This window comes from Alosa pseudoharengus, unplaced genomic scaffold (assembly GCF_046254945.1).
Source record: "Alosa pseudoharengus isolate Yale_2024_CS ecotype anadromous, Long Island Sound unplaced genomic scaffold, YU_APseudo_1.1 YU_APseudo_1.1_scf_22, whole genome shotgun sequence".
NCBI lineage: Eukaryota > Metazoa > Chordata > Actinopteri > Clupeiformes > Clupeidae > Alosa > Alosa pseudoharengus.
The window spans coordinates 23,890,476-23,962,508 of record NW_027468680.1 but is presented as its reverse complement, the minus strand read 5'-3'; the positions used below and the strand labels follow the sequence as shown (position 1 = coordinate 23,962,508).

The following is a 72,033-nucleotide window of genomic DNA, read 5'->3' as shown; positions in this document are numbered from 1 at the left end:
CAGCAAGCCTTTGGGCTGCTGACACTGGATGGGCTAGGGTTAGGGCCAGGGTTCCAAGGTTCATAAAGGGGTGTGGGGGGGGTGGGATTGTTTTGTAGGGCTTTTGATGGTAGTTATTACACTCTTGTTAGGTACCTGTCACAAAGCTGGGGTCAAATTGACCCCAAGGATAAAGCATGTCGGTAAGATTTGAGAGTAATGGCCCCAGCTGTGGCGCAACTGGCTGGGGCACCTGCACTGTACGATTCCCGCCCCGTGGTCCCTTCCGGATCCCACCCCTACTCTCTCTCCCCATTCGCTTCCTGTCACTCTCCACTTTCACTATCATTAAAGGCATAAAAAGGCCAAAAAAATATACTTAAAAAAAAAAGATTTGAGAGTAATACAAGGGTTAAGTAACTAAGGTAAAATGCAGTAGGCTGAAAAGTTGTGGGTTCAATAGTGGGTGGGAGTGAGGCAGTGATGTAGTACTCGAGTCCGGTCGATTTCTGCTTTCTCGGACTCGACTTGGACTTCCTTCAAAGACTCGGTCTCGGACCACAGTGGGAGGAGAAGGAATCGTAATTTCAGACCGAGTCCTCGAGACCAACGCATTTTTTTTGTTCATATTAAAAAAAAACACACAACACATAACAAAAATAATAATAAAATGCAATGTTGACGGGCATTACTTGAAAATGACATTCGCAAAGATACTGCCGTCTGTAGGGTAGGAATTTCACGGCGGCCACATCTTTGCCCCTTGCATGCTTCAATATTCTGCTTTGCGTCCGTTTAATATTTTTATTTAGCCAATGGCCTGTCAAAATAATCTTAGCATCACAGCGCAAACTAATTCAGTCTTACACAGTGGAGAAAATGACAGCACATGGCAAGACAGAAAGTGCGTCCAAATTCACCCATTCTTCTCAGTTGAAATACTCGTGATCGCTAAGCCTACTCATCACACAGACACATGTATCACATCACATGATTTTTCTCAGCTTTTAAATGATATATCAGAATAAACAGCAGACCTTACCGAACACAAAGGTGTAAAGCAGTCCCCTGTACAGTAAGCCGTTCCAGAGTATTCCGGTTAAATTTAAAATGTAATTTGCAGCAAGGTCTACACTGTAAAAATTGGATAGTTCCTTGAAGAACCTCAATGTTACTCCAAGAACCCAGGGGCTCTTCTGAGAACTCAAACGTGCCTTGATGCTCTTAGAGGTCTCTGCAAGAACCTTAACGATTTTTCAGTATGAAAGGAGGTTCCTCAAAGAACCCAATTTAATCAAGGTTCCTGGAGGATCGATCTCCAGCTGAGAAAGAATAATTTTCTTGAATTTATCTTTTACAGGCCTATATTGCTGTGTAGCCTAGGCCTAACTGATTCAAAACATAGGCTAACCTAATCAGATAATATGATGCTAGGCCTATGATAGGCTATGACAACAAAATAAGAGTTTTGATGAGTAATCGCCTTAGTGTTTAATTGCGCAAAAGATCTGAAGCATTCAGCTACTTGTGTGGTGTTTTGTTAATTGTGTGTAATTAACTATTTTGAAAAACTAGACGAGCATAGTCTAGCCTACTGCCTATGCCAAAATAGCAGCAGAACACGGTCGGATAACTCCATGGGCGCACAGGTGTTGCTCGAGGCGATGACGTGCGTGTGGAATCTTCTTTAAAAATGGCAACAGAATTTGACAGTTGAGTCAACGTTACTACAGGAGGTGAGTGCAACATTTTGACAGCCCTATCTCAAGCTTTTTTAATGTTGACGTTTGTCAGAAACTATACCTTAAATGATACATATTCTACATATTAAATGGAAACGAGACGTTTTAACCATGACCTCATTATAGGCTATAGCATACAACTAAAGGTAAGATCAACGTGTCACCGTTCGTGAACGTTAACCTTAACTTTTTGTTAACGTTAGAGCTTAGCAGCCTTATTTAGCCTACCGTTAGTTTTTTTAAGTTATAAGATAGCATTATGCCTTGGCTTGTATGCTATGCTTAAACTGAATGTTAGCCAAATATTCTGTCTTTTTTACTCCTTCAGCACAGACTTTTCAACTTCCCGTGTTTCCAACTCTCCTGAAATGAAAGCTAACATTAATGGAGGAAGTCCTGACGTTCATACTGCTGCACACAGATTATACAGGTCCTATTTGATTCAATTTCTATGTGGTAAGTGTGTAGCATGAGGTAGCCTACAGCTTTACTTACTGTTCTTCATTTGCATTCACGCAAAACAACAACCAGTCATTTCAATCATTAAGTCATTTAAAATATAGGCTACTCCATCTCTATGTTTAATTTCAAAGGTATCCAGTATCATGACCTTTGTGCTGCTGCTGTATCTAAGCACCCTTTCCTCCGGGATCGCACAGGACCAGGATATGCATGTAAGTAGATTATTAAAGTAATAAACATACAGTTAGGCCTACTGGCTGTAGTGAGGGTCCTTTTTTAGGGCACCTAACAAGTAGGGATAATGGGATGGGATATTCCTGTCAGGGGTATTCAGGTTGTTGTAGTCTGCTCACTTACAGATGCAATTGAATCATGTATGCCTATGACACTCTTCACTTCTGTTGGTGTGTTGCTTAACACCTGTATAAACCAGGCCATTGCATTTGAATTTTCCTTTAGGCTAATTGGTTTATATAACCTTTCATATTATAGTTGGTTGGGAATGCTAAAAACAAATTCAAGAAGGAAAGAATCCCACTGAGCCTTCCTGAAATTGGATACCATCGAGCAAAGTATGGGAAAAGGCAAAATTCATCACAGGCAAGTCACCTTTTCCTCACAAAGCAAAATGCATCTGTATCTCAAGCAGAAGCTTTCAGAATTACACTTCACTGTGATCCTTATTGCAGTTTACTTTGATTCCAGGACAAAACTCAATCCAATGTGAGGGAAACCACACTTATTTTTTTTCTATTCACACAGATACCTGCTACCCAGGATGCAAACACTGTAGTTCAGGTATGGTGTGTGTGTGTGTGTGTGTGTGTGTGTGTGTGTGTGTGTGTGTGCGTGCGTGCGTGTGCATATGTTCACTGATGATCTTTTTACACTGACAGGTTGTAGATGTTCTTGGTGATGAAAGCGTATCCAAATCCAATGTAAGTTTTCAGATGATGATTAAACACCATATATTACTACTTATTACATTTCTTTAACCAAATTGACCTTTACTTTAAATTGAATGTAACATTTACAGGACAATGAGACAAAAATGAAGGAGGAGTGTTAAAAAGTAAACCCTGATCTAAATACGATTGAAAACAGAATAAGGAGAACAATCAGTGACAGAGTGGCATTTATTCAACGCCACTCCACACAGGAAATCCTTACTGAATACCCAGCTTTACACCACATTTGAACTGTGAGTTAACATTTGGCATTTAGTTCACTGCAAATTATTTTTCAGATGTTCTTCTGCCAAGCAAACATGTAATTTGTTCTTATCTTTTTAAAGGTTTTCTCTGAAATTCAGCACCTGCATAACATTGACCTAAGTACCAATCTGCACTAAATCAGGCCTGTGAGGAGACAACCTACAAATACAAAGGTATTAAGAAGTTTGATTTACACTTCATGTCATTACTGCTATAAAACTGTATGGAATTACAAGTATGTTATTACTGCTATAAGACTTATCCAGTATATTGTTCAAATTCAGGACTCTGCAGCAGAGCGGCCATATCTGTTTGGGGACAATCCTGACAGGCTCATACGTTGTGGATAAGGTAAGAGTACCAGTCATTTGACACTGTTAGAAACTTCCCCTGCCAATGGGCTTGAATATCACCAATCCCCATTCTAAATACTGTTATTCTGTACTTTTCAGATATCCAAGACACCCACACCTACCCTATACATGAGAGGCAACCCCTTTGAGGAAGACACCACCATTACACTTTGCATGGACGGACAAGACGTCGTAACACCAGAAGATGTGTTGATGGGCATTGGAGCATTGCTAGCAGTTTATTTAATTTTCAATATGGAATACCCAAAGGCCGTGAACAAGACATTGTTGTTTTTACAGTCTATGTGTGATATTAAGACAAAAGAAAAAAATCCCCATTGCCGTATTTCGGATGTCAAATTTCATACTCTAAATTAAATACTCAATAGTTCAATCAATCATTTATTGACTATTTCATTTAGATTAGGAAGTTAATTGTGTTCTTAATAGCATTGTTTAATAGATGTTTTCATTCATGCCTTCATCTATGTAGCCTGTGTATTATTTGTTTATTTATATATTTATTTATGTATCTATCTGTCCATCCTTTCATGTACAGTATTCCTAATATTTTGCCATTGACATGCTTTGACGCTTTTGATTAAATTCTTGCTTAAATACATCTGTTGTTTCATACATTTATCCCACATTCTAATAATAAAAATAATAATAACAATAAAGGTTAATACATTCTAATAATAATAATAATAATAATAATAATAATAATAAAGGTTAATAATAATGAAGGTTCTGTAATGAACTTCAAAAGGTTCCTCAAGCAACCTTTGAAAAGGTTCTTCAAAGAACCTTTCTTTGAAGGTTCTTTGAAGAACCTTTTGAGGTTCCCCCACAGTTTCAAATTGAAGAACCCCTAAAAGTTCCTCCAGGATCTTATAATTTTTACAGTGTACATTCATGTCTCCAACTTTGGTCTTTAGGTTTCAAAATGTGTTTAAATCGTTCTACATGATTTCATAACAGGCCAAATGCAAAATAAATGTTACAAATATTGCCTAGATATAGGTAAATATTAAAATCAGAGGATACACAGCTGAGTAAGAGTTTGTGAAAGGAGTCTTAATGATCAAAAAATGCTAAGCATGCATCTAGGCTATTTGAGTTTCTTAAAGCTGAGCTGTTCTTAAATTGTTCAATACATGATTCCATAACAGGCCACATATAAAATAAATAAAAATATTAAATATAGCCTAGACATCTAAATATTAGATGATCAGATGATTTACAGTTCTATGTAATATGTCATGTTTCATGTTTTTGTAATGTTTCATACATGATGCAGATCTACTGCTGTGAATAGGCTAAAAAAAACTTTGATTATTTTTATAGCCTACTACTGTATAGTTAACTGACTGGCCGACTGGCCTTGGTGCCCTGACATGTGGCCTTTGTGCCCCCCACCAAATATGCCCAACTGAAGGCCAAGTGGCCTTGCCCCTAAAATGGTGAAATTCCAAGCCTGGGCCTAACTGTTGATTATTAACCGGGGTGATATTAAATCATGAATATGAAAACTGACATGTTTTTATGGTCTTGGTCTTGACTCGGTCTCGACTCCTAAAGGACTCGGTCTCAACTCGGACTTGCTTCCTTAAAGACTCGGTCTTGACTCGGACTCGACTGTATTTGAAAACCAACAGACTCGGTCTCGACCCTTCAAAGACTCGATCTTGACTCGGACTTGGCATAGCCAGTCTCGTCCTCATCACTAGAGTGAGGTTTACCAAAGTTCCACAAGCACAGCTAAGCTAGCTGGCATCTGTTACACGCAGACACAGCAGGTGTTCTCCAGCTGCAGTATCCTTGGTCTCAGCTGTCAGTAGCTTCTGCATGCTGAGCTCTAGTGCGGGCAATACCTTGAGTGGTTTCAGGAAGACCTCTCGGAAGCAGGTTTGGTCTCTGCAGGGATGATGGCCTTGGTGCAGCGGGCTCTGAAGTGAGTCAAGTTCTCCGCAAATAGGCGCTGACATAAGTCTACGGTCACTTGTCAATAGGGTTGCCAACCGTCCCGAATTGTGCGGGACATCCCGTATTTTGGGTGATTTTGATTTGTCCCGTCAGGGACAGCACCACTCCCGATTTTCAATCACAGCTCATCGGCCTTGTTAACTTGTCAATAGTAGGCTACTGTAAACGCACCTGGAACAAAGTGTCCAGTGCCGCCGCTACCACGCGCATCTCGCACTGTGCGCACGGCACCAAGGGACAGAAGGGGCACCATAATTTAGCCAGAGAAGCTTTACTGCAAACTGCTTTTCACTCTTCTTAGAGAACGATTACAATGTCAAAATGCAGCAACAGCATCTTACATAAGGATGATACTTTTTGGGTCCTCTCAGTCTCTCTATTATGCAGCAGATCTAACTTGAACGTTATGCTACTCGTTTTAATTGGGAACGAGAGGGAGAGAGGGGAAGTTTCCAGCTGGCTTGTGATTGTTGGTAATTGATTTCACCTTTTTAATATAAGAAACTTTTAAAAGGAAATCATGAGAACAACAAAAACAACGCGAGGAGATTGCGGAATTATCCGGTTCACACTATGCTACTGACCATTTACAAAATGTGAGGGCACTTTGACATAGGCTGCACGCACTGTGATTTGGACTGATAGAATATGAAGAGTGGTCAATTGCCTTTGTGTAATGGAATTGGTGAGTCTTGAAGTCTTCAATAATCAATTTCCCTTAAACTAAGCATTTACATGAAGCACATGATAGGCTATGCCAATTGAAACACTTTCAACTCAGATAGCTAGGTGGCTACCAGGTTCATAATTCACTTTTAATTGCAAACAGAAAATATCTACCTAGCATCATTACTTCTATTTCCACAGGAATGAAGGTTGTTTACACCAACTTAATATACTTATCATTATGCTATAGGCCTAAATGTGGCACAAACAATGTTAGAGTTTGTGGAATGACCATAGGCTATATTTGAATGGAGCTGGCAAAATATTATGAATACCGTGTAGACAATGCTCTTAAAGTGACAGTACACCATTTGTACATTTATTTTTTTTTTTGGGGGGGGGGGGGGGGGGGGTCCCGCATTTGAAGTGAAGTGTCCCTCATTTGGGGTTGAGGAAGTTGGCAACCCTACTTGCCAAGCACATCAGTGGCAACATTTTTAACTGACAAACATTTGGTAAACAATGGATTTTATTGAGCGGCACCGACAAAAATAGAACTGAATTGTAATTGACGACAATTGGTGGCGGCGGTAAAATTACATAATAGTTTCTGGGGCTGTACTGAAAACAATGGAATCCAATGTAATCCAATGTAATCCAATGTAATCTAATGGAATCCAATGGAATCCACTGTAATGTAATCTAATGTCAAAAGCCTAGTGTGCCACACTGTCGCCGCCTATATGTGGTGGCCTTCAGGCAGCAACTCTCCCCAGTCTGTAATAAGTTCAGTGTCAGCTGAGGTGGCAGGGGCATGATCTTTGGGCCCCATCAAGGTGCTGGCAAATCACATCCACACATGCATGCACACACACACATGCACAGACACACACGCACACACACACACAGGCAAGCACATACAAGCATACACACAAGTTGCAAGAGTAGGGGATGGAGTAATGGAGTAGGAGATGGAGACAAATTGGCCAGCGTGATTTATTTTTGCAGAGAGGATAGAGGACTGAGTCATATTTTGTACCGATATGCGGTACATCTAGTGTTCATTTATTTATTGACATATCAGTTATGTCACTTATGTTCTTACATCTACGTCATATCTGTGTTAAACTTGTGTTTGTTGTGAAATGTTACAGTAATTGCTGCTGCAACACCACAATCCCCCCTTGGGGATCTATCTATCTATCTATGTTACATTATCTATCTGTTACTGAATTTACATTTGTAAATGACAAAACAACGCATTGATATCAACTTACCTACACAATCATACCATTTAGGCCTGCATACATAACAAAAGATGCTAAAAGATTACATTATAATCTTCATTTGTTACAAAACAACCTATTTTGAACATCAGATGTGTACCAAGTAAGCTAAAAGAAAATACAAAAAGAAAATACAACGTTCACTGATGGATTTAGTGTAGGCTATCACACAACGGAGAAAATTGAGGCACTATTTTAAGGCTCTGCACCGGGCACTATAACGACATGCTTTCATCTCGTTGTAAAAAATGTATGGTTTTAACTTGCCACAGCTGCCTTCTGATCTAGTTTTCAGCAACGGCCAAATCGACACAGAAACGCGTTTCCTACCTGGCGAAGGAAAGCTTCTGATTCAGACAGTGGGGTGGGCACATGGTTGCATAAAAAAAACAGCAACAGCAGCATTTCCCTGGCACTTCTTCTGAGGCGGAACAACGGAGATTTGACATCGCATCACAAGCAGAAAATGTATGGGAAGATTCGAACCTAAACATCCGCGAAAAGATTTAGTTAAAACCTACTCTCCAATAGCAATATAACATGACTGTTCAAGACACCCTTCTTCTCTTTCTAACTCAAGAGACCTTGTGTGAGAGACAGGGATTCAGCAGTGGTTATTTGGTCAAGTTTGACTAGGCCTACTGACAGTTGAAGATAGCCTGGGATAGAGTAGCCTAGTCAGCTGGTATCAATGTTTTAGGCCCGACCGGTACGTTTACAGTGCAGGAGATGTTAGCCTAATGTGCGTAAGAATAACATCAATACCCTATTAATAATAATGAACCTAAATAGCGTAAATGTTATGATGAAATGAATAGGCCTAACAGTAATAAATATAGTAGTTGTAGTAATCGTGGTATGCCTACGATAGTAGACATAGTAATAATAATAGTATGAAGAAGATGAAAATGTGTTTACAAATAGGCATTTGATGCTACGCCTATTTCATTTATCTTATGAGCTTAATGGGAACCTAGTTAATAATGGAACAAAAAGAAGAGCGTAAAGATAGCCAGCTGTTAAACATGAATAGTACACGGGCCTTGTCTGGGCCTAGGCTATACGATTCTAGGAGTATTAGGGCCACACATGAAGAATTTTTTTTTTGCCATGAAGAGATTAAACTCGAAATTTGAGAATAACGTTGAAATATCAGATAGACTTAATCTCGACATTCCGTCTAAGGCCTATTCAAAACTAGTTAGCATGTTACCCGGTTCTGAAATACAATTCCACAAAATTATCTAGGCTAGGGATTCATACACTTTTTGTCTGGTGATCCCCCCAGAACACATGGGCCAAGTCACGATCCCCTTATCTCCAACTGGCGAAATTTGGTTTCGAAACGTTGCAAGATAGGCATTGGAAACAGAGGCGGAAAACGTCATCTCATAGGTAGGCTATGTCAACATCAAGGCATTCATGTCAGTGGCAGCCTTTGACAATCTGATTCATTACATCCAAAGGATAACTAGCACTCATTCAATGTATAGCCTAACTGCGCTCCTGTGGCAAAAAAGACTGCATAGTGTCCTGTCACTCATTGGTAAGCTACATAGGCAGCATCTTTGGGTTCATCATTGCAAGAGGCGCAGGTAGAGATTTGAGTTTACGTTAACAGAGCATTCACTTTCGGAGGAACATTATGATAACATGGAATTGAAAGCATACATCTAGGGCTACTGAATATCTGATATTTTTGCGACCCCAGTTTAAGAACCACTGATTTAGGCTACACAAGTCATTTTGTTGAGTCGTCCGCAAACTGATTGAGTCTGATTGTCTGATTCAGTAGCAGCTACTTTGGAGCGGTCGTTCTCTCTCCAAACTAATTTTGATGGACATGTCCAAGAAGACATTAAAGTCGGTCGTTCTCTCTCCAAACTAATGTTGATGGACATGTCCAAGAAGACATTAAAGTCGATATGATATGTCAACTTTATTCTCAAAATGTCGAGTTTAATGTCAATATTAAAGTCGACATGATATTTAAACTTTATTCTCGAAATTTAGAGTTTAATTTTCTTGTGGCCCTAATACTCCGTCATATGATTCACTATATGGGGACATGGTCTAAAAATAAATAGGTCACTAAATCACCACTAATGATGGTCAGGATGTACATGGGGTAGTTGTTTGGCTACTCCACTGGTTCTGTGAGTCATCCCGAACAAGCGTTTTTAGCCCTGGGAAGCTGATGATTTGTTCTCAAAAGCCACACCTTCTTCCCTTCATTACTTTCAGAGGTAACGTTAGCATCATGCACATAGCTTTCGATGTCAGTCAGTCACGGCGCCTCAAGCCGCGCAACAGGTTAGACGCTTCTCTATTCAACTCTCTCTTGCAAGATAGATAGGTAAGTGTGAGAATTCACAACATGTTGGCCGATATGGTCAAGCTGTTATGTCACACTTTTCTTGGTAAGGTAGACAGGAAACGTTTATTGAGTTTATTGTTAATGATAATTCGACTTTGTTATTATTGTAAAGATCATAGTGCAAAATGTCTCTTAGGATTCTGCTGTCTTAATGCTAGTTTTTCCAGTTGAGTCTGTACAGCTTTTTTTATTCAAGTTGTTGGTAAATACATTATCTTTAGAATTAGTTTATACTTAGTTTAAGTATAAAAAGCCGTCACGTTACAAAGGTAGTGTCGCTATACCAAATTGCATTTGGTTGACATTCCAGCTAAGATAAAGGGATTGAAAAGTGATAACCTTAGAACTTTCTGTGTTTTTGTTTACCGGAAACTATAGACTACATAGTAGTCAGTAGGCTAATATTGTCAGAGACTTTGGTCAATATTCAGCTGTGCCTAGCCCAGTTTTTGGAGAATTGTGTGTCAAAAACTTGACAATATGTTATTAGTCATAGGCCTTCATATGTTGTATTTCTCATCTATTTTTGTAATAAATTATCACACAGGATAAACGAGAAAATACTGATTATGGTACATGGGATACTGAAGTAAAATGTGAGAGAATTGCTGTTTAGCTTTTGTAGGTGTCAGCAAGTGTCATTGTAAAAAAGGTGTATAATATGTAGGCTATGGTGCAGGTTTTGGGTAAGTCAGCTCTAGCCTATTATTGAGAAAATTGGTAAGTCCCAAAGCAAATATGTAATGCTTGTTGACATATTGTCACTGTATATTATCATTCATTCGTTCTGTATGAAGATATGTCAAGTGATGTAAATTTAAAGAGGAGGTTCCGACTAAAGGAGTAATATATAGGCTACAGGCACAGTGATTCAGACTCTTATTTACAGTTTCTTGTAGTAACAGAGGAAGATTTTGCACCAAACATATATTTCTTGGCTTTTTTTTTGGCTGTCCAGTTTTGTTGTTATAGCCAAGGTGCAGATAAAGTAAAGATTGACAACAAATTTAAAGTGAATTTTATTCTGGACTCTATTTAAGTTATGTGTTAGGATATGTGTGTGAGTTATGTTTATTAAAGACAGTTTCATGTTATATAAATGCCTGCTGTATCACCACATAGACAGATTTTAGTTCTGAGCGTTCCTATGGTTAACATGTAAACCTTCAGTGACAACTAAGTGACCACCCGGAACCCTAACCACAGCTCCAAGCCAAATGCCTTGTGGCAATATTTGTTATGTAGCTCTAAACAATAAACAGATTTGAATTATATGCTAAATTATTAATTTTGGGAGATACAACCAGGATGTCAAAATTAAATAAGGCTGGTGCAATAGCCAGATTATGCTTTTCAGTTTGCAGGGGGAAAAACAAAAACATATATGTTGGGCATAGGCTACAAGTCTCTATAAAGTCACCTTTGAAAAGATCAGTTGGAATGTTGTTTTACATTTGACCTTCTAACAATGTCTTGTTCTTTGACTTGTTTGTTTTTATTGTCTTATGTTTGCCTTATATGCTTTGCTGACATATTCAGAGTCAAGAGTCTTTTAATGGTCTGTGCTTTTGATGTGAAGTCATGCATGACAAAAGATAGAAGAAGGCAACTACATTATATAGATTTCGAGCAATGACGTTGGAGGTCTCTTTGACGTAAAGCTTAACTAAACAACCACCTACACATGTTTTAATAAGAACATAGTCAACATACGTTAAACGTGTTTACAAATCAATGAGAAATTATTTGTCTCATTTATAATAGCAATAGTCATATTATGTTGTGGTTTGCCATTCAGGCACATGTTGTAGAAGAGAGGATTCAGTGAGAAAGTGTAAATGTCCCACATTTAGATGAATCTAGAATGACATTAGTCATTTTCTACTGTATCTGAGCGGTAGAGAAATTCACTTATAGAATTGTAGTATTTTGGAATGAATATGGGTAATTGATTTATTAATTGGATGAAATATATGTATGTGCCTTGAAACACATTCTAAATTGTACAGTCGTATATAATTGTACATTGCTTTTTGGGGTCAAAGCTTACCTTACCTTAAGCTGCAAAAAAGATGTACAAAACCTATGACACTTACAGTAAGATTGGACAGTGGCACGCTGTGCAAACTAAATTAAATTAATAAAATGTAGACTATTTAACATGTCTGTTAATGACTTAATAACTGAACCTGAAAAAATGCAGTAAGAATAACTATGGAATTAAGCCTATTACCATAGTTTGTACCAGTCTTATGAATTAATTTACAAATCAAGCTAAATAGTGAACTACTTAAGGGGGAATAGCTACAATGTTATTACTGAAATCTTATCATTTTTTTCTCTTTTGTTTTAGATACATTTCATCAAGTACCGTACTTATAAACACCTTTGCTGCTCTCTGTCTTGGTGGCAACACTGGCGTTTTAAATATGAATCTTCCTGACCACAGCATGCATAGTCCTGGTGAGGGCTGTCTGAAAGAAGACAAATCTGAGATGATGGCCTCCTGCTGCCGTAACATGTTTGAGGATCCTCTGGCCGCCTATCCGAACAACTCCATAATTTCTCATCTGCTCCGCAAGACCATCCACAACAAAAGAGCTATGAATGGAAACATGTTCTATTTACCACCTCCAGCCACCCTCTCTGGCCTAGACGACACAAGCATGATGGTGTCCAAAGACAGCATGGAACCCCCAGACCTTCGAGAGCACCACCCTCCAATTAGCACAAGCGTTGAGGTGGAGCGACCCCTAAGTGACCATCTCCAAGCAAAGAGAGCTCGAGTGGAGAACATCATACGGGGCATGGCGGGATCACCCAACTCCAGGCTCCAGGGAGAAGAGGACATTGGTGACCCCGATCTCGAGCTGGACAGAAAAGAGCTCAACAAAGAGAACAAGCGGAAACAGAGACTTCCTCAGCACCAGGAGAGCAGCGCAGATAGCGAGATGCTAGCAAACATGGCTGGCAGCAGAGGCGGCAGCAGCAGCACCAGCAGCACCAGCAAGAACCAGGAGTGTCACAAGCTGAAGCAGCAGCTCCAGAGCATGCAGAGGCTCCTCCAGCAGCTCGAGGACAAGTTCTTTCAGGTCTACAACCAACACGACTCCGAGAACAGCAGAGCAGAAGACGAGACTGGCGACATTGAAATTGCTGATCATAGCAACAGTTTGACCCAAACAAAAGCTGCCAGTGAAGTAACAAATGGCTTGAGTGTTAGTGAGGGATGTGAAAACAGACCAGACTGGATGGCAGGCTGTCCGAGAGAGAAAGCCATGGTGGACGTCAACTGCCTGGGCAGCAAGAGGGATGGGAAGAACCTGCAAGAGACTCTTAAGTATGAGCTGTCTAGAGCTGTGAACGAAAGCATTGACACTGTGTTCCAAAAGTTGTCATCTACTCTACTGAGTCAGTCGTCTCCATCATCGTTGTGCCATCCTTGCACGCCAGACAATGCAGGATCTGTGAAGAGGACTCACATGTCATGCAGTCCCCTTGTGCCATCTAACACAGAAGAAGCCACCATAAAACCAAGGCCTCTTCCGTATTATAGGAGCTCAACTCCACAAACCCCGGAGCAACAAACTGAGGCCCTATCTCTCGTTGTTCGTAAGTCCCCAAACAGCCCGCTGAACTCGACCAGTCAGTCTATTAAACAGCCCTATCCATTCCATCAGCCTCCATTTCAGTTTGGTTATGCCGCTCCCCTGCATGATACCCAGATCCTAGAGCATCTCCTTAAGTATGGTCCCCATGGTAACCTTGGCGGCCTCACATGCCTCCCACCCTCTCTGGACAGAGCCTCCCCGGACTCCGAAGACCTGCCTTGGGAGAGTATATCCATGAGATCCAAAGTGATGTCCAGTCACCTCGGGCAGCACAGCAGACCAGGCGTACTGGGCTCAGTGTCGGTGGACGGCCTGTGTCTCCCGCATGTGAAGATGGAGTGTCGAGATCTTCAAAGTATGGCAGAGAGGAGCTCCTACATATCACTCAGTATATCCTTTGCAAGAGCATCTGGTGTGTTATTCACTGAATTGGTTATTACATTAGATTTGTGTCATATTTCCAGATCACAGATACTTTTGCATCATATTTTAATATGCATTAGTTCATTTATATTAACCGTGGCTCCTACTGTTTTACTGTGTGGGGTCCCAATTAAATTTGATCTTCATAGCTACCAATCAATAGATAGCAAAATATCACAGGTAGAGATTTAAGTTTTATGTACCATGTACCACACAATTTCACTATGAAACAATATATAAAAACTCATACCATGTTTTTACAGTAGTTTTAATGAGATATTGCTGTTTCTGTATAGGTGAATATTAGTCCACCTCTTATGCTGACAAATTGTTTCTGGTCTTTTATATATTTCAAGGGATAAAAACAGGCAAACAAACTTCAGGTTTTTCTCCATCCTGGGTGAACAATGACTTGTTGAGTAGAGTGGTGAGCAGATCAGCCAGCGCAGACTTCAAGGAGAATTTTCACTTTGATCTCGGTAACCCCAAAGAAAATTATAGCATATTCTTTAATCTGAGACCAGTAATGACTTTAAGTTCACAAAAAGACAAATAAAAAGGAATACAAGGCTTTGATAAGAATTGTCAGGAACAAAAGGCAATTTTCAAAGCGAGAAAAAGCAATAGTTTCTGTTCAGGAAACCCACTCTTTTTTCTCTGACTTGAAAAGGTGCATCTCAGAGTACCTACCAACCTACTGTAGCACATCACTGAGGTGATGTTGTTTCTGAAGAGAGCTTTCAATTTACCTTGCTGTGAAAGGTGACTGTCTGTGTTATATTGGGCATATTCCTATTATTTTTCTTATTCTTATTACATTTGGTCTTAAGTTGTACACATGCATTTACTTTAGGAATTTCAAAACAGCCTACACCTCCGAAACTATGCCATGGGACTGGGTTACTGCAATTATGTATTCTTTTCAAAATAATTTGTGTGATAGATTGAGAAAAAAACACTGCCCATCACAGTGGTGAGGGAAGTAGTTAAACATCTTGTTTTAGGTGTTCTTTATGTTCCCAAGACAAAGAACCAGGCAACTCTTTGAACAAGTCCTCATCAATCTTTCATTTCCGATTCATCATTTCAAAGGAAAGGTTTTCCAGCCCAGCACAGGACCAAAAGACCTTAATAACTAAGGCGTGCTTCTATACAGGGAAATCTTTCTATGGAGTAGGATACAGCATTCATCATATTTTTGTTTAATATGGACATCTTAAGAAAATAGGCTAACAAACTAAGGCACCTAAATCTAAACCTGTGATTTAAATACAAGTCAGTCAGCAACAGGTATGAACAGACAATACATTTTAGTACTGAAAATATATTCCGTTTTGTTTAAATGTATTTATTTTGGTATAAATGGTTCAGTTAAGCTTGTACAAAGACTAAGCTGACTGAAATTCAAACATTCAGTTTTTTATCAGAATAGACTATAGAAACAAAAGAACAAATAAGGCAGTATAAAACCTCCAAATTAAATGGATATTATGGACACTACATCAAACAAAGAAAACCAAGAACAACGAAATACTAACATTTTGGAAAACATCCAAAGTGAAATGTTAAAGTGAAATGTACAAAATTCACATAGATCTCCGTTTCTCAAGGCCATCAAGTACTGTCGCTACAACCCCCCCCAAAAAAAAAAAAAGCTTGAGTTGCTAGTGTCAACAGCTAAAGCAGTCAAGCAGCTACAGCGCTACACTCCACGAGCCCCTATGTTCATGACGGAGACGGAGATCCTTTAAGAAAGTTTCTGGAAACATGGTCATGTACCATAAGTTTTTGAGGTGGATAGAGGTTTTTGAGATCCTAACCTAAGGTTTACCATCTTGAAACAGATACTGTACTTTGGGTAGTTGGGTCTTAGCTACCTTAACACAGTTTTGAGTTTTTAGAGCTTTAGTGCCGCAGGAGTGTAGAATGATAAACTGTTTCAAACTCATGCATAGGAGATTGGTCATGTATTCTGGTGGTTGTATGAAAACGGCGGATGACTGCAGGTGTATATATGTTGCAGTTAAATATGTGAATAGGAGAAACATTCGGAAGCAATGAAATCAGTAATCAGACCAGTTGTGCTCATATGTGCCACTGCCTTTTTGTGTAATTCACTTCCCTACATAGCTGACTGCTACATTGTTCAATTAGCTATTAGCAATAATGAGGGCAAGTAGTGTTATAGCTGCAGAGAATATTTTTGAGTGGCAAAGAATTACTGCACTTTCTATGACGACATCTTATTATCACCATGCATTATACTATTTCCTGATGGCTACATTTTCTATTCCTGTTAATGTTATCACTGGTTAATCCCAGCATCTGCTTTCTGCGGAAGTTGCCATTTGTCTTGCTCTCTCTAATGTACGCACATCCTTCTCTCTATCAGGTCCTCTTACTGAAGTTTGTAATATTTAATCTTCATGTCAAATTGCCAATCCCACGTGGTTTTTAAAAATCCAGTTGCGTGCTCGAATATTTATAGGCCTACATTCACAGTACATACAGAGATTGAATAGAATCATTAATAGTCATTTTCCTTTTCATGTACTAGTGGTTGGTTTTCTCTGTCAAACAATTAGTATATTTTACAGCCTTAACTTTGAACACATTCAGGAAGGTTTGACTCCCAATCATCTGAAGAAGGCTAAACTGATGTTCTTCTATACACGTTATCCCAGCTCCAGTGTTCTAAAAACATACTTCCCTGATGTAAAGGTAAGATACTATACTGAAAGTACTGGATACATTTGGAGTCAGATTCTATTTGCACCCATACTGTATGTCAGTAGCCAACGGTGCTATTTGTACCAGGTATATATGGCATGGTATAGCAGACACAAGCTCCCGGGTGTCCTGAAGACAACAATGCTACTTACACCTGGATACACTTACCGTTTTTTTTTTTAGAAACCGCATCAGATTCTTTTTCTGCGGCACCACGTAAAGGACAAAGATGAGGGGGTGCTTCAATGTCTGAAAGAGCAACTTAGTAGGCATCACAGGGAAGGCCACATGGAGTCACGTTGACTCTTATCCTTTGTAGGCATCACAGGGAAGGCCACATGGACTCACGTTAACGCTAATCCTGAGTTGTAGCATACTGTGCTTCAGAACCGGCACTTACAAACTTGTTAACTTTTTAGGCTATACAGTACACACATAGATGTTACACACACAAATCCATTTTTATATCTATCTGTGTTTGCATCTATCCATGTTTCTATCTAACTATCTATCTATCTGTTTAACTTTTGTGGAATTTATGGAAATATCTGTCTCTGACGTTACTGTAATTACACTGCCTTGGGCTACATCACCTTGAGCGCCCACTGTGGGACGGCCAGTAACGGTACATCTTATCTAGTAGCCATTCACATCTGAATGTTGTATATTAGCCATATCTGCCATAAGGACTCACTACTCTGTTCTTGAGTGCCCGATCAAATCAAATCAAACAAATGGACTTGGTGGGTCTCTCCTCGTGTTACTCAGGAATGTCTGCTTCCTTACAGGAATACGCTGCCAACTTTTCAGGAAATTAACTTTTCTACCCTAGAGTTACATAAGAAGATACATACCCTTATCTTCTCTGTGTGTGCAATAACCCTGACACCATTAGCCTATCTTAGCATAATTCACAGGAAGTGGATTACACCAGTTAGTCCCTATAGGCTAGCTATAGGCTAACTAGTGTAACCCACTTCCTGTGAATTATGCAAAGCTAGGCTATAGCCTACTGAGGCCACCCACGGTGGGTTTGGTGCTTCCCTGGGAGCTTGCCATAGTGCTGAAAGCTCCTGTTGGTATACTTTTGGAGGAGATCCGACTTGCGGGACACTTAAATGCACTACGTTAGTCTACACACAGATCAAGACTTTTGAAAAACAATGAAGAAATTGATTCTTTGCAGTGTACCTTCTCATGCACGCAGGTACTAGGAAATGCTTCCATTGCTGGAAAGATAATTATAAATGTTAGTATGTCTTTGCAATTATCATGAAAAATGACAGAATCCATCAGAATATCTTAGTTTACTGTTTACAATGACTTTGTAATTGGATCGTCATAAAACACAATTATGTGTCATATTATGTCAATTTATATTAGGCCTAGAAGGACTAAAGATCCAGTTCAAGCCTTGGATTGGAAAATGGCTTGTGTAGGCAGCCACAGCCTATCAATAATAGTTGGCCTACAAAAAAAAAAATGGAAATAAATTCAAGTGTATAATGAGATTAGTTTATCGCATGTTAGCATTTCTTTATTTTATGTTATATTAAAATTAAAGTTAAAGTTGATTAGTAGTATTTAGCGACACAGACTCGCAACAGCAGGTTCAGGAATCGAATCCGGGTTGACTGATTGGCAGGTGACGTTACCGCAAGGCTAGGCTTGCGGTAAGCAAGGCTAATAATTCCAGAAACATGACATTTCTCCCATAAGTGGCACTGTAATGATCAAAACAGTGTAGACCAATTTCCAAATGAATTCATTGGTCTTGTAGCCTGGAGTAGTCAGACTCGAATCCATCAGAATTTGAGTCTGGTAACACACCATTGGATTTGATTATGGGATGTGTTTCAACCTAGCCTGGACGGCAGCCTGAATTGGCCTCGCCCACAAACTTCAGGATGTCAAATGCCTTAATTGCTGTTTCGATGAAATCAGTGTAGCCATTGGTTGTGTACAAAACTGCCTTAATGGTGCTCTTCTGTCATTGTATAAAGCTCACTCCATATTGGATAAGTGGTTGTGATTGACTCCTGAGATTTTGGTAGGGGTAGAAGTTAGTCTGTGAGAGGGTGTCAGAGCAAATACCATGAGCTCTCAGATTTTTCTGATTCTCAAGCTAAAGTGTGAAGGACCCAGTCTGCTATCCAGAGGAACTCTTAATGCTGTAGAAATGTTATGAGAGAAAATGATCAAAATGATAAACAATATTACGGCTGGAAACATGCATCAAACTTCTAAATATATCTAGACATTTTTCAGGAAAAATTACTTCATCTTGAACAGCTTTGAGCTGCCAAATGCTAGCTTTGAGAAACATGAAATTGCAGTATTATGTGAAACTTTTGAAAGTAAAATCCCAGGAAATTAGTTATATATGTAGAATTGGACTCATTTCATCGGACACATTTCACCCTCATAGTTTTCAGTCTCATCCACACCACTGAGTTTATTGACACCATATAGCCTAGGTGTATACAGTATCGAGAAGACTAATAGGTCACATAAAACTGTATCTCTCAGGATACCTTTTCCTCATTGCGTATAGTTGACCAATTGGCAACCGTGAAAAGCAGCAATGATTTCCACTGATCTATTTAGGTGAAGCGCAACCAGCAGCCACTAAGGCAATAGCAGACCCGGAGAGGTGCCCACAACCTGCCCCCACCCCTGTCTGCTTCACACCACCCATGCCCTTCCTGATGGGACCGTGGCATTACACTAACCCCCTAGGGGTGTGGGGGTCAGTGAGGAGAGCCTGGCCCGGGCCTTGTCTCTTCCTTGTTCACGGCTAACCCCAGGGAAGTTAGACAAAAGAGGGTGGCTAATCCCGATGTCTGATTCCATTCTGTCTGTTGGAGCCAGTGAGAGGGAAGTCTCCTTCTGCCCATAGGGCTTCCTCACTGAGCACGGGAGAGAAGGTGAAGAATCTCGGATGATGACTCAGCAGTTTTTTCTTTTCTAATCTTTTTATGTTGTCAGATGCCTCTGTATGAGACATACAACAACAACAAGACTAATGTCAAGATGGGATTGTGACTTTTTGGTCAGATGTTTAAAAAAAAAAAAAAAAAAATATTACACTGGCTAGATAGTAGTGAATGCATTTTTTTGTGAACCTTCAATAACTAATTTTCATAGCTAAACATTAAAAATAGTTACGCACTAAACACATTTACAATTTAATTTACAATTTATGAATTGGCAAACCTGGCACAATGCATATTTTCTTGTTGTACAAGGTTAATGTCTTATTGTGCGCTGTCGCTTTCTTGAAATAAATAAATTACAAATACAATATAGACCCCACAATGCTATGTTATGGCACATGTGTTGGCAGTCAAATTGCTATTTGAATGTAGCACTCTGGGCCTTCAGTCCAGTCCAATTATTGTAACAATTGTTTTTTTTTATGTATCCCAGTTCAACCGCTGCATCACATCCCAGCTGATCAAGTGGTTCAGTAACTTCCGAGAGTTCTACTATATCCAAATGGAGAAGTTTGCTCGACAGGCCATCGTTGATGGTGTGAACGATGTGAAGGGGCTGTCCGTCACACGAGACTGTGAGCTTTTCCGAGCTCTCAACATGCACTATAATAAAGCCAACGACTTCCAGGTATTTCACAGGCTTTTTCACTTGTACACTTAGAGACACACCTAATGTATACACGTGATGTGAAATATACATGAACACCTGATGTGAAATATTATTATCCACTCAGAGACGAGTTCCTCAGCAGAAATAAATGTTGTTGAACAGAATCTTATTATTTTATAATAGTTATCTAGAATGAACAGTATATTCCATCGTTATGATGCATTTTGTTTCATTTTAGGCAGTTTTTTGCATCAGGTGTAGTGTTGTATGAAGAATGCTATTTCTTCTTTGTTACCAATTCTTCATATTGAAGTTTTGCTCAAATGAGTTTTATTTTGCAGACAGTAGTTAGTAGTCTGTTGAAGATCAGTAAAATATTGTCCCTAAAGTAAAACCAAAAGTAATGGCAGCTATATTGTCAAAAAGCAGCATGAGTCAGGACCCCTTACATGTGACCACTGTCCCTGGTCTGACCCTTTGTGCTGCGCTGCACCTGTGGCTATGTGGCCCTTCTGCAGTCATTATCCAGAGCTGCAGTGGCGCTTTATCAAACTGTGGGAAGAGGAAGCTGCAGAATCCTGCTGAAACAACTAAGGATTATCTCATTGCCATGCCTGGGTGCATCAGGGATTGCTACTGATGCGGAATGCTGAGAAAGACGTGGCAGATTCCCTGGACGAGGTGGCGGGCGGTGGGAATGAGCTGAGACAGTTTTCTTTACCTTCGGACCAAGACATTCCTTTCCCAGGGTCTCTTTGTGTGGAGGCGAAGGGAAAGAAAATAGACCCACTCCCCCGACCAACAACAGCAATGTTTTCTATTCGTCAAGACCTGAAGGTTTAGGATTGGTCCATTTTCTGCTCTCCACACCCCCATGCTGCCTGAACTCAATTCAATCCTAAATACATTTTTATGTTGTCTGGTGCCTGTAGAAAAACCCTTGGAAGAAACTTGACACTTCCTAACAATTCATTTCTAACTGTTAGTATAAGGCAATAATCCCAACAAAAAAGGCAAAAAAGAAAAAAAAAATCAAAGCGGTCTTACACGGCAGCCTTCTATTGATTTTAACGCAGTATTTGTTTAATATATAGGAGAGAGAACAAAGGCCAAAGGAGCTAGCTGTGTTTGAAGTGATTGCATTAAACAGTGCACATGGTGATAAAGGGATCTGCAGTGTTAGTTCAGCACTCTATGTCAATGATCAGGTATAAAAGGCCCAGTCATCCTGCTGCTTCATTGTGCCAAACTTCAAAGGGCTCAAGGTTAACATATTGATTTAGATGAGATGTGGTTATAGACACGGCCCCCTTTTGAATGCCTTCTTCAGTTAAATTGGATGAAAACCTGGGTGCATAGCCCTAAACTACCCATTGGGGGATAATTGTTCTCACTGAGGATAGTTTATCGCTAATTTTTCTCTTTGACTTTCATAACATAAAACTAATTGCTTTTGTACATGCAGGAGGTAGATGTAGTTTTAAAGCAGGTTGTTATGCAGATATTGTGCCGCTATGCAATTATCGTAATATTTTTCATGGATTTGTACCTAAATGTCAATACTAATAGTCATTCTCACAGTGTATACATCTATTTTTATATCTGTGTTCACAGGTTCCTGAACGATTCCTAGAAGTAGCTGAGATCACACTTCAAGAGTTTTTCACTGCTGTTTTGCTGGCCAAAGATTCAGACCCCTCGTGGAAAAAAGCCATCTACAAGGTCATCTGTAAACTGGACAGTGAGGTTCCTGAAGAATTTAAAACATCCACCTACCTGTAAAGAACTTGATAATTTATTAATTCTAAGACATCATGTTTTGTGTGAGTGATCTTCAGAGTGATCTTGAGTAAAACATCATGAGATGGATGGATGGATAATGCAAATAACGGATGAAATATTAAGGGACAATAGCATGAAGTGGTAAACCAGTATTGGGTGAAAAAAATAGATTTAAGTAAACATTACATTATTGAAAATATAAGATTTTCCCTTTAAGGTAGCATTGTGTTAAGTGTTACACAAGTGCAAGTGCTACACAATTATATCCAGACATCAACATAAAAAAAAAATCCAAATTCTACATGACCCCATATCAGGAAATGGCACTATCTTTCTTTTTAAAAAGTCCCTCATTCATTTCTTATTTTCTGTTCTGTTCTGCAAACCAAATGTCAAGTGTTAATTTACGGATGATAAATTAAGTGGCTAGACTACATGAATGTAAAAAAATTGTAAACAAGACATTTCGACATTACCATGTGGTAATGACTAATGGGAATTTATTTTCATTTTAAATTAACTTTTAGAGTATTGCTTAAAATACATTGTATTCTTACAATGTAGAAACATGTGTAATTATGATATACGGTTTTCATGGTACGTATGTTGCATTGTTGCATATGTTGCATTGAGATGGTAAAGCAGAACTAATGACTTATATAGGAATTTAAGCTTACAGTTATTTTGTGAAATCCATAGAAACATTTTATAGCAGTGCTTTGATGTGCTGGATTTGGTGTGTTCTATGAAATGGATTTTTTTTTTCATATTTTAATTAGGTAAAGTACGTAGATCTCTTCATGATTGTAAATTACATTAATGTTGTAAATTAAATTAAGTTACCATGTTCCTTGTATATTTTTAAATACCCTTCACCTATTGATGAAGATAAAGATGTCATCATTGTTTTTGTGCCATATATTGTATTTGCAGCTTTTGGTTTAACATTAGGTAAAGATTTTTTGCATAGATTAGAATTGAGAGTTGGGTGTCTTTAATAATTGTGAACCAACAAGCTTTTTTTCTGTCTCAGGCCTCTCAGGTGCCACTCATTCATAACATAAAGCCAACGGTTAAAAAACCACCAAACTATTCAGCAGGCATTGTGCTTTGGCTTTGGTCAATTCAACTCACATTTCTAAGGCCTGCGTTCAGCCTGTGGCCGTGGCAAGCGCCTGACACGTCTTAGAACAACAACGATACATTCAGGCCTACTGACTAATGCACAGTGTGACCTCATAACACGATGTGCCAGGAAAGCAAAATTCCTTTCGGTGACTTTTTCCTCCGAGCATCCAGCCCAAAGCTCATCACTCCAAATGCATGTGCACGCACCCACTGAACCACAACTGAGGGGACCACATCTACAGTCATAGGAATAGAAATGTTACTTTATGTCTCAGAGATGAATTTAGCATAATCTACATTATGATGCATTGCCACACACAAACCTGTCATTTCATGAAGGTCCAATTTCTTATTGCAATTATACTGATGAGAGCCAGTTTGACCCTAAATAATGTAGCAAAAATTAGAGGCTGAAGGATGTGACAACTGTTTTGATTATGTGACACAACGTCTTTTATTTAATGAGCTTGGTAATTCTGTCTGTAAGAAAAGGGTTTAACAAGTTATTTCCTTAACAACATGGATTCATTCAAAGGGAAACCCTCCATGGTGCTTGAGAAATTACAATGGAGACAGTGGAATTAAAGAAAACGAAAGCAGTAATTGAATTTGCTTTGCCAAAGGGTAATTGAATTGCACAGTAATTATTTATCAGACATTTCTTTTCAATTATATTGATAAACAAGACATAATTGATTTAAATTTTCAATTAAACATTGCATGTAGTACAAGGTTGTTTGGCAGAGTTAATTTGTGCTGACATTTTGAACGTGGAACACTGTTATGATGGATGTGATTTTATAAACGTAATAGATTAAGGAGTCTGAACATTTATCTTACGTTTCAAAAGTGTATTGGTTATGTTGAAGTTGATGCATAATTATAAAGACAGGGACGTAAATCTACAACAAAGCAAAGGTTTAACCAGTATGCATTTGCCTATTACAATTGCACCACTCTGTAGGTCTTATACAACTGATCAAACAGAACTGTTGAAAAAAAAACACACTTATAGCATTATTTTACATTGATTTATTTTAAAAAAAACATATTTACATGAAAGGAACACTATTACAGAAGTGGTGATGTAACAATCTTTCCAGAGTGATACATGATCTCTGCTACCGTGGCAGGTCAGTATCTCTGTAAAGTCATTACAAAATGGATCCTATTTAGCAAACTGAACATTTGGCTACTGCTATTCTCTAACCACAAAAAGTGATCTCTTCTGTTGCACTCTCTTAGATTTGGTCTCAATTTTAGCGGTTGAGTTTGGAAAATTACTGCAGTAAGTGAAATAATTTTTATTGTGTGTTGAATCAGTGAAATAAACAGCAAATAACGTTTTACACATATTCATTTATGGCCAAAAACAGTTTCTCTTTAACGCCATCATCATCGTCATCTTTGGAGGACGATGTTCTCCATGTAATAATTGAAATGTTATGACTGTTTCAAAAATATGTCAATGGCAGAAAGCAGGTTTTTCTGTCTACATGTTTAATTGGCTGTTTGAAATGGTACATCTAATTTGGTAAAAATGTCAGGTGCCATTCTTTGGTTCTGCCTGTTGACCACAAGAGGTCCTCATTAACACGGAGATGCCATAAATGGTGCAGTGCACATACAGTATGTTTAAACAGCTCAGTTTGTCTCTCTAAAAATGGGATCATTGTTATATATATATATGTGTATTTTCCAAATTTCACAATGTATACAGGAAATGTATTGTAAATTGTAGGTATACATGTAACAGATACATGTTCATAAAATAAACTGTATCTACATAAAATTGAGTTTAATATAAATACAAACATGAAAAATGTGTAGTACTCTAAATAGTTTTTACACTCAGGTAACATTGCAGATGATTGGCAGTGATTTCCTTGTAAGTTTAAACATATGTGCCTTATCAATAAAGAACATTGAAAAGAAATCTCATGTAGATATACAGTAGGCCTGATTACAAATGGTATCACTCTCTATAAATGTTAATTCTAATAATCAACTGGTTGTATTTTCTGAAATGCTAATTGTTATTTTATGTATTATTATTATTTTTAAACATTCGATCCACATTAAATATATTTTCAATATATATTTAATGTGATGTGTATATACTGTATATGATAGCACCAACAGTTCTGATAGATTTTTGATATTAAAAACACAATTGCCACACTTCTGGAAATCTGGTTATGTTTAGGAAAATAAAAAAAAAAACATGCAAGGAGGTTGAAACAGATTGAAGTAGAGAGGAGCTGGAATTTTGACTGATTTTGACGGCGCAGACAGAAAGTGTGACTTGGGTTGAGTGACTGACCGTGCAACCCATGCAGGGTTGGTTAGCTGAGCCTTGGGTCACCAGACTCAGGAGAGGGGTATGGAACTTGAGTGGTGAAGAGAACTGACTTTTGCCTGCCCTTCAGACAGCCACTTCCTGGCATAGCTGTACATGATCACCAGTAAATCTTTATTAATTTTAATTGGGCTCCCCATTTAAAAGAGCAATTAAAGCGGATTAATCGAGCCCATCCCGTATAATGTCTTCTGTTAATTAGTTTGTCAGCACTGTTTTAATATCGCCTAATGACTTCATATTTCAGAGCTGACATTAAAGAGATGCTGAGAGAAAAGAAACGGCCTTATCGAAGTGCGGTGCTTTCATGGGAGATGTCCTCCCACTGCCATGCAAGGTCGGGGGGCTGAAGGGGTCCACTGAGAGAGCTGGAGCACCAGACCACAGGGCATCAGCGGACTCCGGGGACACTAACAAACACGCACGCACACACACACACACACACACACACACACACACACACACACACACACACACACACACAAACACATACAAGTCTACTCAAACACACATTCGCATGATGTGCAGTCTATTAATTCAGTGAGGGCACTTTCAACAGAAGGTCAGGAGGATATCATGACCTGCTTGGTCATAGAAAGAGACTGATTTACTGTGTGTTTTATAACATCATTTCTTTCCTATACACATTCCTCACTTTGTATATTCCTTCATTTTCTTCCCCCTCAGCCAGTAATGTTTCGCAAAAGTGAGTAAAAATGCAAAGTGCCAAAAAACAGTGCCGCTTTCGTTTTTGTTTGTGGAATACAGTGGGGTCCACAGAAGGAGGCCTGGATGACCTCCTGCTGACCTGTCCATCTGAGGGCGCCTCAGTGACTGGACACTGCAGGGAGGCGGCGCTCATTTGCATTCTGTCACCACCAAGACCCAGGTAAACACATCACAAATATGGCACCTTGCAGCTACGGCTCTGGCTCATGGACTTATAGACCCCTAATAAGGAGAGTGGACCGGTAGACAGGTACTCGCTATTTTAGACTCAGGAGACTTACACCTGCCTGTTTTATTTTTTATTATTTTGTGTTTTATACTGGTTTATTTGATGGGGCATGTTAAACATACAATCAAATGTGTCAAGTTTTTAGTGGTTTCCCCTTTAGGTTTTTGGAGAAAAGGCCTTCTCTAGAGTTCATATTTGGACTAAATCTGCAGAATGACTGGAATGGTTTCCAGACATGTAAAGGATTGATAAATAAATAAATGAATAAATAAATGAATAAATGAAAAAATAAATAAATACATACATGCTAGTCTGTCATAAGCTACCTTGACGCAGTCACACACACACACACAAACCTTCTCAGTCCCACCCACAGCACAGCAGCCCTCGGTTAGCGCTCTATTAGTGATGCTAGATAAACATAATAAGCCCCAGGAACAGGGACGAGGGCACTGCTGCTTTCTCCATCTGCCCAACCATCTGAGAAGCACCCATATGTTAGCGCCCCCTCCCCCATCCAGGGTTCACAGTGGCTGCCCAAATTTACAACGTTCAGCACTGACCCCCTGTCATTCGGATATGCTGAGCTGGGAATAGGGTGGGGGTGAGGGTGGGAGTGGGGGTGGGGGTCTGGTAAACATGCAAATTTCTTTCAATGAGTTGGCCTAATCAAACTTGATAATCAGCACGAGCGACTTCCTATTCACTAGATAGAGTCAAGGTACCCAACCTTTTGTGATGCCAGTACTCCACATTTATACCCAGTTGGGGGGGGGGGAATTATGTTATACTGTAAAGTGAAAAACATCAGTATGAAAAGAAGAAAGGGAGAGCTCGGAGGATTTATTGCAGCTCGGAAGTCTGGAGTGCATCCTTGCTAATTTGAGCTCACCCCTCACACCTCCGCGCCTCTCAAACCCGATTCATAAATCTCTCTCCCATTATCCCACTAATTAGCCAGGATTACAGGAGCATGTAATGCCCCCACTTCTCCACGGATTGATCGGAGGAAGGTCTCTTTGTTTTGAAATCACTTTCTGATTGATGTACAGAGCCCTGGTTTGCAATTGTAATGGCCCAGATGTTAACAATCAAATGTGTTTCCGCTCCAGGAAGTAACAGTCTGTCATGGAAGAGGGACTAGCGGAGCGTGTAACGACACATCACTGGGGTGCAGGAAAGGCGGGGATGGGGGCGGTGGTGTAGACACAGTGGTAGGACAGTGGCAAAAAAGATGAAACTGTCTCACTTCCTGTACTGTACTCAACATAATATCATCTTCAAATGGTCACACTGCAGCTGTGATTCAACAATCATTTCCAGATACTGAGGGATATGCCCATTTGGCAAAAGAACAAAAGAAGTATAAGCAGGGTTCCAGTATAGCTACACAACACATTTGTTGATCTCTCTCTCACACACACACACACACACACACACACACACACACACACACACACACAGAAATGCGCGCGCACACACACACACACGCACACACACACTCACACACACTCACACACACACACACACACACACACACACACACACACACACACACACACACACACACAGCTGCACCCTTCCAGTAAACCATATGCCACACACAAACATACCGACACACAACATTCACCAAAATACGAGTAGAGCATAAAATATTTAGACGATACACATTGAGTGGCAGATGTAGCAGCTCTGGGTCAAAAGCATCCATTTCGGCATACCCTAGTGCCCACCTTTCAACTCAGTTCCTTCATAGAAGAAATGTGGGTTAGGTATTCTTACCAGTAGAGGGCACAACTGTCTTACACGTCCTCAACTTTGCTCCACGCTCATTTTTATGCCTTTCTTGGCCTTTCCATTAAATCACGTTTCTGGATATTTAATGGATATGGTAGAAGATCATGAGTGAGCTATCTGCTGGGTGATAATTTAAGTGAAGATATCCCACACTGATTGTAGTGAGAGGTTATTTATTTCAACAATGACAGGCAAACTGCACAGCTGCAGCACACTAATAAAAGGGAGGGTATAGTTTACCAGGAGAGATGAAAGGTGGAAACAGGGTTCACGTTCACAACTGATATCAGCTCCAGATGGTTTTATTCCAACTTTATGCCGTTTCTTCACTCCTATTCGTGTACGTTATGCATGGGTGTTGTTGGTGTGAATTTGGAGATGTGTCCAGACCTTGTGTTTCTCCATGGCAATGTATAACCATGGTGAAATCCCTCTCTCTCTCTCTCTCTCTCTTTCTCTCTCTCTGTCCCTCTCTCCTTCTCTCCCTGCGTGTGCATCTAATGTGAGAAAATGTGAGACCAGAAAGGTGTTTTATGAGTCTGTGTGGTTTTGGCCTACTGTTGTGCTCTTAGGACCCCTCTCTTACTACGTCTATGTCTATGTTCACACAAGGCTGAGGAGATCTGAAAACACGTCTATGTCTATGTTCACACAAGGCTGAGGAGATCTGAAAACACGTCTATGTCTATGTTCACACAAGGCTGAGGAGATCTGAAAACACGTCTATGTCTATGTTCACACAAGGCTGAGGAGATCTGAAAACATGTCTATGTCTATGTTCACACAAGGCTGAGGAGATCTGAAAACATGTCTATGTCTATGTTCACACAAGGCTGAGGAGATCTGAAAACACGTCTATGTCTATGTTCACACAAGGCTGAGGAGATCTGAAAACACGTCTATGTCTATGTTCACACAAGGCTGAGGAGATCTGAAAACATGTCTATGTCTATGTTCACACAAGGCTGAGGAGATCTGAAAACACGTCTATGTCTATGTTCACACAAGGCTGAGGAGATCTGAAAACATGTCTATGTCTATGTTCACACAAGGCTGAGGAGATCTGAAAACACGTCTATGTCTATGTTCACACAAGGCTGAGGAGATCTGAAAACACGTCTATGTCTATGTTCACACAAGGCTGAGGAGATCTGAAAACATGTCTATGTCTATGTTCACACAAGGCTGAGGAGATCTGAAAACACGTCTATGTCTAGGATGAGGAGATCTGAAAACGTTATATCAAAACTGTCTCCATCCGCATTTTTTTTTATGTTTGGGGTTCACCCCATCCTTTCTGAGTCCTTGTATTGCTGTTGCTCAATAAAGAAATTATAAAAAATAAAAAAAAACTTTCTCCATCCGCACCATCGGTTTAGTACTATTCCATATCCAGGTTTTTGGTGTTTCAATGTACAGCAACCTAGTATGGTGGTGACCATATAGTCATAGTTTATCAAACTTTATTATTCCTGTCTACTCTGCAACACAAACCTGGTGCTTCCAAATAGATATGCCTGAGAGAGTGTTTTAAAAAAGTATAATTTGTCGAAGACGGAAAACAAAACTGTTTTTGTGCGGACAGAAAGGCTATAAATAATTATTTTTTCAAACTTACCTGTCTTAGTGTGGACATGGCTTTTTGATGGACCCCTCTGCTGAGGTCGTGCTGTCCACTTAGGTCTCACATGAGCTGTTAAGTCCATGTTATTGAGGGTTGGTTGTGTCATGAGGAGGCGTAATGCCCAGAAGCAAATTCTTCCTGCCCAAGACAGCTGCTCTGCTGCCGTCTCATGGAGGATGCTCAGGTTGCCATTCAGTGCAGTCATATGAAAAAAGCATCAAAACACACGTGTCAATGTCAATGATGCCTCCATTTGTTAAATGTAATATTGCTCAGTCATTTGATCATTGCCATTTGCCAGAAAATGTTTTAATGCCAGTGTTCTATTATTTTGTTTAAAATCAATGCTAATTTTGTTTATTTTTTCAATGCCAAATTTTAAGTATTTGTGTTAGCTCCATAATAGACAGGATGAATACAGGAGACAGGTTGTGCAGTGGATACTGCAATTCCAAAGTGCATGATCGTGGTATGAATATATTTCCAATACATTAATTTACAGGGTTCCCATAGTCATGGAAATCCTGGTCATGAAATACCTTAAAATCTCATTTTGCAATTATGAAAAAGTATTGAAAGTTAGTTAAGTCATTATATTTTAAAAAAAAGTCATCCAATTTTTCTGTAAGTAGGTCTGATGACATTTATTATGCTATTGTGTTCTTTTTTGTTTGAATTTCTGCAGTGTGATGCAGCTTCCACTTAAATGTGTCACTTTCACTTTTAGAAAAGCTTATTGAGACCTGTTTATGCTTATTTTCTTTTGTGTACAGTACACAGTTCTTAGTCCAGACCTAAACAGATCACAGTAAAATCAAAAGTCCAGTTGGAAAGCAGGTGCTGAGGCCCAGTCTACACTGGAATAAAGATGGAGACAGTTAGTATGAGTAAAGCTTTCTCCTCCTCCACACCAGGGGATTGGTGCCAGCCACCAAGCTCCCAGATGAGCTTCCCCAGCAGACACCCTTCCCCGGAGGGGGATCCATCTAGAAGCTCCTCTGTGCCACTCCGCTCCATACCACACCCAGATGGCTCCAGTGGAAGGGGCTGTGGAATGCTATGAAGGGTCTGTGGAACGCTGTTCCATCCCGGGGGGGGGCACGACCTGCTCCTCCACCAGGGACAAATGGTGACATAGCTCTGCTCTCCTGATGGGTTAGGTGCTGAGGTCCCAGAGGAGATGACAACAGAAGGGAGCCTAACAAATCCATATGTGCGGATAAATAATCAAGTGGGGCGTATGGGAGGACCGAGAGAGAGAGAGAGAGAGACGTTGTAATGGAAATGGGACAAGAGACAGAGAAAGACTGTGAGTGTCTGTGAGTGTCAAAGAGATTCTAGTTTGATTTTGCAATTCGCAATAAACAGCTGTAAATAACACCATGCATTAGTACAAAACATAATGGCACTTCCTGATGGAAAGTTATTGCTTCTTTGATAAAAGAGGGACTTTATTTCTTAAAATCAATAATATTAAAATTCATATAAAGTATACACACCACTTTTATACACGACAGGCTTTTGGAGGGACTTTTACAGGCTTTTTAACAGGCCATGTTTGTTCTAGCAAGGAAAGAAAGGGCACTGCAGGATTGGAATCCAGCACATGAATGGAGCATAGCGAATTCAGACAGAAAATTACATTTATAACAGCAGAAGAATATTGAATCAAACCTTCCCAGCCCTAGGCACTAAGCAAAGAAGTTTATGTTTTACTCCTTATTGATTTTGTTCTCTTGTAATTATATATATAAATATATATAAATGTATATACATAAACTACAGGATAATGCAAAGGCGGTTTAACTTCTGTCAAAAACAGGCTATGACACTGTCTTAATAAAAAGGTCTCCACCCTTTCCTCAGAACAAAGGTTTTCCTGCATGGGCAAAAGACAGGAAACAGAATGGAACAAAGATGGCTCACCTCCTTCTTTTTCATCGAGCATAAAGCCATGGTGATTGATACACTGTCATTTAGTAAGATAATCATACACACCACCATTGGCCCAGCCTTGTGTTAGCCACACAGCAATTTTTTTTATTATATATTATCAAACCTAACACATCCCCCTAACCATTCAGAAGCTGTAATTGAATGAGTTTTTGTCATTATTATGATTAATAATATTAATTTGTACTAATTAAGCGGTGGTGTGAAGTGATAATTAGATTAATGAAATTCGTTTTAACTTTTTCTCACCCCGCCCCCTTCACACCCACAATAGCAATACCAGTCTCTTTGCCTCGCCTCAGTGCAAAGACAAAAACATGGCCTGACGTGTATCTAAAGATGTTATAAAAATAGCTGAATGAGGAGAAACAGAGAGAGATGAGGGAGAATTGAATGTCTGACTTTATTAATGATGAAATTTAAAAGTTTAAAGAAATGTAAAGTTCTTGGGGGGAGGAATGCAGATTCAGCTTGCAAAAAGAGGAAATTAATTACAATTCCTTGATTGGCTTCTAGAGTATTGCTGTAGTAGTTGACATGCTCAGCGTGGTTATTGTTTATTCCCCTCACATGAAAGTTGATGGAGCTTTACTCTTGACTTCACAAATAGTAATACTTCATGCCCCTGGTGTTAAGTGAGGTTGCACCGCATTGCCTATGTTTCTGTTTATGGTGCTTGGCAGACGCTTGAGTCCGAAGCCTAGCCAACTATGTACTCAGTAATGATCAGCTAATCAGTCATACCGTTGGATTTCTCACAGCATTTTTCAGAGAGAAGAGGTGAGTTACAATGTTCTGTTGAAGGTAGCATGCCGTCAGAATAGCCCGTCATGCATGCTTAAATATCTAAAATAGCTGGATATCATCTGCATCAGTGCATGGACCACATGAGCACAGAAGAGTTTGAGTCATTGACCTGAGTCATTAGAATGACCTGAGATTGAAAAGAGAATGCGATCAAACAATAGCCCGTTTGGAACACCAATGGAGAAGTAAAGTAAGAGTGAGAGAGAGAGAGTGTGTGTGAGAGAGAGAAAGATTTGGACAACTCCCCCAGATTGTTTATGTGACAGATGATAGTTAACTGAAAAATATACCACTAAATATTATTTATGTCTTTGTGTTTTGTACTTTTCTGTTATGCATTATTTGATACATAATATTGCATGATGTAATTCACTGTGAGGTGTGCATGTGGTCTATGTAGCCATCATATTCTGTTGAGATAAATGATACATTGGTCAGTTAAGAAACTAGGACATGTAGCCCTGTCAAACTGTAGATGTTTGAAGCAAAGACGTTGGTTACATTTCAATGTGGGAAATGACAGTGCATTGTGTTCAAAACAATTTACATGAAACCCCCACCTTTGTGATCACATGGTGTTTCAAGGTAGGCCTTCAGAAAAACCCAAAAGCATAATACAACATTTGAGGTCTTTGGCTACTAGTGTTAATACCTAAGACAAGGGCATCAATGTTTTTCATAACTTTGGAGCAAATAAAAATTCAGTATTGAATATCACATTGCATAGTGCATGGTGTTATATTCGAGTACCACTGTCTTTCATGGGAAACAACAAGCAAAAGATTAGATGTGAAAAAAAAACCCTCCGCTGTCAGGATAGCCGAGTCTACATCCTGTTTCCCAGGTGCTGCACTCTGGGTGGATGATTGATGTTTCAGGCAAACCTTGTTGCACTTGATCCGATGGGTCTGGGAGGTTGGGACTTCGATAGCCATGTTGGACAGACACTGGCCGCTGGGCTCTGCTTTGCATATTCAGCTCTGCTGTCTCCCTCTCCACAGGCTACCTCATAATTAACAGCTGTTGAGTTGTCAGATAGTGGCCCTGACTGTGGCACATGCAAATGGGCATGTAGCCTATACCCAGGACTTCAGTGTCATGATATTACTGGCTGGGATCCTGTCCACTCTCTCTCTCTCTCGCCCTCCCCTCACTGGACTCTCTCTCTCTCTCTCTCTCTCTCTCTCTTCCTCTTCCTGTGTGATGGATACTAAGGTGTAGTCTGACATTTTAAAGCTTCTGAAAAAAAAAAACTCTGCTTGAGCATTTGAAGACCCCCCCCCCCAAAAAAAAAAAAACACACACAGCCCCCCCACCCCAGCAGGGCCAGGTGCTAGTGCTCTGGCAACTTCTGCATATGTCCGCCCTGTCTGGACAAATAAAGTGGGTATTCAAATGAAGTCTTTCACATTGTGTATGTATGTGTGTGTGTGTGTGTGTGTGTGTGTGTGTGTGTGTGTGTGTGTGTGTGTGTGTGTGTGTGTGTGTGTGTGTGTGTGTGTGTGTGTGTGTGTGTGTGTGTGTGTGTGTGTGTGTGTGTGTGTGTGTGTGTTTGTCATGCTTGTTTAGCTAAAGTTGAAATGTAAATACAAAGCCCAAGAGATCTGGCTGGCGATATGCTGCTTGAAATTCTAATAAACAGGTAGCTGTCTCCTTGTTATAAATGATACCCATAAAAGGGGTGATTCCTTTAACTGATAAAGATGAAAAGTAATTGTTTGTGCTTGCAAAAAATTAATCAGATCAAAACAGGTGCAATCATTTTAAAAAGACAGAGACCCTATAAAAGAAAAAAGTAAAATGTGATAAAGTATTGGCCATCATCCAGCCAAGCTTGACGCTGCATGCCCATTAAAATAATACAGAGACCCGGTATTCAGCGAGGCCAGAGATAGTATTATTGCATATATTTATACTGAGGGATGGGTGGTGGTGGGGTGGGGGGGGGGGGGGCTGTTTATATGTACAGAGAACACAAAGGTGCCTGGAAGGATACAAGGTCACAAATGAGACACAGTGCCACTCCTGTGAGCTTTATGGGAAAGGACAAAGACATTGCTGTTCAGCACTTTTTACTCAGCACTTTGAAATTAAAGATCAAGGATGGGAGAGAAAAGTTAAAGCTTGGACAAGCACGCCAGCAGATATGTCAGTGTTAGAGTAGACGAAATATGTTAAATCTGACTAAAGCCGTCTCATATTATTTTACTAAATAGTTTTTTCTTTTTGTTTTTCAAACATATTTCTTGCACTCATACTCCGCCTGAAAAAATATCTATACAATTTTAGAACAAAGCCAGAAATCAAATTCTTCATATGAAGTTGCAAAAAATCAATGACCTGGACATTCCAACTGAATTAAAATGTAAGCAATACTATTTATTTGAATAACAATTACAGACAAAGACAGTTTGGCAAAATCAGACACATTTCAGCAGAAATCTGCATACCATAGCTTGCAGAACTGAATGCAAGAACTCTCCATAAATGAAGCCAGCACTTCAGTCAGATTAATCAGACTTCATTGGAATATCAACCAATGTCAAAAAAAAAAAAACTTTTGGCAAAACTCTGACCAAAGACTACATAATGCAAAAGGCTTCTGCTTAAAATCTATTAAAACAATGTCTAAACAGTGTACTGTGACTAATGAATACTCACACACCCCACACCCCCACCATTTCCCCCTCTTCCTTTCCTTTGGACATTTGGTTATCAAGAAAATAATTCCTGGGTAATGTTGTGAATGCTGATGAAAGGTAAGCACCTCCGATTCTTCTGGCATTTGCTTAATAACTCTCATTCGCAGAGAATCTTGATAAGGTTGCTTTAAACATTCCAACCGTGCTCCTTTTCAAATATAATGGCTTTTGCCATTTTTTCCTCCTTTGGAACAGGTATGTGAGTTACCAGATTTCAGAGAGAGGGTAGCACTTACTGATGTTTATTGTATTGTACTCATGCTGTATCTGAAATAGTATTTCTGTATCACAAGGTCAATACCTTCTATGTGTTTTTATTTGTTTTGCTTGGCTGACAAGTTTTTTAGTGTACTTCATTTGAGTACAAACTACAAGAATGCAAGGTTTATATCTTACGTCTTTAGCTAAATGTGCAAAAGACCACTTCAGTTAAAGACTGTGCCGCTTTTTTCATATTTCACAATAATATTTTTAGAAACCACTGTATCTGGCCAATGGCTTAATTTGAACAGCAATCATTTAGTCATTATTTGCCTTTTTGTGCCATTTGCGTTCGAGTCTGTGGCTCATTCCGGCTTAGCTCACTCTCAGCATCCAAATACCACAACAATGTACACACACAGACTTATTTCATACAAACATTTCCTGTGCTGGTGACAATGAACCTGTCCTGAGCCAAATGTGATGACCCACCTGGGCAGGGAGGCCATGGTAAACATGTTTATTGTCTCAGCTTGGACACTGGTGGACACACAGGGCTAGTAAAAGTGTTCAGAGTCTACCAGGGGGATCTTGCCTCACAGGTCAGTAATTCAAACATAACACATACCACACAACAAACTGCACTCCCTATCTGTTTGCAGGTTTTGTGTATTTGCATGCGTGTGTGTGTGTGTGTGTGTGTGTGTGTGTGTGTGTGTGTGTGTGCAATGCATGCATATATATATATATAGTTTTCATAATCATTTCCATTTCCTTTTTACAAAGGTAAAAAGGCATTTAGCAAATGATTATATCCAAAGAGACTTACAAAGACTCACGTAATTCAGGAGTTGAACCCAAACTGCACCACCATGAGCACAAATCTTTGTTTAAAGTTAACTTATTTAAATGTAAAGTTATTAGGTTTCTATTAATTGAAATGTTAAACATAGGATATTAGGCCTACAGACTGCAATTTGGTTGATACCTAAATGCTAGGACAATGCCTGTCTAGTATTGGAGGCTTACTTCATGTACTCAAATACGAATACACACTGGACATATATTTTTATACCGCTGCCAGGTATGAGGGGAAAAAAATATGAAGAAGTATATGTTGATTTCTGACAATTGCAACTATTACTCAAGGTAGTGAGGCCAGTTGTTGCCTAGTGTAAGACCTGTTGCCTTGTGAACATGTTTAACTGGTCAGGGGGTCGTTTCTAGAAAGCGTCGTTTGTTAACTTGCGTCGCAACCTTGGTAGTACGCTCCATCGTTCTTGGATTTGGTGTTTCTAGAAAGGGTAGTTCGAACTCTCAATCGCAAACAAGGACGCAAAGTTTGGTCGTTTGAACTACTGCCCCTAGGCAGTCGCACTTGTGTCGTTCCTTGGTAGTTCCTGTTGGTGTCCAGAGCGCCTAACCAAAAATCACAACCGCCTAAACAAAAATTGCGAAGTGGATGTTTATCTCGTGACTCAATGATTGATATATCCTGTTGCTTAATTTTGATTAAGACACTGACTCACCTACTTAGCTCATTCTTGCTATTTATGTTAATTCGAGTATTGCCTTGCCTTTAGTATTATAATCTTCATAGACTCTTACAACAGCAGTGATAAATGGTGTAGTGGCTAGAGCAAAAGACTTGTTATCCCAACGTTGTAGGTTCGATTTTCTTATGATGTGAGATTGTCCTCTTGCTTCTCGCTACCTGCAGGTGAACTGTGTGACACATAGATTAAATTGTTTTTGACTGATGTCTTGTACCTATGGTCTCTCGATGTAGAGTAACTATATACATAAATATGTATGGTCAAATCCTATTGTTGTGTCTCGTAGGCCTACTCTTACTCAGAGATGAAAAGAAGAGATAGGATGCGAACTCCGGCCGAGCGCGCAGTGCACCAACGCGCTGCCGTTAAGCCACGAGACAGTTAATAACCTATGGAATACCCAGATATTTGTCCAGGCTATATATTTTTTTCAACACAGATGTTTAACACAAATAATGACTCATATGGGTCTGCTTAAGTTAACTGTTTTATATGCTTGCAATAGGTTTAGGTTTTGGCTGATGGCAATGCCAGCATTAATCACTCGGTTTAGATTAGAAAAATGTCGACATAGGCCGTGACAGAACATTTCTAGGGGGTGGGGTATTACACGTTTCCACTGTTTCCACCAATTATATGTATCGCTGCATCATCAACAACGTTGTTGGAACTACGGTGTTCGAACTTCGGAGGTAGCGAATTGCGACACAGGTACGATGCTTTCTGGAAACAGGTGTAACAGTGTCGTTGTTTGGTCGCAAGTTGCGTCGTACCATGGTGGTTGAGCAACGTCGTTGCTAACTTTTCTAGAAACGACCCCCTGATTAGGGTCAGAATGTAAGGCATAGAACTCTGTAAGGCATAGAACTCTGTAATGTAAGGTATAGAACTCTGTAATGTGAGGTATAGAACTCTGTAATAAGGCATAGAACTCATATATCCCTCATCCTTTAGTCGCACTATCTGAGAGCCGTTCACCCAAACATGAACCGTCCCATCTTTGAGAAGCGTCTGACCTGTGTCTCGTGTGTCTCGTCTGGTTAAGAGCCACAGATTACATTTGAAAGCAGGGTGTCAAAAGACGCTATGCTCACCCAGCGCTCACCGTGGAGCCCCTCCAATGTTGCACTGTGAGGCTCCTATTCTCCAGGCCCTGCTCGTCCCAGTGCCATGCCACTTGTCAGGTTGTAGTGGAAGATAATTGTAAAATAAAAAGCTATTCTCTAAATCATTTCCTCTCTGTCTGCACAAGATTGATTATGCTGCCGATCCGTCCTCACACAGCAATTTTCATATTTAATGAGCGTGACTCCAAAACTATTACACTAATTAGTCAAATCTCACATATCGTTAATGATGCTCGCAGTAATTAATATTGTATTTAATTAAAAAATTACCCATTTCAATACCTTACACCCAAGCAGGCGGGAGCTGGAGGGCTGGTTTGCCCAGGGGTGTGGCAGGAGATGGATGTGGGCGTGTGTGCACATGTACGGAGTGAGTGAAGAGGGGATATAGGAACCGAGAAGGAGAGCAAGATGGAACAGTGAAGGAAGAAAGAACATTCACATGCGATGGATATAACTATTTCCTATTTCCTATTTCCATTAACATCCGATGGATATACCTATTTCCTATTTACATTAATTAACATGCGATGGATATACCCATTTCCTATTTACATTAACATCCGATGGATATACCTATTTCCTATTTACATTAACATGCAATGGATATACCTATTTCCTATTGAGCTCAAGTGGAAGTACAGTCTTATTAGTAATGCTAACACACATCTTGTGAAATTAGATCTAAATTTTTTGTGAAGTTCTAAACGCTAACCCATACAAAAAATAGGATATAGGCCTACCCATATAACTATTGTGCTACATGAAACACTGCATTCAAAATAATCACCTTCAAATTTGCAGGACTACAATAGAGCAGTTACTGTTGTAGCTGAAAGATATCATTGCAGTCAACTGAAATATGCAGTCACTTCATAACAACTACAGATTTCAACTATTGATGAAACACTTTGTAATTTGTGTAATTACCATTTGTACATGACAATAAAAATAGACTGCTAATTGGGTCTCGTCACAGGAACTCATCAATATCACGACCAATGACCTTTTTTGAAACTGGTACTGTACAATGTCTGATTATGTCATAATAGAATGTTTGTCATGTGTATAATAATATGTTATAAAGAAGTGCTATATGTGTAAATGACAACTGTAAGACAGATAATTAACTTTTTCAGTTTGGGCTTTGTTCTGTTACTGTAATGACAGGCTCTCAAAAGTGTGAGACTTTATATAGAGAGTACAAGGAGTGTTTCACTATATATGTGTTTCATATAGAGATATGTATAGGCTATATATTATTTTGATTCATTTGTGTTCTTACACCTTACAGTGCATGGACCCGTTTACACAATAATTACCAGAAAATGAAAACCGGTGGCTACATTATTTTCATTAGCCAGTTCCGCTACAGCCCAGAGTGAGGAAGCATGCACTAGCAGGGTAATGACTCGGAGCTGCACAGCCCCAACAGCTGGTGGTGGTGCCTCTGATTAGCACCTAAAATCTCGCCACTAACAACAGTGTGATTGTTTTGTTTACAGAAGAATTATAGAGGGAAAACAAAGACAGCAGACCTTTTAAAGATGTTCCACACTGTCTGCTTGTAATTGATTTCCCACATTCTATCTTAAACATAGATAGATATTGAGAGAGAATACATCTGTCGATGAATATTTACTTTTTTCCCTTGGACAACACATTTGTTTCATGTGAGCTGTGATGCATTGTAACAAAACAAATGACTGTTTGTGAATGCATAGCTGATAGCTGATCTAGTCCTATTTCATTGAGTGAGGGTGTTGCTGAGAATATGAGCCTCTACTTGGCAGCACACTCAAAATGACTGAGCTAATGAACATTTATCATGATGGGGGCATTGGTTCCCATTCATCTCTTTGGACACATGCACCCAATACTCCCTCTTCTCCTTCCAAGCCTCTTCCAACCACTACCTGTTCTCTACACACACACTCCTCCAAAGAACCAGCAATAACTTACCTGTCATCTAATGTGACTAATCTAATAATTTCTATGGTACGTATAAGCAGCCAGCTTAGAGCGTAAATACAACGGTCTTGCCAGTACTTGGTGATGGCTGGTTATGGCACTTTTCATGCTGTCTTGAACAACTCATCAGGGTCCTTAAAAGTCTTTATGGCCCCCTCCCTGATAACAGAGATATGAGGATGTGTATGTGTGTGTGTGTGTGTGTGTGTGTGTGTGTGTATGTGGTGGTGGTGGTGGTGGTGTGTGTGTGTGTGTGTGTGTGTGTGTGTGTGTGGCTATGAGAGAAAACGGTAAATTAGGGATGTGGCTTGAAGTTGATTTAGACAGAAGTCCCAATCTGATGAGGGGAAATGAAGGCTTTAGGAAATGTTACCATAAATCACGGTACCATAAATCTTACACATCTTATTCCAAAACAGTACAAACAGCAGGAGTAAATATACTGGGGCCTGCATTTGCTTTCAGGAAGCATCACTGAGTGTCTTGAAAAGTGCTATATAAATTAAATGTATTTATTATTATTATTATTATTATTATTATATATAATTATTATATATAATTCTTGGCCAAGTTATTTTTTTATTTCTGCTCTCAGTTTTCGCCTCCATACAGTTTATCCATGAGTTTATACCATGAGGTTACACCAGGGTTACATCAAGAAAAAAAAATGCTATCTCTCTCTGTCTTGTGCTTGCTTTGTTTTAGTTAATGGCAATAATGGGAACACATCTGCAGGGACAGTCACTCCCGACCCGACACATTTGGACAAGTTCAATCTGCCACCCGTGTCGTCATAAAGTTAACACAGGATTTTGCAAGCTATCAGATGAATACATTATTTCTCAATAACTTATGTTTTTTTTGGTGTTCTTAGATAAGGATGGAACAGAAGGGGGGAGTATTTGCCTGATTAATTTGGACTCAGAGAAAATATTTAGAATGTGTTTGCCGTTTGCTGCATCCTTACCAACATCCATGCAAACACAGACAAACACAGATGTATTGAATGCTTGTTTATGTACTGAGAGGTTTAAAAATGAACACAGTCAGAAATGCATACGGATGTATAGACATACAGTACTTACACACACATTATGTCAATACTGATCTGAAAAAAAACCTAGATCAGCCTGTGAGGGCCTCCCTCAGTAAGTACAGTATAGAGGTACTAGTATAGTATAGAGGTACTAGTTAGATGTGTAGTACAGTATAGAGGTACTAGTATAGTATAGAGGTACTAGTACAGTATAGAGGTACTAGTTAGATGTGTAGTACAGTATAGAGGTACTAGTTAGATGTGTAGTACAGTATAGAGGTACTAGTATAGTATAGAGGTACTAGTACAGTATAGAGGTACTAGTTAGATGTTTAGTACAGTATAGAGGTACTAGTTAGATGTGCAGTACTGTATAGAGGTAATAGTTAAATGTGCAGTACAGTATAGAGGTAATAGTTACATATCTGATAATTATAAGATGAACATAATAAATGTAGTTGCATTAAAATGATGAAATGATTAATGCATTAATAGGTTAAAATGTTGGTTCTAACAATGCAACAAACATGTATTATTTGCTATTCACCAACCCATACCCATTAGCAAATCACCTGTGTCACTCAGCTATTTGTTACATTGGTGGGAGCACAGGCCATACAGATGAGTCAGAGCAGCTGAAGCTGTTGACTTGGTTACTCATGATATGAAATGAACATCAACAAATAACAGGTGTATGTGTGGGTGGAACAGGTATTTGCAACTATCAGAGCAACTTAACTCTATTTATATTTAAGATGAAATAGGTTAGAGTCAGACTCACAAACCCTTCAATCTCACAAGGTCTTCAACTACTTGTTGGGCTTTCTGCCCTCTCATTTTCCCATGAAGTCCAGATCTACAGAGCTAAGCTAAACTGTCCCTGACAAGCTGCTCCTGTTTGATGTGTGGCTAAGCTGACAGGCTAGGCTGCTATCTGCAAGTGCAGTCCGGAGGGAGAGAGGGGAACATGTGTAGCTGTCTCTGTGCTGATCATTAGTGGAGAGGCTAATGGGAAAAGGCGGATCCCCAGTACACAATAAAAATGGTGGAAGGTTGGCCGTGACAGACAGTGAGTCAATGGTGCCAGTTGTGGTGATACAATTTGGTTGCCTCTCTGCCAGGCCATGTCAGGTCTGCACGTGTGAATGGGACATCTATAAATATGGGCAGGGAGTGTGGGTTGGCTTCTCGAGTTCTTCTGGGAATGCAGATGGGATTCCTTAATCACTATCACAACTACACAAACTGTATGCAATAATACGATTTTAAGATAGATGTGGGAACTGACATTCATTGAGGAGCAAAGCTCTACTGATTTTAACCGATTAACCTACAAAACAAATGAATAATACAATATATAATATAAATATATACTGGCGTGGTGTATATCAAATGAGTATTTTTCAGGTAGCAGAAACCAGTACATAATGGCTACACACCTGCTGACGTGCGTCGTACTACACACAGGACACTCAACCATTTTACTGTAATTTGAACAGAGTGGGCATCTCAATGTGGATAGAGGGGACCCTATTTTCATTGGGCTGATTTTCATTATGCATTAAAGGAGAACTCTGGCCATTTTTCACATAGATCTCTGTTTCTCAAGGGCTGCCTGGCTGCACTAGCTGCTGCAGCTCGATCTAGCACCATTTTTTTTTCCGTACCAAATCTGTGACCTCGCGAAACAGATATCTATTTGAAAAGTTTTCCTTTAAGCCTTCCAGTAATTTTGGAAGACACTCATCTATCTCTTTATTCAGTTTTAAATTGATTTCTGATTCTTGATTCAGATGTTTTGAATCACTTTTCATGTCCTTGTTATACATTATCACCCACCAATAAATAAAAAGCGGAAAAAGAAACAAAGAAAAGTGACTGCAATACTTTGCAGGGAGACTGCTATTAGGCCAGCCATTTACTGGACATGCATGCAGTTGTGCTCTTTTTCTGTGAAAAAGCTACAATGAGGAAACCTGGCAATAGACCTACACAAGAATGCAAATAATAATAATAATAATCTTCATCATCATAATTTAATAATAACAATTTTATACATAACTATAATAATAATCATTTTTGTAAGTTGAAGTAGATACTTGCTACTGTATATGCTTGTGAATTCAACTACTCTCTGGTTTGGGTGTACATTGGCTGTCCCCAGATTTATAACTGCCAGTTTATGCAAAAACAATACATCCAGCAACTACATCAATTGCCTTTTTTAAATGTTATATACTTTATATCAATGCAATGGGTTAACAGTTTGAATGTGCATGGCATCATCATGGGGTAACATTACTGTTCTTAAGTAAATGGTCTGTAAATGAACCCAGAAGAAGAGAAGTCAGATTCTTGTAATATTCACTAATATAAATAATACTAATATAAATTAACTATTAACTATAAATATAAATAAATGTTTACACTCATCCTATACTTACACAGACAGCATGTGAGCATTGCTGTATACACCATATTTCTCATATTTTTATACTTTTTTATATACTACTGTCATATAGTTGTAAGGACCTATAATTCTTAAATCTAATACTATCATAGGCTATAAAATAAGCTATATGTTACACTTCATCAGCAAAGACTCCAAGTATCTGAGGTGCGTACATGTGTGTGTGTACAGTACGTGTGTGTGTGCATGGTGTGTGTGTGTGTGTGTGTGCGTGGTGTGTGTGTGTGTGTATGCATGTGTTTGTGTGTGTGTGTGCATGTGTTTGTGTGTGTGTGTGTGTGCATGTGTGTGTGTGTGATGTGTATGCGCGTGTGTATGTGTATGCATGCGTTTGTGTGTGCTTGATGTGTGCATGGTGTGTGTGTTCATGTGTGTGTGTGCGTAGTGTGTGCACGTGCTGAATATGAAGCTGGGGGTAGGGAGAGAGGTGGGGGCAGGGGACGCTCTGCTTGTCCAACTACACAATGCGCTGCACACCACTGTTATCATTATTCACAGATTTATGTCTCCTTTTATTCATGAGGTGTAAAGCAGCGTCTGACGTAGACAAACGTGGGTCCTGCACAGCGCTGTGTTGAGAAGCCAGGCTTTCGCCTGAACTTTGCTACTCTTTAGAATAATTGCATATCAGTGCACACCATCAATGCACGGCACACCAAACATGGTTTTATGCATGACATATAGGAGAGTTTGCATAAGTCCATTTGTTATCAGTGATAGTGATGCCTTTTCTGACATTTTGTAAACCAAAATCATCTAATCTTGTTGGGTTTGATGCTTATTAAAAGGAGGAGGAATGGGGAAGGTAAAGGAACTGTACCCAAAACTCTAATCCACTCCACGCCTCCTCTCCAAACATGTGCTGATAGGCTCTCAGCGCTTCCTGTTTAAAATAAATACATTTGTCTTGTGGTCTTGTAGTGTCTGCAGGTGAGAGGCGAGGTGTCACAGGCTTTCTGCTCAATCACATGATTTATGGACGAGGTCCCATCACCATGCTGCTCGGGTCTCTTACTGAGTCGTCTGGGGAGAGACAGAGAGAGAAAGAGAGAGAGACGGAGGGAGAGAGAGCGGGAGAGAGAGAGAGAAAACAAGAAACAACCAGCCTTATAAAGGAAACCATGAACCTGAAACACAAGCTGCTTAGCAAACGCTATTATTCAAAGAAACATAAGAGTATGTGAGTGAAGATGAAAGCCAATGAGGGGAGCTGGTGGGGAGGCTGAAGGGGGTTAGGTTGGAGGCTGGTACTGAGGGTGTTAGATCGAGGGCCGCGTTTTATAATAATTGAATTTTACAATGGGCTTGCAGTTATCTGAATGTGACTTTGCCAGCCCTGATCCTTTATCCCTTAAACCTTTAAAGTATCGACAGCTAAAAACAACAGCCATTATCTGTTAATTACATTAACATTTTATCAACCCCACAGGGTGTGTGTGTGTGTGTGTCTGTTTGTGTGTCTGTGTGTGGTGTGTGTGTGTGTGTCTGTCTGTGTGTGTGTGTGTGTGTGTGTTGATGGTTGTAAATGGTGTACAGGGACTTCTGTCAGTCATAGCATTGGAAGAGTCAGCAAACTGGGGAATTGTATTGGACCAATGCCCCCAGCCCTCTCACACGATCACACACGATAGACTCAATCACCCTCACTGGATTAAGACAACTAATGTCCATAGCATAGCTCATGGTCTTGGCACGAGGAAATAGGTGGCAGTCAGAGCACAATGTGTCCAATGAAGGATGGGAGAGCAGATGCTGAAGAGGGGGTTAACCACGGGAGGACAGCTTCTCTGTTAGCAGTGGTGGAGAGGAGAGAGCATAACAACGCCCTGTTTAAATAAGGTCACTCTGCTGTTTATTGATCAGGGTCTGTCCACCTTCATGAGTTTTTACTCCGTCGTGTCCCCCCAAAAGAAGCTGCATGGTGACTGTCACTCCATCTAGATGGGGATCAATAGGAAGCTTGTCCCAGCAGATGAAGGTCTTACCTTGCGTCTGCTAACTGCCTGACAGGGACCTGGCCTCAGCTTGGCAGATATACAGACAGCTGACATCAGAGAGAGGGGAAAAAAAACATTGTCCTCTGATACGTCAACCCAGCTCCCAGACAGAATATTGTCCTGAATATGATCACAGAAAAGGCAAATCTCTCATACTGTGGAGGCTATCCTAGGCAACACTACATCTACTAAGGGATGCCTAGAAAGCGACTTCTCAAGAAGCAGGGAAGGGAAGGGTTAAGGTCTGAACGGTGGTGAGAAAAAGGGGGAAGAGAGAGTGAGGCACTTTGTCCACGTTGCCTCTACACAAAAAATGCTAATGACTGCTGCTGACAGAGAAAGAGTAAGTAAGAAAGAGATATCAAGTGTAGTGATCAAAATGAAAAATGGGGCTCTGGCTACTTTAAACAAGAGCTAATTTATCAGCAGAAAGTACGGATAAGTAGCTGAATTGTTGCCGTTCAGTAAGTGCCCCGTTCTAGACCAAATTATTCCTCCCCTCCCTGTGCACAACCATAAATCATACACTTCCACAGATCTTTTCCTATTAGCAGCTATGCTAGGCATGGCCGCATGCTCAGCTACCAAGCACTAATAGGCTACAACTTTTAATTTTAAAAATGCCCCCTCACAACCCCCATACACACACACACACACATACTATGCACACGCATGTACACACATATATTCCAACATACAACTCGTGTGGAGCATACTCCTGCTTGCAATCAGCTGTCACCCAGTACTCTGCCCTTCAGTGTTTCCCTCCCTTGGTCGCCCTGGGTGGTTTTATGTGCAGCTGAGGGACTTTAGCCTTGCTCTGAGATATCCATGATCTCTTGCCACTGGGGACCAAGGGGGTCATACTAAGCTGCACTATCAAACCCGTTTTTCCTGCCATCAGCTAAGAGCGTTGATTAAGCTGGGTCCACAGGAGGCTCTAAGCTGTGCCAGTGTTTACAACAACGGGTAGGAAAAGAGGCCATCAGCTCTTCATTTCTAGTCATGCTGTAGTTCAGTTTACAAAAGACTGGGAGGCCATAATATGCTTAAAAGTTACCATTTAAGTGTTATTGTTTCCTAGCATAATAACGTCAGCAGCACAAGTTTATTCATGCCGTTGTCTTCCTAGGATGAAGGTCACACCAGTAATTATAATGAGCATGAGGGTCAATTATCCTATATCATTTTAGAAAAGGCTGATTTGGTGGCTTTGTTCTTCTCAACATCAAGAACTATGCTGTGGTATAATTTACCATTTTAAGAATTATTCTAATTATCTATACAAAAAGTGAGAATTGTAGGTATCCTATGTTTATTGTAGTCATTTATCAAATAAAACTGGGTTGTTTGTGTTGCAGTCATCCATATTCGAAGGCAGACTTATCATTAGGCCAATTTAGTTTTTTTTATTATTCAGTAAAGTTAATTCTAAAATGTTGTTAGAATACTCAAGTCATGATTGCAGGCGTGAAAGGATCATTGGGAAGTTAAGGAATTTTTCGATTTAGTAAAACAAGCGCACATTCTCTCGATATACCAAAAAAAAAAAAAATCTTGCAATGTCTGCTCCGTAGGCATAACATTGTCTTTACAGATACTCAATATAGGCCATCTAAACTGCAGCGGGTGTAACCTGTAATATCAGTGAGAATTTTTGCAATTCACAATTACTGTAGGTTAGCCTGACGTAGCCAGGCTCAATTTAATTCAGAATTTGAGTCTGGTACTGCATTGGGATGTGATTATGGGGAGTGTTTCAAACGAAACAGGAAAAAAAATGCCTCTGCACACAACTGGATAGACCTACCCAATCAGAGTAACGGAACATGTGAATCCTGTAAAGCGTACTACATACTCGACGCACCCGACCGGTAGCGTGACAATGTGACGTCAAAATTGCGTCATTTCCTCTGTCGCACGAGAAATTTCAGCCTCACGCATGCAGGTCGTGCACAGGAGATTTTTTTTCAGATGCGCGCGACAAGCAGGATGAGCTTGAAGCCAAGATCAGGGAGCATCCGTGCCTCTATACAGACATCCACCACATTCAGGCATTTCATATAGCCTAGCCCACATCTTAAATAAACTTGTTTGAATAGTCAGTTTGAGAAGAGAGGGCTAGGTTACCAGCGAGAGTTCGTGATTTTTAAATAGTTTGCTGGATAAGTTAATGAAGCTACCAGAGAGAGGGAATTAAGATGGAAGATATTTTTTTTCAACCAAAGGATATCTAAGACCTGAAAAAAATATTTTTCCACCTCAGGAAATTACACAAACTCATCTCTCAGCACCAGCCAGCTAGCTAAAATGAGTATTGGAAACTAGATGGTAATGATGGTAGTTGTGAATAGCAGCAACCGAAATCTGAAGTATTATCACAGAGGGTAGTTTTTACTGCCATTGAGGCCAATGCCAATTCAGGAGAATATTGCAACTAGTGTCGCGACCACCACGCGCAAGTATAAATGGATCTGTTTCGACCTCACTCTGACCGTCACTACGGTCTAAAAAAGGAATGATCACCTTCGTTCTGCCTATCACCGAGACCATATGTCAACAAAGTCATGCCCATGACCTCCGGAAGCAGAACGACTCGAGCTTGTAAATAGCGGAGATTGCTCCCGGTTCAGTCTCTCACCTTGATCGCCTCATCTGTAACCTGTGTTTTTTTTGGGAAACTTTGTTTAACTTTGTTTAACTTTGTTTAACTTGTTGACGCCTTTCCTGAGTTCACCCCATACCGCGCGGCGGAGGGGCTAGTGTGAGCCTGCTGCCTGCGTTCGCGCACTGCTGCGGGCCGCCGTTTCAGTGTTATTTTCCTTTTGTGTGTGCCAGGTTTCCGGGTTGTTTTTTGTTAACTACTGTGTACCTTATCTGGCTGTTCGCAGCTAGTGGGGCTTGGTGTGAGCCTGCTGGATGCGTTCGCGCACCGGCGTGGGCCACCGTTATTATTTCTGTTTACTGCTCTGGCAGCCGGAACCTGTGTGGGCCGCTACTGTGTGGGCGCTACTGTTACTGTGTGCTTCTTGATAGTTTTGTTGTTGTGTGCTAGGCTACTTGAAAAGGTAAGTTTAGCTGTTTGTGCCTGCTAGGTGCAGTCTTGCACGAGGTGCGGGCTGCTGTGTGTCTCTTTGCCAGTTGCCCACTAGTGTACGTCGGCGCGTGCGTTCACGCACTGGTGACCGCCTTCTTTGTACATCTGTTTTATACCCCGTCGCCGCTGTCCGCAGCTAGCTGGGCCAGTATGAGCCTGCTAAGCGTGTCCGCACGCTGCTTCAGGCCACCCGTGTACTGGTATTACACCACTGCTGTATCTCTTTACGGGCTGCTGCTTGCAGACCCGGTGCGTTGAACGGCCAAGGTAAGTGCCTTAGTGTATTGTATTGTATTGTATTGTATTGCATTGTGTTTTTCTGTGGTAGGCTATGGCGGCACACTACTGCAGTCTGCAGGGCCACGATGGCCCCCAATGACGGGCATAGAGAGTGTCCCGCTTGCCTTGGGGCCGCCCACCTCCTGGAGGATGTCGACAGCCTGTGACCTTCCTAGGGAGGAACGGCTCCGCCGGGCTGACCAGGCATGTGGACACGTGCGTGAGGGCAGACGGGACAGGCGGCGCTCACCCGACCGACCGTCCCACTCGCATAGGCATGGCCGTAAGCATACGCACAAGCGTAAATGGGACCAGCAACATGAGTCCCCTTCCAGGCATGGTCAGGTGGAGGTCCCTGGACCTGCTAAACGCCCGGCTCCAGCTGCCGTGACCGAGAGTGGTGGCACGGAGTTGCTTCAGATTCTCTCAGCTCTCCAGGCTCTGGCTTGGAGGATGGACTGGCTGGAGGGTCTCCAGGGCACGTCATCCTCTTCTCTGCCCCCTGGCCAGAAAGGTCTCTCCTCATCCAGGCCTGAGAGCCATGGTGCGGATGTTGATCTGGGTGATGTGGATGTGCTGTCACTCCATGCCCCTCGCTCTACGATTGATGACGTAAGCGTGGACGGCCTCCTGGAGGAGCTACATTCAGACATGGTGGAGCCAACTGATGAATCCACGGTGCCGGGGGAGGTCCCTGTCGGCTCCCTGATGTCACGGGTGTTGAGTGCCTCCAAGATCCTGGGTCTTCAGGCCCCTATGCCAGACATGGCTTCCGTTGGGGGCGTCTGGGAAGGCGTCTCGCACAATAGCCCACCACCCTGTATACCCGTGGCAGAGGATTACACGAAGGTGCTGCGGACGGCATGGGGTAAGTCGCTACAGCGCCCCCAATTCAATCCAGGTTGCCGTCAGCTGGCAAAGGCTGCCTATCCGGCTGACTCAGGGCTGGGGGATATGCCACCGGTCGAGCAGTCCATCGCCGCCTGGACTTCCCTGGGGCCTGCCAATGCATCTCCCAAGCCCGCGTAAGAAGTGTGCCAAGACGGACCGTCTCATCACTCACTGCTTTGACGCATCAGCACGGGCAGCCCGTATGGGCAACGCCCTGGCTATCACTCTGGCGGCTCTGCGAAAAACGATGAGCCCGGAGGACCATGATGCAAGGGCCCTGGTGGATGCCGCACTGTCAGCCCACTCCCAGCTGACGCATGATGTGGGGAGTGCTATGGCCTCTGCGGTGCTGTGCCGTAGACAGGTGTGGCTTGCCCAAACCTCTCTCCCTGATGCCATCAGGACAGACCTGTTAGGTCTCCCCGTGGTGCCTGGGCATGTGTTCCATCCAGACTCCCAGGGGGTGCTGGACAGAGTGGAACAGGCTGGCGCTTCTAGAGAAACTGGTCAGCGTGTGTGCCACAGGCGGGCTCCGGTTCCCCACAGGGCAGCATCAGGTAAGTATGGGCGGTGGCAGCCCGCCCGAAACACCACAGGTAAGTATCAACTATGAGCGTGTCTCATTTCAGGGGCTACATGGTTCTAAGGCCAGATTCGTAGACTGGTTGCGTCATAGTAGCGCGACTAGTGCTGTCCCATTTCGTGGGCTCCTTCGAATTCGGCCGACAAATCCACCCTTCTTTTCGCCGAAACGGAGTGCGCATTGGGTGTATGCTTCGCAGCCTACCTCGATACGTTTATGACGTTTCATTCAAGACATGGCGAGACAGTCGGCAGAGCCTACACATGTAAAAATTTAATAACATTTAAATTAAATGACCGGGTTTCAATGTGAACTATGGTTAAGGTATGTAGCCGATTTCCGTATCAAACCTAAATTTAGAACCACTTTCTAAATAAATCTGTTCAAACATTTCAAATTGAAATGATTTATCAACAAGTCATATTAACATGCTCAGATATGATCACTGGTCAGTAGTCTATTAGGCCTACTATATTTTCCACGACTTAGGCTACTAGAAGACCGTTAAACAACACATTTAAAGAAACTAGTTGATGGCATTTTGCATAAAGGTTATAATTAGTTCAAGGGAGGATTATATCCACCAAAGGTTTATTAAAGCGTCTGTTTGTGACATCTAGCTTACGGACGGATAATAACAAATTAATTTTGATAAATTATTAATTTGTCCATTAGCAAAGCAGCAAATACAATCTCATCAGTTCAAATGAACTAATGTGTTTGAACTGCAGCCTGACACGATGCCGCTGATCACAACATAGTTATCACGAGGTGTAGCCTAACATAGCCAGTAAGCCTAAAGCAAGTCTGATTACTAACATTGTAAATGTGCATTAAGAAAATAGCCTACTATAGCGATCTATTTTATGTGGCAAAGGCATGTGGTCATGATGCTTTGTGCATGATCGAGATAATGAAAGACATCTAGCCCTACAACAACACAGCACAACAAGAGATGAAAACCTCTGCTAAATGGATGCTCAGCAGCTGAACCACAAATATATTTGTCAACGTTGCAGTTGGAAAAACGTATCGGTCTAGAAGCCAGGTCAGTTAACAAGTAAGATGAAGTGCAATATGATGCATTCAATCAGATATGTCTGCAAACGACCATTAGCTACAGTCACCACCATAAGTTACTCAACCGATCACAGCTGTTATTCTGCCGTCCTAGCCAGGCTACCTTAACTGTTGATATTCCCTCCTAAGTTTTTGAAATTAGTCTACATGTCAGCAATCAGGGAAAGAAATTACGCTGCCCGTGCCCACCTACCTCTTTAAAGTTTGGTTTTAACCAGGCTAGAAAGAAAAAGGCCAAGGCTACTCACATGAATATGCTCCAACTCCCTTTGAAATCGCCATCTCTTGAAAAGTAAAGCGACACTTGTGTGATTGCTTTTTAGCCGGTGGGTGAACAAATTATTTAAAATTGGAGATGGACGAGGCAGGCAAAGGCTATATGGGCATGTACCCTCCTATCACATTTTTGACTAGTCTTATAATAAATTAATATTGACAGATGCCGCAATTAATTCCTTGATAACAATTCCTTTGCATTGTAGCCTGAATGTTGTTCTTAGGATAAGTGTCTGCTAAATTAATCAATGTAAACATGCTAAATGATAGGGAAAGGAGCAACAGCTAAAAAAAAACTCAATCCTTTTAGTTTGGAAGGACTTGCATAATTGTATATCTTTTTAATCATTCAAATGGATTGATGATTGATCTCACTCAGTTAGCCTAGTTCATATTATTGTAGCCTATACATTAAACGTAACACGTTGATCTGAAAGGATGCTTTTCATGAACATGAGTTAGAAAGATCAGTAGGCCTACTCGGGCTAATGATGTAACAGATCCGTTCTTTTAGGCTAGACCGTCCCATTTAAAAAAACGTTGGTCCAGCCAGGTCCGGTCTATGCGGTCACAGAAGACCAGTGCTAGGTAGCACGAATGCTCCGAAGCATCCGGCCCCTGAAATGAGACACGCCCTATGCTGCCTCACGGGACTGGCGCTTTCGTGCACCAGACCAGAGCTCAGCCCCAACTACCTGGCCCAGAGGACAGCGAAGACCTCGACGGGGCGCAGGCAGAGGTGCAGGCGGTTCTGCCCAGCTGTCCAGGACCTCTTGGGAAGGGATTGTGCCAGACACTTGGGTTGTGGCTAGTGTGACTCACGGTTACCGCCTACAGTTTCGACGGCGGCCCCTTACGTTTTCAGGGGTCAAGATGACGTCTGTGAAAGACCCCCTTTTAAATTCTGTGCTTGTCAAGGAGATCCAGGAGTTGCTTCTGAAAAGGGCCATCTCAGAAGTACCGCCGCACGCACAGCACACTGGGTTTTATTCCAAATATTTTATTGTGCCCAAAAAAGACGGAGGTTACCGGCCGGTCCTCGACCTCAGGCCCTTGAACCAGTACCTCAAGGTGCTGCCATTCAAAATGGTCCACACTGGAATAGTGATTCGGTCCATCCAGGAAGGGGAGTGGTTTACGTCTCTGGATCTAAAAGACGCGTACTTCCACGTCCCTATCTGCCCAGCACACAGGTCCTTCCTCCGCTTCGCCTTCCAAGGCAGGGTGTTCCAGTTTCAGGTCCTCCCATTTGGCCTTTCACTGGCCCCCAGAATGTTTACTCGCGTGGTGGTAGCCGCGCTAGCCCCCCTCAAAGTCCGGGGCCTAAAGATCCTACCATACCTGGACGACTGGCTAATTTGTGCCCCATCTCAGGTGCAGGTGGTGCACGACACCGAAGCAGTTCTGACCCATATCCAGGCCCTGGGTTTCACCGTCAACTGGAAAAAAAGCAATTTGCAGCCCCGCCAGCAGGCGGATTTCCTTGGTGTCCTCCTCAACTCGGTCAGCATGACGGCGTCTCTCACTCCACGGAGGGCAGACAGCTTGACCGAGGCTCTGACAGGCTTTCGGCTGGGCAGACTGGTCACCGCCCACAAAGTCCAGAGGCTGTTGGGCTTAATAGCCGCGGCAGCTGCGGTACTGCCATTGGGCCTGCTGAAGGCACGCCCCCTGCAGTGTTGGTTCAAAGCCTTTCAGCTCCACCCGAGAGACGACAGGCATGTGAAGTTGCGGGTGTCTCCTGCTTGCATCCGAGCCCTGCGTCCTTGGAGGGACAGGAGGTTCTTGCACCAGGGTGTTCCACTGGGGGGCCTTCCTCACAAGAGGCAAGTCATCTCGACAGACGCTTCTCTGACAGGCTGGGGAGCTGTCTGGGAAGGGCTGTCAGCGAGGGGCGTGTGGCCTCCCTCCTGGACGTCAGAGCACATCAACGTCCTCGAGCTGAAGGCCATCCATCTCGCCCTGCAGAGGTTCCTGCCAGGGTTGTGAAGCCAACATGTTCTGGTGAGGACAGACAGCACCTCGGCGGTGTATCATGTCAATCACCAAGGCGGCACGAGGTCCCAGCGGTGCCTCCAGGTGGCGGAGGAGTTGCTGTCATGGGCATGGCCGCATCTGGCTTCAGTGAGGGCAGTATTTATTCCAAGCGTGGAGAACAGGGCGGCCGACATTCTCTCCAGGACCGGGCCACTCCCGGGGGAATGGAGATTGAACCCAGAGGTGGTCAGCCAGGTCTGGGCTCAGTATGGGACTGCACAAGTGGACCTGTTTGCGTCAGCGGAAACGACTCACTGCCCAGAGTGGTACTCTCTCGTGGGATAGGGAGGCAGTTTGGGCCTGGATGCTCTGTCACAAGACTGGCCGACAGGCTTGTTGTACGCTTTTCCTCCATCCCCTCTTGTACCTCAGGTCCTGCAGAGGATCAGGGAGGGCCGACACACAGTTCTGCTGGTTGCTCCACGGTGGCCGGCGAGGCCTTGGTTCCCCGACCTTCTCCGGCTCCTGCAGGGTCAGCCATGGCAGTTACCCTGCGGGGCGGATCTTCTGTCCCAAGCAGACGGGCAGATCTGGCATCCGAACCTCAGAGACTCTGAACAACGCCAGGGCTCCTTCTACTAGAGCTTGCTATGCACTCAGGTGGAGGATCTTTTCGGATTGGTGTGCCAGCTTGGGTCTTGAGCCAGCGGTTTGCCCTGTGCCACAAGTTTTGCGCTTCTTGCAGTCCTATTTGGATCGAGGCAAGGCGGTCAGTACTGTAAAGATGCCTCGGCCATTTCAGCCTTTCACCAGGGTGCGGATAACAGACCCTTGGGTAGGCATCCACTGATTGGTCAGTTTTTAAAAGGGGCTTTGCGGGCACCGAACTGGGATTTGCCCACTGTTTTAAGGTCACTTACTGAAGGCCCGTATGAGCCCATTTTAGATGCAGATCTGCGATCTTTGTCTCTTAAAACTTGCTTTCTCCTGGCTCTTTGTTCGGCCAAGCGCGTCGGGGAGCTGTGCGCCCTCTCCGTCAGCGAAGACTGCCTAAGGTGGCAGGCAGGGGGCACTGGTGTGTCACTTTGGCCTAATCCAGCCTTCCTGCCTAAGGTTCTAAATCAGCAGTCTATCAACCAGGTTCTGGAGCTGACCCAATTCCAGCCGTCTGCTGCTTCACAGGCAGAGCGCGACAAGTTGCTCACTCTGTGCCCAGTCAGGGCTTTGAGAGCTTATCTGGCCCGTACACAGTCGTTGAGGAGGGAACACACTCAACTTTTTGTCTGCTATGGAGCGGCGAAGCCGGGGCTACTGCTTTCCAAACAGCGGCTGTCACATTGGCTGGTTGAGGTTATTTCCCATGCCTACCGGGCTCGGGGAATGCCAGTCCCTTCGGGTACAAGGGCTCACTCCACCAGGAGTATGGTTACGTCTTGGGCTGCCCTTAAGGGGGTACCAGCGAGCGATATCTGTGCAGCGGCTTCATGGGCGACGCCTTGCACTTTTACCAGGTTTTATAGGGTGGACGTCACTCGCCCAGCTCCGGTTGGCGACGCTGCCCTCATGTCCGTGACCGAGCGAGGTTTTAATGGTTAGCTTAGAGCTCCTCGCGACTTTTTTGGTATGTGTCATCCCTTTTTTAGACCGTAGTGACGGTCAGAGTGAGGTCGAAACAAATCCTAAGTTACGCATGTAACTATGGATCTGTGAGACCAAGGGATGACCGTCACTATCCTTGTCGCTCGGACCATCCTAAGGCGCTCAAGGTAGGAGACTGAACCGGGAGCAATCTCCGCTATTTACAAGCTCAAGTCGTTCTGCTTCTGGAGGTCATGGGCATGACTTTGTTGACATATGGTCTCGGTGATAGGCAGAACGAAGGTGATCATTCCTTTTTTAGACCGTAGTGACGGTCATCCCTCGGTCTCACAGATCCATAGTTACATGCGTAACTTACGTTACGGCGCTCCCGTGACATCACATTGTCGCCCTACCGGTCGGGAGTGGCGAGTATGTGGGACGCTTAAGGAGGACAGCACAGCAAAACGTCCTTCTTCTCAACAAATGCCTTAATCGCTGTTTTCTGTTCATTTGTGTTGTCAATATATTGTACAACAGACGCAATAGCGAAATCTAAAAATCTAGCTTCTCTAGCGACAGCCTTTTTGTCGTAAACGAAATCAACCAAAGCACGCTCAGATGAAATTAATGACTAGGCATCTGTCCATCATCGTATGAAGCCTGCCCAGACAATTTGATTGGTGCCCCCAGTTTTTATCATTTTATTTTGTGTGTTAAATTCTACTCCTACTGTACACTAGCCCAGCTCCTTAACCACTACACTACCACCACCCCTAACAGTAGGTTACTCCTCAAACAGTTTGTGCACGTGAGGAGAGTTGCGAGGAGGCAGCAGTAGTAGTTGAGCAGAGAGCAGGGTGACGTGTCATGCTATAGGTCCAGTGTTTCTGCCCAGGCTTAGCTCTGTCTGCGCTTGACGTGCCCACACTGTGAGGCGCCCACAGCCATCAGACCCAGTAAGGGTTAGAGCTCTGGGTGGCATGTGGCAGGAGGAAGTACAGGCCAGTGCCACAGGAAGTGACAAGACGGACATGCCGGCTAATCCACCAATCAGCAACATCGACAGTCAGGGAGGCTACCACATGATATGCCTACTGCTTACTTTGCAGACCAGCCTTATCAGACTTGCTCCTAAGTTTTTACTATAGTGAAGGCAATCACATAGTGAAGGCAATACCACATAGTGAAGACAATACCATATAGTGAAGGCAATGCCACGTAAGGCTCAGATACGTGTAGCCATCCGCAGTTGCTTGTCTCAAGCTGGTGTGTGGTGAGCATTCTGTCGCATAATGGCTGCCATGCATCACCCAGGTGGGATACACATTGGTGGTGATTAGTGAGGTAACCCGTTCACTGTAAAGCATGGGTGCCTTGACAGAGCACTATATTCTGTACGTGCAGGCTATTGCTGTTGCTGCTTGTTCCTCCATATGTATTATCCCTCTTCAACTCATCCACCAAGAACTGGACAGAGTAAGGGGCCGTTCACTCCAGGAATGACAACTAGCATCCACATATACCGTAGGCCTACCAACATAATATTTTGACGGATTCTGATTGGCTGTCAGCTTTTTATCATTCTCAACATCGCTCAGAAAGTGATCCCCAACACTATTGTTCTTCATGTCGTTATTGTTATAGTTTATGTATGGACAGCATCATTCATATTAGCTAAAACAATACTTTTTAGCCGTTATCGTTCTTGGTGTGAACAGCCCCTTATGGCTGGCCAAACCTACAGGGTTAGGGTTCAGAGTTAGGGATACTGTATATGTTAAGTATGGAAACAAATCAAAGTCTACACAATATTTTAAAGTAGGCCTAGGCTGTGTACAGAATTTTACATTTGTTTCATGTGATTTCCTGCATTTTGGGGATGGCCAATACTTTAATTCAATCAGATTCATAGCCTGCATCCTGATGTGTTGATATTGAGGCAATGATTCCATGCAATGGCTTGGGCTTCAGCACCCCCTGACCCCTTGGGCCCCTGGGCCTGGGCCCGGTAGGCCCGTGCAGTAATCCATCCCTGAGTGCACAGCCTGATTTCAGCTGACAGGCACACTTGTCAAATGTACCTATATGCCTCTAATATGGCATGTGTCCTGAAAAGTCACTAATTAATTAATTATATTTCACAATTTGATTAATTCCAAAGTCACACTTGATCACATTCTTTGCATTCAGTGAAAGGTGGGATTAATGAATTCATTATGGGTTTAAGTGGTCAAAGCTAATATTTAATTAGTACATAAACAAAAAATGGTAGTTAGGCATCTAATCATGGCCAATGGAGCAAAATATTCCCCACAATATGGCATCAAGGGGATATCCTACCACAAAAATTCTCAACAAGGAACAGTAATTACCAAAGTAGCAGTAGCGTAACACTGTGTGACAGATCTCCTGTGCCTTTCATGCCTTTGGATCTGATGTCAAGGTGAGAAGTCCTGAGAGGTAAGGCAAGTGGAAGGCAAGTTACTACAGCCTTTACATTGCTGATAGTTATGAAACCACTGAGTATCTTCACAACTGTTTGCTTATTGGCAGCTACCTAAGAAATCAGTTTTTATTGATCATTACCACACATGTCTGCTCTACTTTCAAGTTGACACATAAACAAGGACCTTGTGGGGCACATTCTAAATTCTGCTCACAATCTAGCATAATGAGCACACAATTTAATAATATGAGCGGACGACTGAGTAAAATGAGCGCATATCTTCTTGATATACAAAAACAATCTTGGTCGAAGATACAGTTCTACTGTACACCTTGGTGTGCTTGTAGCCCCACACAGCTGATAAGAATTAGAAGTCTTTATTGTCCACTACTGTGGAAATTCGTCTTTGGCCCAACAAACATGTAACACACACAAGCAAGACTACACAACAGGTACAACATAAAGCAGACACAAACAAAGACTACACAGAAGGTAAAACAACAACAACATAATGCAAACACACACAAAGTCTATACAGCAGGTACAACATATAGCAAGCACAAACAAGACTTCAAAGCAGGTACAACATATAGAACACACAAGCAAGTCTACACAGCAGGTACAACATATGGAGACATGGAAATGTGCAAAAGAGGTTGATGTCAATAAAAAGCAGAAAATAATTCTTGATGTGCTTGTAGCCCGGAGAGAGTCTTAGCCTTGTCAGGACCACTTGGATCAAAGTAGAGCTGACATAGGGGAGACCACACTGAACTTAATGTTTAAATATGATGTTGGTTTATTAACGAATGATTTGTCCGAAGTCAGTAAGTGGTAAGCAAAACAAAAGTGTCGTGCATATCAGTATGATGTAAGTGTAAAGCAAAAAGGTGAACGGGCAAGGAGCGACGACCACAGCCAGCCTCTCGTCGTCAGGCCAAGGTAGCAGAAAGAGAGAGCGAGCCGACTGGAAGGCGGTGATTTTAAAGACCCGCTCATCGGCCCACCAATTAGCGCGGCACGGCCCACAGCAACAGCTTCACCTAAAGGTGACAGAACAGCAGCAGTAGGAAATGCAGGCTGGATTACCCACACAGGGCCAAGTCAGGGAGAGACACACCCAGCACGGCATAGCCGGGCGTGAAAGCCTACTGTATTTTATTCATGTTGCAGGTGGAACACCATGCTGTGGTCAAATTACACACCACTTTGTGGTATGTAGTTTAATGTCAATTTTATTGCCTCTTTTTTCATTTTGGTTTTATAGCCAGTCATGTTACCCCGTGCTTACTGGTTGTGTTATGACTCTATCAAGGTCATCATTCTGTTTTCTACCCTCTCTTGGAGCCTCATCCTTAGATCCCATAGATGAGAGAAACTAGCTCACCTTTGTATTTTATTTCTGATGTTCCAAAGTGTGCATTTATTAACAGGATTAGCTCAAAGCTACACTGATTAACCTAAAATATATCAAAAGTGCAGCCGGTTACCTCCTCCATCATACACATTTTTTTGATATCTAGTATTTCAGTCTCAAGGAAAGTTTGTGTTAACTAAAAATTCGACCAACAGAGAGTGCGTTCTTGAACCAGCTTTGGCACGTTCTGAACCAGTTTTTGTTTGGTCGAAACACTCAGAATGGTACGGAGCCCAGGAGGTGTCATTGCAAGATATTTTTTGGTATATATCCAGAAAACGTGCGCTCATTTTACTAAATTGTGCACTCATTTTACTAAATTGTGCTCTCAATTTAGTATATCGTGCTCACGATTTAGTAAAACGTGCGCACGATTTACTTAATAGTGCACTCATTTGACTAAATTGTGCTCTCATTTTAATTGTTGTAAATTGAGCGCACAATATAGTAAAACGTGTGCACGATGAAACATTCTGAAATGAAACATTCTCTCGATACACAAAAATATCTTGCAATGACACCTCCTGGGCTCCGTAGAATGGTTCAAATGTTGGTTGGCGAACGGGAACGAAACCGGTTCTCTGTCGGTGGAAAGGGGCCGAATTTTGTTCCCAGTCCGACCCTGGTCAATAGACCTCTGAAGTTCGCCTACAAAAAAGCTGCCATCTTTGACATCCGGTATCTGTCGATTTTTCCTATGGGAAAATAACATGGGGATTTTGAATTATCGCACCTGCTAAACTCTCGCGGGGATGAAAAAGTCTGAAATGCAGACGTTTTCCTGAACACACTTTTGTCCTCTGCCTTCGAGTGGATACTGTGATCTCCAGTACGTGAAGGCGGCACACTTAGATTTTTGCTACCCCAGAGCTAACTTTCAATGCAACTTGACATAGGTAGTTAGCTTCAATTAAGAACCGGATCTCCTTATATGGGCAAAGATGGCCGTTTTGGTTCTTTTTTGTAGGCGAACTTCAGAGGTCTATAGTAAAAGTAATTTACTGTGTATACTGTAACTGTTTTGTCGTTGACTTAGCCTGGGTGTTCCCATGCTGCCTTGCGCGCGATTTGATTCACGCTGCTAAGGCAGCCTGGAAACTACCGCTCTAATTTTTGCCTCAGATAGGGAACCAATCACAGAACAGGGGGGAAAGCAAGACGATGATGAGCTATGCACAGACGCATTTGATAGACATCCGTGGCACCCAATAAACGGATCTGGGCATTTTTGCATGCCCGTTTGGTTCCCAGACCACGTCTCATTGAGAAGTGGTGGCGCTAGCCAGGCTATCGTTGACTGACACCACAGTGAAGTTAGTTTCACTTTACCAATGAGTTCAAATAATACACAAGTGCAGATGCGTGTAGGCGGTGGAATACCTGTTCTATCTACGTTCTGAGTAATTCCGAGATATTGAGCTTCAAAGTCTTAGAATTCCATAGAGTCATACTGATAAGCGGAACAAAACTCTTTAGATATAATGTCCAAAAAAGCACACAACTACAACACCTCACCTCACCTCAGCTTCTTAAGGTGTCACAGAATAAGAATGTCAATAACTCAACTTTGAACAGAAATGTCAGATAGAAGCGTATCATTCTAAGGGAACAATATGCCTTGAAAATTTTGGCCTGGTGGGGAATTTGTCAGCCCTATCAGGCCTTGCTTCAACAAGCTGATGAGTGAAGCCACCATGAAGAATAATGAGAGGCCAAATGAATGGGTGACAGTGGGGAATAGGAGTTCTGTGTGCAGGGAAGGTTCTGGAGAGAGGGTGGTGGTGGTTATGGAGGTAGAGGAGCTGTCCAGTAACTGGACAGTTGCTGGTTTGAGCCCAATCCCTGCTGACCCTGTCAAAGTGTCCGTGAGCAAGACACTGAACCCCAAACTGCTCCCGATGTGCTCCCTTGCATGGCATTGGTGTGTGAGGGACTGGGTGAACGTGAGGCATGAAATTGTCAAGCACAAGCACTCTTAGGAGTAGAAAAGCTCTATATAAATGCAGTCCATTTACCATTTAGCAAAAAAAAAGGGGCCCGGGTGGCAATGCATGTGGTTTCAACAAATTAATTACACATTGCTATTTGAGTTCCTAACTGGAGGTCCATCTATACTCAATATCTAAGTTAGGTGTCTCTTTATTGTTGAACATGTATTATAGGTAGATTGAACATAGCTGAATCTCATGCTCTTAGAAGCTCTGGCAAAATAAGACATTACATAATAATTTTGTCTACTGACTCATTTCAGTGGAGGAGTATTTCAGTGAACAATAATAATAATAAAAAAAAACAGTAATCACACATAGCGACTGCCTTTGACATGATTATCTGGTAAAGACACAATGAGCAACCCTTAGATATTTAACTTCACTGTCCCTTGTAAAAAGTAGATAGCACATCCATGGTGTAGCTTAGTTTAAAATGCAAAATGTGGACATTATCAGGCAGTGAGATTCATGGGCATCCATCACGCTATGCTAATGCTGCCCGGTGGTTAAGATATTCTAATATAAACCACCTTGGAGATGTAGAGGAATTAACACGAACACAGAAAGGGGAGGTAGGGAGCGAGGGGTCAGGAGATAGGAGAGGATGGGAAGTGATGGGAGGAATCTGCCAGACATGCTCATATTGATTCTTCTTAAAACCACACGATACCGACTAAATTTATTATTTAGATTTATTTAAATAGACCATTATATGGTTAATCAGTGATGTCGATTCACTAAAGCTCCATAAAACTATATACACAATTCTATGTTCATTCCAGTGCAAACAACCCCTCTCTTCGTTAGTATTTCTGCAGAGATGTTGGAGATAATCAGAGATAATGGCCATGCCAATCTTATATCAAATATCTACATCTATGGTTCAGATTGATTACTTCATTACACATTAAGGGGTATGGACTCCTGGAAAACTGATCTACGATTAGCAATCCAGTCCCCACAGATTCAGATGGTATTCCCTGACTTATTCTGAGAAGGCAGATGAGGCAGTTCACCAGCATGTTGGAGCATTTCCTGGTTTTGTAATGCTACTACTGGGGGTGGGATTATTATTGTTACATTAATGTGACATTAATTGCTTTTACTTTTTCACTCCATTAACTGTGCTCTTCTTCACTCTGCGCTATCTCGTTGGGAGCCAGTCCAGATGGTTTATCACTTCGGAGTTGTGGCTCACACCATTAATGGGCAAAGACACAGGACTATAAAGTAATTGTGCTGCAGTGGGAAATGTGCATTGCGCTAATTGAAAAGTAATTGGGAGGTATGATGTGACTGGAACACTGTGAAGCTCTTGTCAGCAGGGGGAGAGGGGGAATGAGAGGAGAGGAGCACCATGGCGTGGTTATGCACCTCATTCTGCAAAATGCCATCCATCCAACTGGTCAGTCAGTGTCTTGTCTCTCTGAATAGAATTGATAATGAAGCACATGTTCCTAATACCAAAGGGGATGTATTTAGGCATTTTTCATATCTATATTAATTCAAATCAGAGGTAGAATTTTTTGATTGAACCGTCTGCAGTAACATGATTCATTTCTCATGAACGATATTATTTGCTAGACATAGAACAGTAAATCATTGACAGACTACAGAGAATACTGTAATATCTTCAATAAGCAATTAATCCTTATTAGTCATTCTAAAACAGATAGTTCCGGTCTTTGATAATGATTGGCTGAGCCACGTTGGAAGCGTTGTAAAACACACTACTGAGATGCCGTCTGGGCTAAACGGAGGAGAGGGGAAGCATCTCTTTAAGCCGTCATTAACAACACAAAGCAGCTCTTTGCCCCATCATACGCTCATTGATGTTCCCTTCTTGCCCTGTCCTCCAGCCAATCCACTATTGACATATATTGACTAAAGCAGAGTGACAATGAGATGGTTAATTTGTACATGAATCAGGGACTGGGATGTGTGGGCTGTGCCACACATTTGAGCTTGACACAAACCACTAAAGTCGCATTACTACCATGTCGGGACGTGCACAGAGATTTTGGGGGGCAGTGGCTCAAGTGAAAGAAAGGACACTTCTCATAATTTTCCAAATAAAAATGGCTTTAAAGCGTGTGTGTAATGTATAGGCTAGCAAATGTCTGACTAACTGATTTATTAAATTACCCTCACACATGCAAAAATTTTAATACTCAACAGATTTCTACAAAAGAATCAGTAGTGGTATTATACAATCCCCGCTTTCACATGTAAGGCAGGGTTGTCTATATCATGTATTGATTAAGCTCTATTGGCAAAGAACAAACTAATAGAATGAATAAGCCTATAGTTATTGGGTAAGGAGCCTACAATCAAAATGCAGTTAATGATTAAGGCAGGACACTACTGGCACAACATTCCCCCATAGGCTACTGGTTAATTTTGAGATTTTGGATGACTGTGTCTTCTTTCTATGGAAGCCTGTTTCAGCCATTAAAAAAAAACAGTTTTGAGAAATTTCGAGATACAAAGTCTGAGATACAATAATCTGAGCAACATCCTAGCAACCAGCTGCATCACTTTCTGTGAGGTACTAGACTTACGACACTCAGCACAACGCCATGCACTTCAGCCAGCAAAGCCAGAATTTCCTCATTTGTAACCTCTTTTAAAATATTCCCTGAACCTGTGACAGTGTTCCTCCAATGCTGTCATCCTAGGGGGTTCCGGGGGCATGATCCAAAATGTTGTATATTTTAACGTTAAAATGTATCAATCTGGTGCACTTTAAAAAAAGAAATTCAGAGGTTAGACTTATTTTTTTATCTATGGATGGAAATATTTCTGCTGCCTAAACCATTTTGCACTTCAGAATTTTAACCATGCACATACAGGTAGAATAGTTGATGATACTGCAAATGAGTTTCACAGTTCAGAAATAGTCAGACATAGTGTACATTTCAGCACTCCATTAAATTATGCAGAAGTGGTCACCTGTGTTGTTCAGCTAGTTCAGGGGTCGGCAACCTTTTTTGCCTGGAAAGCCACTTTTACCAAATTTATCTTTTTTTAATCTCAGAAGAGCCACATAAAGACGGTTACAAGAAAAAGTTTGGATATTTAACGTACAGTTACTTTCATTCAACAGAGGATTTTTTTAATACATTTTCTACTAGTGGAATGACAGAAGTACAGTATAGGCCAGGCTTCTCATGTAGGCTAAACATCACCCCCTATTTTCCCAGTGTCCTTTGGTATGCAAAGTAACATCATAGTTAACAACACAACACTCAATTTTCGTTGTCATTGGCGAAATTGAACATTAGGCCTACCAGAGATTAGATTTGGTGATGGCCTGGGAGTCTGGCTGGCTCATATTTAGTGAGGTGAAGTTTCATGCAAGAATTGAGGCTGTCATCATTTAAGGGCAATTCCACGCAAAACTGTCATATATCCATAAAGGCAACACATTTAGTTGCCATTATGGATGTGACAGTTTTGCGCGGAATAGCCCTTAAACGCAAGCACAGGTTTGTCTTTATATTTTTCATATGTGAGAAAGATTTCTCACATACAAGAGGAATAGGGTTAACACAGCAATACTAACTCGTTGCAGTGTGCGATATATAACGGGCAGTTCATTTCGCGTTTTCAGAATCAGTCTTCGGATGGAAACGTTTCCATTTCAGCCCGCTTGTGTTCGCACTCGCAAGCTGTGATTGCTGACGTTTCCTTTTTGAAATTTTCCGTATCTAGCCTACAGCAAGCGCACACATCAACAATAACAATTAAAGTGTTCTCGTTGACTGAAATGGAGGGAAATTTTGTTTGATATTGACAACGAACCGCGAATGTAACAATATTGTGCAGGCTACGGTTACGGAGTCAAGTGAGGTGGAAAGTTATATGAATTATTCAGATAGACCTACAATGTTACATTTTGAAAATGAACGAACTAAAATAAAATACATTTGAATTATTTTCAAAAGCTGAGCCGCATCAAAGGGATCAAAGAGCCGCATGTGGCTCTGGGGCCGCGGGTTGCCGACCCCTGAGCTAGTTACTCTAATTGTAATGTAATGGCAATCAATACATGCTATATCTTCCCTTTTCAGCCAGGACAAAAATATATTTCATAGCTATGTAAGTGGGATTGTCTGGAATCTGGCAATATAAGATGGTGGGATACTCTATGGATAAGCAATTTATAAAAAGGTATGTACTGACATAGTTTACATCGTTGGAGAGTGGAGACCATGTAGAAATTTGTTGCCATTTCAAAACTGGATTACTCGGAAACCGCTTATTGTACATAGTCATGCTTTATATCCTAATATACGGTAGGTCTGTTGTTTATTGTGATATATGGTTTGTCATGTGTTGAGTGAAGAGTTTGTGAGATATTTCACCAAGAGTAATGGGTGTGCAGAGCTTGCAGAATGCAAATATGATTCATGCAGGTTCAATGTTAATTTTCTCGCAAACCATTTATCACACAACAGCAACTGGTGCTAATATCATTGGAAAGCGTAGTTCCCGCTCGTTTATGTGATATCTGTGTTTAGAGTACTCCGCAATACATTTAGACTAGTTGAACCTGGACTTGAGATTTTACTGGTGCACAGCAGTTCAGTACTAGAGCACGGGCTGAGTTAAAAGTGACGCCCCTACTAAAGTACAATATAATCCCGGACAATTTTGAAATTCTGGCCGGACACATTTGTAAGGTCTTAAAAAGAGGACATGCCCAGGGAAAAGAGGACGTCTGGTCACTCTAGACTAAAGGTGTGAGAGAGGAAACTAACGTTCTATAGGATTGTAGCTCATGCTTTAGGCTACTTTAGCAAGAATCAAGTTTACTAGGCTACATTTGTTTCCGTCTTGGCAAGTAATGGCCTCCTACACCAAACAACTTTCTCTCCTGGAAGAACTACCATGTTTATTGTGCTGGATAATGTGCGGTATGTATTTCTCCATTGATCTGACCTGATAAATCTAGAGATAATTGTCGAAGGCATTACCTATGATAATTTAACTGGTATGACAGCCAGGCATCACGCCATCAAACCACTAATATCAAGTCATCCAACTTCTTACCTGTAGTGAAAGAATAGAACATTCACCCCACCTGGCCTCGAACCCACGTCTCTGCAGTGCAAATTCAAATGTGTTAATAGGTTTATCGCTGATTTAGTGCATTATATATACCAGCAAATAATTCCACGTCGTGCAGCGGTCCCCAGCTTCAGCTTCCTGGGAGTGAAGATCACACAGGACCAGCATGAGTGAATAAGGCACAACAATGCCTTTATATTCTGAGGAGCCTAAGGAGAGCCTGCACAATAATGTGGACGCACAACGTATCTACTTCAAAACTGTGGACGTGGAACGGATTTGTTCCTAAAATTCATATTAAAATGAATATGCAATAGTGTGGATGTACTGTAGCCTAAGGAGAGCCAGTCTCCTCAAAAAGCTGCGTTTCAACTTGTAGAGGTGCACCACAGAGAGAACACCCAAAGAAACTATTTTACAGAATCACTGACAGTTTCACCAAAGCTGACAAAACGTTTTGTAAAAACAGCACAAGATATTGCTGCGATATAGCTGGCATCGCTAAAACCTCTTCGCAGCACTCAATGTGTGAGGAGGTCCAAGAATACCATAAAAAACACCCTGAACCCCATTTGTTTACACTTCTCCAGTTAGGCACTTTAGATAAATCTGTACACACACACACACAAACAGAAAAAACAGCTTCTGCTCAGCTCTGCTCGTGTAACACTTTTTGTAACATTCAGTGAATATCTCCTCACAATCCGCTAGCTCTCCATTCTTTGAGAACACAGTCTTCTAACACAGTCCTGGCTCTGTGAACTGGAAACAAGCAAAGAGGGGCTGCCGGTCCCCCAAATAATAACAAAACTCTGTGCGGAGTTTCTTGGGGAGCACTGAATGGAGAAGTGAGCTACCTCTCTGGTGGGTTTTGTTTGGTCTTTGGTTCAAATACAATGTAAGATGCTTTGGACAAAAGTGTCTGCTAAGAAACATAAACATAAACAAATGTGACATCATCCATCATTGTTTACGCTACCCTACCTTTCAATCATACATGTTCCTTATCCCAAGATTTAGAGAGAAAGATGCTTGAATGAGAAGGGACCTGCTGCTCTCAACTGAATTACTTTGAAAGGCACATGTCCCTCCTCAAACACATCACTAGCCACTGCTGAATCCATTCCGCTTCTACGTAGCCAGTGCTCTGTGGACGACGCTGTGAACCTGAAGACACAAACACCGACGCTAAAACACGCCTGCTTTAAAACATTAACACCAAGACCAAGCCATGAAAATAAAGGCTAATAAAACTATTTTTAAAGAGAGTGCCTTGGAGTTTTTCTGGTTTTGGACACCAACACCTATGTCAAGACTGATGACTTCAGCTTCCCCTTTTCAGTGTGATCTCCTCCAATCATCTCCAAGATACTCTGATGCATCCGGATGTGCCCCCTCATCTGTGACTTGGCTTTCTGACCATCAGTTGCCACCTCTGACAGCAGGCGTGAAGACATGGTGATTGGCTATGACATCTTACAGTACAAGCACACCTTTATTTTAAATCGTTCATAAACTACATAAACACTGCTTAAAGAGAGATCTTAAAAATGGCTCCACTCTTACTGCCCGTCTTGCTGTTGTTGTGCAGATAGAAAATAGCTCGAAAGGATGGAGTTACCTGTCTTGACTCATTTGCCATTCCAAATATGCTACACAGTACACCCTCACCTTGTGAAGCAAAATTAAGACGTTATACTTACAATTTCAATTAGTAAAGGTAAAACTTCATTATTTAGCACACTTCCATCCAAACAGACACATTGCAGCAGTCAGGTATTGAGCCCTGGATGTTTAGTCAGTGGATGGCGGTGGTCCCCACTGCACTACCACGCTGGCTAACAACGATCCCGCTGCCAGCTTGGACCTTAGCGGTTCTGACATCATCCCCCACTCACTCTGGTTGAACAATGAGATAAAATGTAATGACAAAAAATCAGTAATGCTAGCCTAGTCTGATCATTGTAAAGAGGGTGAACAATGTGTGATTCTTGACTGCAGTTACATACCCAAAGTTATTCCTACAGATATAATGTATTTACTCTAATGCATGCAGTGAATAAATGAGTGAAATGGCAAAATCGGTGGTTTGTGTGAAGTGAAAAAAAGAAAAGATGTCTTGAGTTCCTGTTGTCTTCAAAGGAAAAAAAAGAAAGAAGTTTAAAGGAGAAAAAAGGAGGATTTAAACCCTTGAGTAGCCTGGATATGAGGACACTGTGGCCTCCACTTCACACATTCCAGTCTCCCAAATGTGTAAGCCACTCATATTTCCATCAGTCGGTCTGAGAGCTTTGGAGACTCGGATGGACAGGGGCGATAGAGGAAGTGAGTGATTTGCATAGAGAAGTTCATAAGCTTAGGACATAAGGATATGGTAATAAAAAGGCGCAGTAAAATATTTTAACTATGACAGAATATTAAAGGAGGCTATAAATTTAACACAGACCAGTGAAAATGACCCCTGCAATGAGCTGCACGCACATGAGAGGGAGAACCCACTGCACTACTCCTTGTCAAAAAAAGAAAGAAAATGCCCCCACACGGCATGCTGGGAATAAATTACCCCATCCCTTGCAAAGTCTTTTTCCCCACCACAACAGATAAGGAAACTGCTTTGATTTTCAAGCAACCTGGGATGACCAGTTTTGGTGCAAATAGTGAGCCAGCACTGGAAAAGTGAGTTCGTATCAGGAAATGCATGACCTGCAACTAAACTGTAAATGAACATGATTTACCCTCCATTCAAGTAAGCACAATTTATATTTTAAGAGCATAAGTAATGCTAAGAGTTCATGTATGTTTCAGACAGTCACGCTCTGTTTACAGCACCTCCTCTCTGCAGTTAAATAGATGATCCATAGATGGTGCTGTTTTCATTAGAATACAGTACATCAAGAATTAGACGCCCAGGTTACCTGTCATTCCTCATTTCAGCTGAAACCACTTGCCAACCTGTCCTGGATTAAAATATGACAAAGGGAAAGTAGAAGGCAATTGTGAAGAAAACAGATAATATAACTGACTTTTACCTGACCGGCCTGTACCTGTCCATCCTGGTCATGATAATTGGACGGTAAGTGGAAAGCCTTACAGTAATAGTTACATCCATTTTATAACCAAAGTCAATTGTCCCCTGCACTAGTGTAGAAGCACTAATCGTTTTGCTATTGTGAATGTTCATGTTTTCAGTACAATGTCTGTGAGACCACTGGTTTGGGCATTGTACTTTTTTTTCACAGTTTGACGCAGTGATGCAGCACTGTGATTAAGAGTCACAAGGTGTGCCCCAATTAAGGGGCAGGATGCTACTAAGGCTAGATTCGTAGACCAGTTGCGTCATAGTGGCGCGACAAATGCTATCCCCTTTCGACGGCTCCTTCAATTTCGGCCGACAAATCCAGCCTTCTTTTCCAGTATCCAGTGGTCGCAAATGAGCAGGAGAGCGTTTGTAGTGCCATCTCAGGTGGACTGACCACTGCCGTCAGCTCATCAGCTGATTCATCAACGTCAACCACAGTAACAGTCAACCTGCTGACAATACCTCCCACCAACTACACCCCATCTATTTTACATAATTTATAGATTAGATTAGAATTGTATCCATATTAACTGATTTTGACTGCATTTATTGCTGCATGTTATTGCAACTATCATGATGTTGTTGCATTTCAAATATTTTTTGTCATATTGTTGAAATAATAATAATAAAAAATATCTTGCTGCTCTGTTTTGTGTGTGTGTGTGTGTGTGTGTGTGTGTGTGTGTGTGTGTGTGTGTGTGTGTATATATGTATGTATGTATGTATGTATGTATGTATGTATGTATGTATGTATGTCTGTGTGTGTGTGTGTGTGTGTGTGTGTAGTAGGCCATTGAAGTAAAGTCTGTTTCTGAAGATCATTGAATTTCTTCTCAATAATTCAATAAATTGTACATTCTTACTGCATGAGAGTGACCCTGAAATATCATTTTATGTTAAAAACTGCAACAACTATAAATAAAATCCAATCCAATCTTCATATATACTTTAGTTTAATCTTAACTTTAGCCCAGATATCTCTTTGAATAATTTATGTATCAATAACTTGTGAATTAAAGTGCCTGTTGTGCTTACATGTTACTATTCAGATTATTTAGAATTACCTATAGTGCAGCCTCCTTTATTTGCTATGCAATGACACAAATAATACCTGTCAATACATGAAGCCAAGTCAAACAAGGGAATAAAAACTTACCGTCGGTATGAAAAAAGAATGAAAACAATCAGTTTAACCTACAGCTGGAGTTGCTGCAGCCAGCAGGTAGAGCAGCCACGCAGCTACATCGCTACACTGGGGGCATGAGCATGGGGGCTCAGGAGTGTAGAGGTATTTCACATAAGTCAGATTCATTCTATCTAAGAGACCAGTGGAGTGTGGTGTGTTGAGTGTGAGGTGTGGGGTATGGAGTGTGGTGGGGTGTGTGTGGTGTGGAGGGGTGTGAAGTGTGGGGTTGTGTGGGGCTTGGGGTGTGCAGGGTGTGGTGTGAGTTGTGGGGTGTGGGGTTGTGTGGGGCGTGGAGTGTGGGGTGTGGAGTGTGGAGGTGTGGAGTGTTGAGTGTGAGGTGTGGAGTGTGGAGGTGTGTGGGATGTGGGGGGCGTGGAGTGTGGGGTGTGGAGTGTTGATTGTGAGGTGTGGAGTGTGGGGGAGGTGTGTGGGGTTGTGTGGGGTGTGGAGTGTGGGGGAGGTGTGTGGGGTTGTGTGGGGTGTGTGCGGGGTGTGGGGTTGTGTGGGCCGTGGAGTGTTGAGTGTGGGGAGTGGAGTGTGGTGGGGTGTGGGGGGCGTGGAGTGTGGAGTGTGGAGTGTGGAGGTTTGTGGGGTTGTGTGGGGTGTGTGCGGGGTGTGGGGTGTGTGCGGGGTGGGGTGTGTGCAGGGTGGGGTGTGTGCAGGGTGGGGTGTGTGCAGGGTGGGGTGTGGGGGTGGGGATGTCTGGCAGTCCTTCTCCCCAGCCCCCTTAAAAGGAAAATGGATTGACTCTTATTTATTTACCACATGTTTTGAGCTGATCCCATAACACTGTAAATTACCTGCATGGTCAAGGATCCACTCACAGGCAAAGTCAATGTGTGTAGGTGTCAGTGGGGATGCATGTGTGTGTGTGTGTGTGTGTGTGTGTGTGTGTGAGTGTGTGTGTGTGTGTGTGTGTGTTTGGGGCGAACGAATGAGTGAGAGTACATGTATGTGTAGAGGACATAAAGTATGTGATCTATATGACATTTAATCCAGGAGTCACATATGATCTACCATTTCCATATATCACGCTTTATGGGGCGTATAGAGCACAGAATCATATTTATGCATAGAAATATGCACCCACCAAGTGCTAACATTGAAAATGTCATTTTAAGTTCATATGGGACACAAGTCAACTTTTGTGAAATCAATACCATGTTTAAAGAGA

General features: G+C 41.6%; 1 protein-coding gene across 1 annotated transcript; it reads left to right on the top strand.

Annotated features, from left to right (window-relative positions):
- Nucleotides 1–11,697: 11,697 nt before the first annotated feature.
- prox2 (prospero homeobox 2) lies at nt 11,698–23,210 on the top strand. The gene is made up of 5 exons (XM_076299789.1): nt 11,698–11,720; nt 12,419–14,066; nt 16,713–16,820; nt 20,259–20,453; nt 22,050–23,210. The coding sequence occupies exons 1-5, from the start codon at nt 11,698–11,700 to the stop codon at nt 22,215–22,217; spliced, it is 2,142 nt and encodes a 713-aa protein (XP_076155904.1). The 3' UTR covers nt 22,218–23,210.
- Nucleotides 23,211–72,033: the final 48,823 nt, after the last annotated feature.

Excerpts from the sequence above, each read along its gene's own strand:
- prox2 (XM_076299789.1), top strand. The coding sequence starts at position 11,698 with ATGACGTTGGAGGTCTCTTTGAC. Across the intron at positions 11,721-12,418 it reads ACGTTGGAGGTCTCTTTGAC|ATACATTTCATCAAGTACCG; the intron begins GTAAAGCTTAAC and ends CTTTTGTTTTAG. Across the intron at positions 16,821-20,258 it reads CATACTTCCCTGATGTAAAG|TTCAACCGCTGCATCACATC; the intron begins GTAAGATACTAT and ends TATGTATCCCAG.